The following is a 72,089-nucleotide window of genomic DNA, read 5'->3' on the forward strand; positions in this document are numbered from 1 at the left end:
AGACTTGGCGCTCCGGTCTATGACTAGGGTAGCTGGAGTCTTGGACAATTTTTAGGAACTTCCTCTGACACCGCCTGGTATAGAGGTCCTGCATGGCAGGAAGCTTGGCCCCGGTGATTTACTGGGCCGTTCGCACTACACTCTGTAGTGCCTTGCGGTCGGAGGCCAAGCAGTTGCCATACCAGGCAGTGATGCAACCTGTCAGGATGCTTTGAGGATCTGAGGACCCATGCCAAATCTTTTCAGTCTCCTGTGGGGGAATAGGTTTTGTCGTGCCCTCATCACGACTGTCTTGCTGTGCTTGGATCATGTTGGACCAAATAAATAAACCCTTATATCCGACTGCAGAGTTTGAGTGATGTAAGTTTGACAGAAGATCTCGCAATCTCTGAGCAAGAAACACTTGGATGAACATAAAACACTATTTTTAATTGTGTTGTTATTATGTTCCAGATGTTAAGGCTACAAAGGTTATAAATGGCCCATTTGCGAGATTGACTTGTCATTTCAATAGACTAGAGGTCGACCGATTAATCGGAATGGCCGATTAATTAGGGCCGATTTCAAGTTTTCATAACAATCGGAAATCGGTATTTTATTATTATTATTTTTTATACCTTTATTAAACTAGGCAAGTCAGTTAAGAACACATTCTTATTTTCAATGATGGCCTAGGAACGGTGGGTTAACTGCCTTGTTCAGGGGCAGAAAGACAGATTTTCACATTGTCAGCTTGGGGGATTCAATCTTGCAACCTTACAGTTAACTAGTCCAATGCAATAACGACCTGCCTCTCTCTCGTTGCACTCCACAACGAGACTGCCTGTTACGCGAATGCAGTAAGCCAAGGTAAGTTGCTAGCTAGCATTAAATTTAGCTCATAAAAAACAATCAATCATAATCACTAGTAAACTACACATGGTTTATGATATTACTAGATATTATCTAGTGTGTCCTGCGTTGCATATAATCTGACTGAGCATACAAGCATCTAAGTATCTGACTGAGCGGTGGTAGGCAGAAGCAGGCGCGTAAACATTCATTCACATTCAAACAGCACTTTCGTGCGTTTTGCCAGCAGCTCTTCGTTGTGCATCAAGCATTGCGCTGTTTATGACTTCAAGCCTATCAACTCCCGAGATGAGGCTTGTGTAACCGAAGTGAAATGGCTAGCTAGTTAGCACGTGCTAATTGTCGTTGTGTTGCTGGTTCGAGCCCAGGGAGGAGCGAGGAGAGGGACAGAAGCTATACTGTTACACTGGCAATACTAAAGTGCCTATAAGAACATCCAATAGTCAAAGGTTAATGAAATACAAATGGTATAGAGGGAAATAGTCTTACAATTCCTATAATAACTACAACCTAAAACTTCTTACCTGGGAATATTGAAGACTCATGTTAAAAGGAACCACCAGCTTTCATATGTTCTGAGCAAGGAACTGAAACGTTAGCTTTCTTACATAGCACATATTGCACTTTTACTTTCTTCTCCAGCACTTTGTTTTTGCATTATTTAAACCAAATTGAACGTTTCATTATTTACTTGAGGCTAAATTGATTTTATTTATGTATTATATTAAGTTCAAATAAGTGTTCATTCAGCATTGTTGTAATTGTCATTATTACAAATAAATAAATAAAAATCGGCTGATTAATCTGTATCGTTTTTTTGGTCCTCCAATAATCAGTATCGGCGTTGAAAAATCATAATCGGTCGACCTCTACAATAGACATAGGCTACAGTCTAAAATCTGGGTTTATGATTCTAATAAAAAAATTCCATCGTTTTCTTAGATAAAGGCAGGCAGCTCATTTCAGATAGTCTACAGTAGCCTAGAATAAATGTAGGCAAGATGTAAACTGAACGATTTAGCAGCTTGCTTACTTCGAATTAACAGACTAATTTATTCAACATGAAAAGCGAGGCGATTTCGCAATACGAAGTGCTTGTTTCCCCAATAGCTTACTGGAATAGGCTACTGTTTGATGGGGTCATAATTTAAATCACTGAATGAAATATTAATAATATATTTATGAACTGAATATGCTTGTCAACAACCAGTGTTTATTTTTTTGAATTCGTTTTATATGTAGCCTAATCTGACTACTGTTACCGTCAATCTAACGCGTTCATAATAACACAAGGCTACAACAAGCAATAGGCTATGTATTACATTGGTTTGCCAGCTCCAGGTAGGCTACACAAGTGACACAAATTGACTTGCAATGACTCCAGTAATATCGTCATTTCAACATATGTATTTTATCAAGTGGGAGCCTACAATGGCAAATACATTAATAGGCTACTTGAGGGCCAACAGAGGCAAATGTATAATTATTCACTTTTAGCCTAATGTCCGTTTCATTGAGGACTTTTCCCCATAAAAAGAACCACGCGAGGGAGTTCCACAACTTCCATTTCCAATGTCCACTCAGGCAGCCCCCGAGACTCAAGAACTGAGCATACATAAAGCACTTCGCTTGATACAGTTTTCTTTAAGCAGTCAACATTAGAATGCAGTTTAAACCCTCTCCAAGGGATTCATGTAGTGCGCCCAAAGTCGTTTTCCTGTTTTTTGTTTCTATTATTTATTGATGTGCATCACTTCTACAGTATTAATATGTTTAATGGAAAAATACTAGGAAATAGGTGTCTCTATAACGACAATCTAAATAGCCTACCTACAACTGGTAAAAAGCTGTCACAACGTGCGCGCGTGCTGCTCTATCTCCTCTCTCACTTGATTCAGCCAATAACTGTAGTGCTGTGCTTTGCTCTCTCAAAACACACACACACCTCCTCTCCCTTACCACTACTGAGGAGCTGGTCACAGTGAAATATATATTTTTAAGAGAAATGCCTTGGCGGCCGTGGTGCAACTTAGAAATAGCCCAAAAATCCACAACGAATACATTTCACCCGTGACATCGTTTTCAAAGTAACCCAAATTCAGGAAAACCGCGAACATAGCAACACTGTTCCACAGTTTATTCACCGCGTGAGGAGACATCTTTCCCATAATTTAGGTTCCGCCACCGCCAGTGAGTTTTTGAGTGTGGAAAGAGAGATAAATCCGATTTTTTCACCAAGTTTTTTGTTGAGTGATATCATTCTACACTGAACAAAAATATAAACACCACATACAACCATTTCAAAGATTTTACTGAGTTATAGTTAATTTAAGAAAATCAGTCAAAATAAATAAATAATCTATGGATTTCACATGACTAGGTAGGGGCGCAGCCATGGGTGGGCCCAGCAAACCAGAATTAGGTTTCCCCACAAAAGGGCTTTGTTGTAGACATAAATACTCCCTAGCACACCCTTCTCCAACCCCTCAGATGATCCCACAGGTGAAGAAGCAGGATGTGGAGGTCCTGGGCTGACGTGGTTACACGTGGCCTGTGGTTGTGAGGCCGGTTGGACGTACTGCCAAATTCTCTAAAATGCCATTGGAGGCGATTTATGGTAGAGAAATTAACATTAAATTCTCTGGCAACAGCTCTGGACCAGGGCCCTTCTCCCCCGATTGCTCAGTTTGGCCGGATGGCCAGCTCTAGGAAGAGTCTCGGTGGCTACAAACTTCTTCCATTTAAGAATGATGGAGGTCACTGTGTTCTTGGGGACCTTCAATGTTACAGAAATGTTTTGGTACCCTTCCCCAGATCTGTGCCTCGACACAATCCTGTCTCGGAGCTCTACGTACAATTCATTCGACTTCATGGCTTAGTTTTTGCTCTGATATGCATTGTCAACAGTGGGACTTAATATAGGCGGTTGCCTTTCCAAATCATATCCAATCAATTGAATTTACCACAGGTGGACTCCAGACAATTTGTAGAAACTGATCAATGGAAACAGAATGCACCTGAGCTCAATTTCAAGTCTCATAGCAAAGGGTCTGAATACTTATGTAAATAAGGTATTTCTGTTTTTGATTTTTCGATACATTTGCTAAATTTTCTAAAAACATGTTTCTGCTTTGTCATTGTGGGCTATTGTGTGGATATTGATGAGGAAAATGTTTTATTTGATACATTTTAGAATAAGGCTGTAACGTAACAAAATGTGGAAAATGGGAAGGGGTCTGAATTCTTTCCGAGTGCACTGTAGGTCTATCGACAATATTTCTATGAATTATTTTGAAAGAAAAACAATTCTGTATTGAAACCACATCCACTATCTTCCCTAGCTCGTCTGATTGAGTTTTCTGTGAACTTTTCTTGAACTTTGCAAATTAAGGAAAAATACCCTAACATATCAAAAGGACATTAGCCTATTCATTATATATTGTTAGGTTGGTTAACCGTTAACCCTCTACTGCCAATGCTTGTTACCCGATTTGAAAAGCCCAATACACACACACTTGGTTGCGCGCACTCGTGTACTCACTGTGTAAAAAAAGAGAGCGCGCGCTCAGAGGCGGTCCGGTTGTCTCATTCTCTCGCAGCCAGTCTGAGCGGATAACGAAAGCGAACGGAGAAACAGATCGAATAGAACGGCCGAGCAACACACTGCATATAGCCTACTTCAACACACGGGATATAGCCTACTTCAGGGGTTGATAGAAGATTGTTTGCATCGACCGTCCAACTATTTGGAAGGTAATCTCTTTCTGAAACATTGTAACAACTGCACATTGAAAGTAACGTTTAAAGAGTCGATGGCCCGGGAGAAGAACGATATCCTCATGAGGAGAGGGGGGGGAGGAGGGGGTTGTGGGGTGTTCGGTGTCTTTTGTGCGGAGACGGGTCTTCTTGATGTGGGAAAGCTTCACAGCTAATATTTCACTCAAGCTGCTTCGAACGTTTTGTGTTGTGTTTATCTTGAGGCTATGAGGGCACATGAGGGCTCTCCGATTACCGTTAGGGTGTTATTTTTTTAGGCCTTCTCAATTATGTGGAGTGCACGCGATATGACGGCTGCTCCCCCAGCAGTAGACCTAGTGGATCAGTTATTCTGACAGCCCTACGTGACAACGGGGATTATTTACACACAAAAGAAATGTGCTCGTCCGTATGAATGACTGTGAGACCAATGCAACACGGGATTTGTTACTTTTTTTTGTTGTTGCAGATTTTATCATCACCGTCTCGGTATAAAAGGAGGACACTGAAAGTGTTTAAAGAGCGATGGCCTGGGAGAAGAAGATATCATCATTGGGCGGGGGGGGGGGGGGGGGGGTCATAGAACCAATAAAATAGAATATAAACAATGTTTTCTAGAAGATCATGTTTTGTATGCTTAGCCAATTAACAACATTCCTAAATTGCCTCAGTAGAAACCACCAATCTCTGTATCAGAAAAAAAAAATGTCATGTATCCAATTACTGTCTGTGTAGAATGTTGCCCAATGGATCCTGAATGTTCATGACCAAAGTGTGTGTGGTAGAACTGCACTTTGCAATAATTTAAAGATCTGTTATTATGCTCTTTCTGGAATGTGATGCTCATTTCAGCAACCATCTGCTCCTTTACAGTACCCCCCCCCCCCCCCCATACACACACTGCACACAACCCTCATTTACCCAAACAACTACTTCTCATTCTGTGAATGTTCAAAATACACTGCTTCACCTTGAGGGCTCATATGGTATGTTGGGAAATTACATTTCCTCAATGCGACCTTGTAGAAGGAGCTTTGATTATATAGGCTGTAGTGTGAGCTGGTCCATAAGGACAAGGAACCTGCCTTCCTTACTATATTGACCTTTAAAAGACCTGAGAGCTGGGAGGAGAACAGTATTTCATTCTGTTGGCTGTAGCTGGCTGGCTGTCTCTGGTGGTTTGGTTTTTAATACCGTACTTCTATCAGAATAGCTAAAGATTGAAGGACAACCACAGAACCAATAGTATTCTCACCTTCGACTGCTGTAGCTTTAGGCAGGTGTGTAGGAAAACCCCAAACCCTTGACTGATCTCTCTCTGTGTGTGTGTGTGTGTCAGAGCCAGGATGTCCAGTGAGGTGCAGCCCAGCTCAAGGCCGGACGACAGTCCCAACACCAGTGGGGGAAGCTGGGACGTGGAGCAGAGAGAGGTGGCCCCTCCGGTTCAGGAGCAGGGTCAGGAGAGGGATCAGACAACGCCCAAGAAGAAAGAGGCCAAGATATCCAGCAAGACTGCTGCCAAGCTCTCCACCAGCGCCAAGAGGTAGATCTGCAATTCTCTCTATTCTATTCTGTTCAGGTAGATTGTGTAATGAAGTGTCCTTGACGGTCTTGGTCATATACAATATGCATGTAGTGCATTTATGGTTTTTGTGGAATTTCTTTGGAATACAGCTCAAGCTCAACAATGGACTATCCAATATACTGAATGTACAACACATTAAGAACACCTGCTCTTTCCATGACAGACTGACCAGGTGAAAGCTATGATCCTTTATTGACATCACTTGTTAAATCCACTTCAATCAGTGTAGATGAAGGGGAGGAGACGGGTTAAAGAAGGATTTGAGACATGGATTGTATATGTGTGCCATTCAGAGGGTGAATGGGCGAGACAAACTATTTAAGTGCCTTTTGAATGGGGTATGGTATTAGGTGCCAGGCGCTGTAACGCTGCTGGGTTTTTCACACTCAACAGTTTACCATGTGTATCAAGAATGGTCCACCAGCCAACTTGACACAACTGTGGGAAGCATTGGAGTCAACACAGGCCAGCATCCATGTAGAATATTTTCAACACCTTGTAGAGTCCATGCCCCGAAGAATTGAGGCTGTTCTGAGGGCAAAACGGACTCTAGGAAGGTGTTCCATTCCGAGCCACAAATGTCATACGCAGTATAATACAGAGATTATATTGACTTAGATGTACCTTGAAGCAGTGGGTTTATTATAACCATCAATGGGTTATGAAATGCAATGGTCTGAGGGACATTAGAGAAAAACAAACAAAGTGTTTGTGTCAGAGAGAGAACCCATGGATGAGTGACCGTGAGAGAGGGAGGCCTGCATGTTCTGTAATTGGTTCATTTCCCCCTGGAATCCCTTGTTCATTCCCTCGTTTATTCTTCCCTCCATCTGCTCTTAACAGCCTGCCGCCTTACCACGTAAAATGTGCCACCTCATGAGAAAATACTGTAGATAAAATTAGAGCGTCTTGTGCATTCAAGCCTGGGAACGACTTACTCCATAACCGCAGTGATTGTATTACAGTTATACAGCCCCTTGCAGAAATACGTGTTTTCCCACTGCCTGTAAGGAATAGTAGGGCACAATGATTTACCCATAGTCTCCTCTCATCATGAACCAGAGAGTTTATAATCAATACAAGCGCACACAGAGGAGAGGAAGGGATCTGCTGTCGTTTGTTCTACTCTTCCTCCCCTCACTCGCTCCCTGAGGTGTGGTGCCTTCCTGTCAGCACTCCTCTGTGTGTGTGTGTGTGTGTGTGTGTGCGCGCGTGAATGTGTGCACTCCTCCATGGCGTGGCATTTGGAGAGGACCGAGGGAATGAGCCGACAGGGATGACAGGTGAAATGAACAAAAGGACCACCTGAGGTTCTCTCCCGCTCTGAGCGGTGGTGCTGGTGAGTGGTGGGGTGCCATTTCTACTGATGTTGTGACACTTCCCTGTCTCCTGATGTTGGAAGGCTGCTTGTCGTTGTCCTCCACCAAGGCTACAGCTGACTGTTTGTTTGGCTCATCTAACAGATAGTGTCAACAGTTGTTGTGAACATTGTGAATAGATGATTTAGGGTCAGGGGCTGTATGTATTTAGTGTCTCAGACTAGGATTTAGATCGGCACTCCTACTCTGAGACACTTAATACATTCGGAACCAGGATTATATCTCAATCTGTAGTGTTATGATTATTCATTTGGTTCCGTTCCACTGTTCTGAACCAGCAAAATTATGTTCTGAACCAGTTCAAATCCCCAAAAAGTAATGGTTTATATCGTTCCTTTCTGTTCCTTTTTAAACCTCTGAAATCTATTTTCTTTAACATTTAGCTCAACATGAAATTACTTCACCAATCAGTGCGGATAGAGCAGCTTGCTATGGAGCGGGCAAGCTATAACTAGTTGTTTACATGCATTGGACAGACAAGTGTAGGGCCCAAGATGCAACTTAAATGTTGTGGGTGGTGAGCGAGCGAGAGAGGGTGGAGGAGGAGGCTTGAAGTGCTGGGCATCTTGTTATGACATGTATTATCTTTATTAGGCCCACAGAATTATACCGAGGAGGAGCGGCTTCTATGAAGGAACTTTGAAGTGTCTTTGAACCTCAGAGAGGTGGCTTAACGTTGCACCAGAACTAGTTAGCTTGTGTGTGTGTGTGAAGTGTTACCAGAATTTAAATAAAAATGTACCTTTTTATAGTTAATAAATCCAATGTGAAATGTTATAACTATAGTATCCTTGACTAACATTGAACAAGTTAATTCATTCTTCTCTAATGAAAAAAATCTCTCCCTAATTATTGAATTTCTACATCAGTAAGCCACAGTAGCCTATGCTTTGGAGGGGGAGGGGCTTGTAACCTACACACACTTTGTTGCGTTTTTTGGGGTGGGGGGACAGGAAATAAGACCCCTGTACGTAAAAGAACATTATTAACCTTTTGCCATGCCTTTAAAATAACCGTTCTGTTTCTGGAACAGGATAGATCACTTTTGCTCGCGGTTCTGATTCTGTCCCTATAAAAATGTTGTTCGTATTTAGGTTGTGTTCCCTGAACCAGTTCCAACCCCTTGGAGAGTAGCTTGTTGTCAGTATTGGCTCCGTGTGAGTGGAATATTGCAGCCTTAATGGACGGTGAAGTAACTGATTGTAAAAAAAAAAAAAAACTGCACCTGCCTGTTGGGATCCTCAGAGCAATTCATTGGCATAGTTATGTAATGAGCAGTGCTGTGTATGGCAGTGAAACATGATCCCTGCCCTGATCCCGTCTACTCACTATACTAAACCACTGTTTATTTATGTATTCTTCCAGAAATACTTCCAACAGGGACTAAATCAAAATGTTTAGTTCACCCTGAGTCATTAAAATCCTTATCTCAATCTGTCTCATGTATTTGTCCAGAAAGCAGATATGACTCTTTACACAGCAAGGCCTGTCTGCTCTCAATGTCAATTTACACTTGCCCATGAAACTAGGTGAGGAATTCAACAGTGCGTCCCTATGTTGATATAGTCTGACAAGACGTATTCCTGTATTCAATCACAATTCTAGGTGCTCATTAGGACATCAATGAGTTATTCAGTGTGTACACTTACATATTGATTTTACTGGCAGACTTTATATAACACACTAGCTAGTCTGTTCCGCGTGTGTATAGCATTACACAGCCTCAATTCGTCGGGGCATGGACTCTACAGGGATGCTGGCCCATGTTGACTCCAATGCTTCCTACGGTTTGTGTCAAGAACTGCCACAAACCAGCACCCTTCTACCATACCCCATTCAAAAGTCACTTAAATCTTTTGTCTTTCCCATTCACCCTCTGAATGGCACACATACAGCATCCATGTCTCAAGGCTTAACACTCTTCTTTAACCTGTCTCCTCCCCTTCCTCTACACTGATTGAAGTGGATTTAACAAGTGACATCAATATGGGATCATAGCTTTCACCTGGTCAGTCTGTCATGAAAAGAGCAGGTGTTCTTAATGTTTTGTACACTCAGTATATGATCTGTGTGTGTGTGTTCCACCACATGTAAGTTCCATCTCTTTCCCCAGGATTCAGAAGGAGCTCGCTGAGATAACCTTGGACCCGCCACCTAACTGCAGGTAGGAGCTTGTTGATTGTCTGTTTTATGACGCTCTGTGCGTGTGTGTGAGCCTGTTCCGCCTGTTTTATAGTGGTCTGTGCGTGTATATGAGCATGTTCCGCCTGTTTTATGTGTCTGTGACACCTGAAGCACTCTGTCAGTCTGTGCTGTGCATGGCATAGAAGGAAAGGGGATTGTAAAGGGCCTGTGCTATGTTGGCTGAGTCACTCAGATGAATGGTATACAGATAGCAACCTTATTGTAGTGCTGCCTGCATTTACAATGTGGTTTCTCTGTCTGTTAGAATGCTTTTCCTTCAATCTGCAGTCCAACTCATCCCAAACCATCTCAATTGGGTTGAGGTCAGGGGATTGTGGAGGCCAGATCATCTGATGCAGCACTTCATCACTCTCCTTCTTGGTCATATAGCCCTTACACAGCCTGGAGGTGTGTTGGGTCATTGTCCTGTTGAAACACAAATGATAGTCCTACTAAGCGCAAACTAGATGGGATGGGGTATCGCTGCAGAATGCTGTGGTAGCCATGCTGGTTAAGTGTGCCTTGAATTCTAAATAAATCACTGACACACTATCACACCTCCTCCTCCATGCTTCACGGTGGGAACCACACATGCTGAGATCATCCGTTCACCGACTCTGCGTCTCACAAAGACGTAGCGGTTGGAACCAAAAATGTTCTTATTATTGGTGTCCTTTAGTAGTGGTTTCTTTGCAGCAATTCGATCATGAAGGCCTGATTCACGCAGTCTCCTCTGAAAAAATGTATCTGTTACGTGAACTCTGAAGCATTTATTTGGGCTGCAATTTCTGAGACTGATAACTCTAATGAACTTATCCTCTGCAGCAGAGGTAACTCTGGGTTTTCCTTTCCTGTGGCGGTCCTCATGAGAGCCAGTTTCATCATAGCGCTTGATGGTTTTTGCAACGGCACTTGAAGAAACTTTAAAAGCTCTTGAAATTTTCCACATTGACCTTAAAAACTTCTTATGGCTGGAGGCAGTATTGAGTAGCTTGGATGAATAAGGAGCCCAGAGTAAACTGCCTGCTACTCATGCCCAGTTGCTAATATATGTATATTATTAGTATATTTGGATATAAAACACTCTTAAGTTTCTAAAACTGTTTGAATGATGTCTGTGAGTATAACAGAACTCATATGGCAGGCAAAAACCTGAGAAAAAAATAGCACTTCCACCAGGAAGTGGGAAATCGGAGGTTTGTAGTTTTTCAACTCTTTGCCTCAACTCTTTGCCTCAAGTATACAATGTCTATGGGGTCATTTTCCTGCTTTTCCTAAGACTTCCACTAGATGTCAATAGTCTTTAGAACCTCGTTTGATGCTTCTACTGTGAAGGAGGGGGGGAATGGGAGCTGAATGAGTCAGTGGTCTGGCAGAGTGGCATGAGCTGGTCACGCGCGTTCATGTGAGAGTTAGCTTGAGTTCCATTGCATTTCTGAAGACACAGGAATTCTCCGGATTTATGTTAAAAACATCCTAAAGATTGATTCTATACTTCGTTTGACGTTTCTACGGACTGTTACTGGAACATTTAGACTTTTCGTCTGGCCTGCGCGTCATGAATTTGGATTACTGGGCTAAACGCACGAACAAAAAGGAGGTATTTGGACATAAATGATGGACGTTATCGAACAAATCAAACATTTATTGTGGAACTGGGATTCCTGGGAGTGCATTCTGATGAAGATCAAAGGTAAGTGAATATTTATAATGTTATCTGTTGACTCCACAACATGGCGGATATCTGTATGACTTGATTTGTTGTCTGAGCGCTTTACTCAGATTATTACATGTTGTGCTTTTTCTGTAAAGCTTTTTTGAAATCTGACACAGCGGTTGCATTAAGGAGAAGTCTATCTATAATCCATGCATAATAGTTGTATCTTTTAGCAATGTTTATTATGAGTATTTCTGTAAATTGATGTGGCTCTCTGCAAAATCACCGGATGTTTTGGAGCTACTGAACGCCAATGTAAACTCCGATTTTTGTATATAAATATGAACTTTATCGAACAAAACATACATGTATTATGTAACATGAAGTCCTATGTGTGTCATCTGATGAAGATCAAAGGTTAGTGATTTAATTTGATCTCTATTTCTGCTTTTTGTGACTCCTCTCTTTGGCTGGAAAAATGGCTGTGTTTTTCTGTGACTAGGTGCAGACCTAATATAATCGTTTGGTGTGCTTTCGTAAAGCCTTTTTGAAATCGGACACTGTGGTGGGATTAACAACAGGTTTTATCTTTAAAATGGTGTAAAATACTTCTATGTTTGAGGAATTTTTATTGTGAAATTTCTGTTGTTTTGAATTTGACGCCCTGCGCATTCACTGGCTGTTGTCATATCGATCCCGTTAGCTGGTTTCAAGCCATAGGAAGTTTAATGTCTTAAAGTAATGATGGATTGTCGTTTCTCTTTGCTTATTTGAGCTGTTCTTGCCATAATATGGACTTGGTCTTTTACCAAATAGGGCCATCTTCTGTATACTCCCGCTACTTTGTCACAACACAACTGATTGGCACAAACGCATTAATAAGGAAAGAAATTCCACTATTTAACTTAACAAGGCACACCTGTTAATTTAAATGCATTCCAGGTGACTACCTGATGAAGACGGTTGAGAGAATGCCAAGAGTTTGCAAAGCTGTCAAGGCAAAGGGTGGCAACTTTGAAGAATCTCAAATATCAAATCTATTTTGATTTGTTTAACACTTTCTTTGGTAACTACATGATTCCATATGTGTTACTTCATAGTTTTGATGTCTTCACTATTATTCTACAATGTAGAAAATAGTCCAAATAAAGAAAAACCCTTGAATGAGTAGGTGTATCCAAACTTTGGACTGGTGCTGTGTATAGTGTACCTATCAGAGCTGTCTGAGTTGTGAGTCACAGCAAGAGTAGAAAGAGAAGTGATTGGCCAGTGTGTTCACTACTAAGATCAATCTAGTAATGTTGCTTGCTCGCTGCTGTATTTGCTCCGACTCCCGCGGCTGGGAAAGGCACTCTTTTCACAATTTTCAATCCACAAACACACTGGCTAAGCAATTATAGTTGATTTTACACTAAGTCATAGTGGTAGGGGGTTGCTAAAATTCACGCCTGTCAATCAAGAGTTTCTGTGTGTTTTCATTGTGTGGGTCTTTGGCGAGTCAGCGTTTGTTGTCGGAGAGACTGACGCCTTGGGGAAGTAGTGTGTGTGTGTGTGTGAGAGAGAAGTGTTTGTATGAGCTGAGAAAGATGAGGGTATGGGTGATTGAGAGAAAATAAACTTCATGACTGAAAACACTCCCGTCACGGAATTAAAACTATTTCTCCCTCGTTAGAGTGTGTTTGTTATACGTCTCTTAGCGTGAGGTGTAGCCCTCAGCCTCAGCTATGGATAATCTCAATGAAGCATGCTATTATATTCACTAACAAAGGGAGAGGGGGGAAATAGATTTCATGGGGAGACATTTGTATTGAATATTACATTTGTATGAAAATTTGTTATTTGAAGGATGTCCACTCTGAAAGCAGTTTCATGACGAATGGATTCACTTCGGCGTCAGGCAGCGGCAATTTCGTCACCTCAGAGAGGTGTGTGTGTGTGTGAGAGAGAGAGAGATGAGTGAAGAATTGGCCACAGACTGCTGGAGTATCTTTCAGTACAGTGCACTGTGAGGAAGAGCTCTCACACAATTGAATTGTAGATTTCTGTATTGAATCCCTTTTGAGGTGTTTTGTTCATTCTTACAGAAACAGGCCCAAGCTCCCCTCCAAGTCTTCTATAAACCCATGTGGGGTTTTCTAGTGTTTGGTTTGTAAAAGTCGACACAACAATATAACATTTCAACGTGTATTTTGTAAGATAAAAGCAATGTGTGATTTTAATATTTTTCATACTTTTGGCCATGTAGTTTATGTGGACACCTGCTCATAGAACATCTCATTCCAAAATCATGGGCATTAATATGGAGTTGGTCCCCCTCCTTTGCTGCTATAACAGCCTCCACTCTTCTGGGAAGGCTTTCCACTAGATGTTGGAACATTGCTGCGGGGACATGCTTCCATTCAGCCACAAGAGCATTAGTGAGGTCGGGCACAGTCAGCGTTCCAATTCATCCCAGAGTTGTTTGATGGGGTCGAGGTCAAGGCTCTGTGCAGGCCCAGTCAAGTTCTTTCACATTGATCTCGACAAACCATTTCTGTATGGACCTCGCATTGTGCACGGGAGTACTGTCATGCTGAAACAGGAAAAGGCCTTCCCCAAACTGTTGCCACAAAGTTGGAAGCGCAGAATTGTCTAGAATGTCGTTGTATGCTGCTGCATTAAGATTTCCCTTCACTGGAATTAAGGGGCCTGAACCATGAAAACAGCCACAGACCATTATTCCTCCTCCATCAAACTTTACAGTTGGCACTATGCATTCGGGCAGGTAGCGTTCTCCTGGCATCCACCAAACCCAGATTCTTCCGTCGGACTACCAGATGGTGAAGTGTGATTCATCACTCCAGAGAACGCATTTACACTGCTCCAGAGTCCAATGGCGGCGAACTTTACACCACTCCAGCCGACGCTTGGCATTGCTCATGGTGATCTCAGGCTTGTGTGCGTCTGCTCGGCCATGGAAACCCATTTTGTGAAGCTTCAGACAAACAGTTCTTGTGCTGACGTTGCTTCCAGAGGCAGTTTGGAACTCGGTAGTGAGTGTTGCAACCGAGGACGGATCATTTTTACGCGCTTAGGCACTCTGCTGTTCCGTTCTGTGAGCTTGTGTGGCTTACCAGTTCACGGCGGCGCCGTTGTTGCTCTTAGACACTTCCACTTCACTTTAACAGCACTTTTATAGTTGAGCGGGGCAGCTCTAGCAGGGAAGAAATTTGACCAACTGACTTGTTGGAAAGGTGTTGAAAGTCACTGAGGTCTTCAGTACGGGCCATTATTTTTCTATGGAGATTGCATAGCTGTGTGCTTGATGTTATACACCTGTCAGCAACTGGTGTGGCTGAAATAGCTGAATCCACTCATTTTAAGGGGTCCACATACTTTTTTAGTGTATATGGCTGCAATACACCATAAGGATAATTTATGGTAGCCTACACAACACATTAGAAGCAATGGAGGCTCCTCAGAGGTGGAAGAGGAGGACAATGTCCCTAAGTGAATGTCTTAAAAATAGAAATAGTGAAACATTGAAGAAATAATTATTTTCAAATAAAACTATACAAAATATATTCATGTCACCAAATAATTGATTAAAACACACTGTTTTGAAATGAAGGTCTAGAGTAGCCTTAACAGCATTCTGTAGGGTAGCACCATGGTGTAGCTGGAGGACCGCTGGCTTCCGTCCTCCTCTGGGTACATTAACTTCAATACAAAACCTTGGAGGCTCATTGTTCTCACCCTCTTCCATAGACTTACACAGTAATTATGACAGGTTGGAGGACATCCTGCGGAAGTTATCAGAGCTCTTGCAGCATGAACTGACATGTTGTCCACCCAATCAGGGTCAGAGAATGAATATAGTACTGAAGGCATAAGCTACAGCTAGCCAGCACTGCAGTGCATAAAATGTAAAAAGGAGAGAGAAAGACCAATAGTTGAAGAGTTTTGAACAAATGTAATTATTTAAAAGTAGAAGCGAGAGGCTATATTTTGTTGTATTTTATTATTTTTCACTTAGCTAGTGAATACATCTAGCTAGTTAAGCCTATTCAAACACCAGGCTAAAACAGAGAGGGATGTAATGTTAGCTAGCTGGCTATGGCTCTTCCAAGTCAAGGTAAGCTTTTGGTTTTATTAATTTATAGTGGGCACTGAAGTCCACAAGCGAAGAGTAAAGGTGAGAGCATAGATTTGAGAAGGGAATTGTACAAACAGCATGATAAATTTGCTCATTGTATTTTTATTTTTTAACCTTTTATTTAACTAGGCAAGTCAGTTAAGAACAAATTCTTATTTTCAATGACGGCCTAGGAACAGTGGGTTAACTGCTTGTTCAGGGGCAGAATGACAGATTTTTACCTTGTCAGCTTGGGGATTTGAACTTGCAACCTTTCGGTTACTAGTCCAACGCTCTAACCACTAGGTTACCCTGCCGCCCCTTTTATGTGACTGCTATGATAGTGTGATCAGGGTTGTATTCGTTCCACCGATTCTGTTGAAAAATGTTTGTTAAACGAAACAAACGGAGCGAAACGGGGATAAACATACCTGAATTTATCCAAACCTCTTGTTTGCAACTGCTGGACTAATAATTACATTGTAGATCAGCTAGATTTAGGCAAGGGTGTACAAGGCAGTATTGAATGTGTCACTGTCACCTTGATTACTCAAAATTCTCTTGACTTCTGCACCTAGTTACATTGTAAACTTTAATTCATAGGTTAGGTTGTAGCAACCTCATGATGGGTATAGGGAAAATTTGAGTATTGTGTAGTAGCCTAAACCTATTGATGTTACATTTGAGCTGGGTGAATGGAATGTGAATGACTGTCATCCAATATTCTGTAATAGAAATATGGCCATGCTCCTAAAAAAACTATATATTGTCCTCCCTCATCCCAAATGTCACCAACCACCACTGATTCAAAGATACGAGGCTAATTCCCTTCTTGGTTTGTACTGTGTTCCTTTTTATAGAGCAACAGGTAGAAACATCCACCATATGTTTATCAAAGGCTGTGTGTTCTGCCTGTCCTTACATACGTGACTAATTGATGTGACAACAGTATTAATACTCACTGTAAAGGAGGACAGGAAGGGTGAGAGGCATCATATGTGAGGAGTGGACACTGACGCTCGTTAGCTTCTCTTTATTTTTTCTCCATCCTTCTCCTTCTGCAGCGAACCACTTCTGTTCCTCCTCATTTCAATAAAACACAACTATCACTCTCCCTTCCTCCCCCTCTCGGTCTGTTTTTCATCCCTATTTTAAAGAGAGGAGAGGGAGTCGTGATACTTCCCCCTTGAGAAAATAAAACATTCTAACTTTCAACAAAACGTGTCTCATTTTAAAGAATGTATTTGGCAATTAGCCTTGTCCAACACAGGACTAAGATTGAATCGTACTACACCGGCACCGATGCTCGCCGGATGTGTCAGGGCTTGCAAACTATTAGACTACAAAGGGAAGCACAGCCGCGAGCTGCCCAGTGACACGAGCCTACCAGACAAGCTAAATTACTTCTATGCTCACTTTGAGGCAAGTAACAGTGAAGCATGCATGAGAGCATCAGCTGTTTTGGACGACTGTGTGATCACGCTCTCAGTAGCCGATGTAAGTAAGACCTTTTAAACAGGTCAACATTCACAAGGATGCAGGGCCAGACGGATTACCAGGAAGTGTACTCCGAGTATGCACTGACCAACTGGCAAGTGTCTTCACTGACATTTTCAACCTGTCCCTGACGGAGTCTGTAATACCAACATGTTTCAAGCAGACCACCATAGTCCCTTTCCCCAAGAACACTAAGGTAACCTTCCTAAATGACTACCAACGTGTAGCACTCATGTCTGTAGCCATTAAGTGCTTTGAAAGGCTGGTCATGGCTCACATCAACACCATTATCCCAGAAACCCTAGACCACAATACAATTTGTGTATTGCCCCAACAGATCTACAGATGATGCAATCGCTATTGCACACCAAACTGCCCTTCCCCACCAGGACAAAAGCAACACCTATGTGAGAATGCTATTCATTGACTACAGCTCAGCGTTCAACACCATAGTGCCCTCAAAGCTCATCACTAAGCTAAGGACCCTGGGACTAAACACCTCCCTCTGCAACTGGATCCTGGACTTCCTGATGAGCCGCCCCCAGGTGGTAAGGGTAGGTAACAACACATCCGCCACGCTGATTTAACACGGGGGCTCTCAGGGGTGCGTGCTCAGTCTCCTCCTGTACTCCGTTCACTCATGACTGCATTGCCAGGTACGACTCCTAACACCATCATTAAGTTTGCCAATGACACAACAGTGGTAGGCCTGATCAACAACAATGATGAGACAGCCTATAGGGAGGAGGTCGGAGACCTGGCCGTGTGGTGCCAGGACAACAACCTCTCCCTCAACGTGATCAAGACAAAGGAGATGATTGTGGACTACAGGAAAAAAAGGGCCGAGCTCGCCCCTATTCTCATTGACGGGGCTGTAGTGGAGCAGGTTGAGCGCTTCAAGTTCCTTGGTGTCCACATCACCAACAAACTATTATAATCCAAACACACTAAGACAGTCATGAGGGGGGCACGACAAAACCTATTGCCCCTCATAGGTTGAAAAGATTTGGCATGGGTCCTCATCCTCCCAAGATTCTACAGCTGCACCATCGAGAGAATCCGGACTGGTTGCATTACTGCCTGGTATGGCAATTGCTCAGCCTCCGACCGCAAGGCACTACAAAGGGTAGTGCGTACGTCCCAGTACATCACTGGGGCAAAGCTTCCTGCCATCCAGGACTTCTATACCAGGCGGTGTCAGAGGAAGGCCCTAAAAATGGTCAAAGACTCCAGCCACCCTAGTCATAGACTGTCCTCTCTGCTACCGCACGGCAAGTGGTACCGGAGCACCATGTCTAGGTCCAAAAGGCTTCTTAACAGCTTCTACCCCCAAGCCATAAGACTCCTGAACAGCTAATCAAAGGGCTACCCAGACCCCTCTTTTATGCTGCTGCTACTCTGTTTATTATCTATGCATAGTCACTTTAAACTCTACCAACATGTACATATGACCTCATACCTCAACTAACCGGTGCCCCCGCACATTGACTTGTACCAGTACTGTTAATTATTTGTTACTTTTCTTCTTTTACTTAACTTCTTAAAGCATTGTTGGTTAAGGGCTTGTAATTCACTGTAAGATGTTGTATTCGGCGCATGTGACAAATAAAATTAGATTTGATATGTTGAAAGGAAGCAAGCCAAGCATGCAGGACGTGGATGATATTATGGGATGTTATGGGGATATTTTCTCTTGTTTAATCAAGTTTGTCACCCGAGCAGAGAGTAATTAATTGAATGTGACAAGCGCTCTGCAAGTCTATGTAAATACTGTGTGTGTGTGTGTGTGTGTGTGTGTGTGTGTGTGTGTGTGTGTGTGTGTGTGTGTGTGTGTGTGTGTGTGTGTGTGTGTGTGTGTGTGTGTGTGTGTGTGTGTTAATTACCATTTCCTTTCATGGTGGTCCTGGCAGTGTTTTGATAAGAATCCCCTTTGGCAGAAGGAAACAATGTGGATCCCCTGGAGGATTGCTCACTCTCTCTCTCTCCCTCCATCCATAATCCCAGGAACATTGTGTGTTGTTCCAGAGTAATCAATTCTAAATGAACACTAGTGGTAAGTGATGAAGTGGAATAGAAAGCATTGAGGCATACCGTAACCGAGAACTACAGAAGGAGAAAATATCTCATTCCACACTGATTTTCAGGGCGGTGGTAGTGTGTGATTGACTAATACATGCCTCAAATTCCTTTGCAGTGTAATTGACTTACATCAGTCTCCCGGTTTCAGACATAATCAGATATGAGCATTCAGATGGGAATGTTATCATCTTGTTGATGATAATATACACCGAAGGTACAAAACATAAGGAACACCTTCCTAATATTGTGTTGCACCCTCTTTTGCCCTCTGAACAGCCCTAAGTTGTCCAGGCATTCCACAGAGATGTTGGTCCATGTTGACTCCATTGCTTCCCACAGTTGTGTCAAGTTGGCTGGATGTCTTTTGGGTGGTGGACCGTTCTTGATACACACGGGAAACTTGAGCGTGAACAACCCAGGAGCGTTGCAGTTCTTGACACAATCAAACCGTTGAGCCTGGCACATACTATCATACCCCGTTCATCTTTTGTCTTGCCCATTCACCCTCTGAATGGCGTACACACACAATCCACGTCTCAAGGCTTAAAAAAATCATTATTTAACCCGTTTCCTCCCCTTTATTTACACTCATTGAAGTGGATTTAACATTAATAAGGGATCATAGCTGAACCTACCAGGTACAATGAACCTACCAGGTACAACCCCAAATCTGTAAACACAGGCACCCTCATAGATATCATCCTAACCAACCTGCCCTCCAAATACACCTCTGCTGTTTTCAACCAAGATTTCAGCGATCACTGCCTCATTGCCTGCATCCATAATGGGTCTGCAGTCAAACGACCACCCCTCATCACTGTCAAATGCTCCCTAAAACCAGACACCTAGGTATTTGTAGTTGTCCACATATTCTAAGTCAGAACCGTCCAGAGTAGTGATGCTGGACGGGCGGGCAGGTGCGGGCAGCAATCGGTTGAAGAGCATGCATTTAGTTTTACTCGCATTTAAGAGCAGTTGGAGGCAACGGAAGGAGAGTTGTATGGCATTGAAGCTCGTCTGGAGGTTAGTTAACACAGTGTCCAAAGAAGGGCCAGAAGTATACTGAATGGTGTCGTCTGCGTAGAGGTGGATCAGAGACTCACCAGCAGCAAGAGCGACATCATTAATGTATACAGAGAAGAGAGTCGGTCTGAGAATTGAACCCTGTGGCACCCCCATAGAGACTGCCAGAGGTTCAGACAACAGACCCTCCGATTTGACACACTGAACTCTATCAGAGAAGTAGTTGGTGAACCAGGCGAGGCAGTCATTTAAGAAACCAAGACTGTTAAGTCTGCCGATAAGAATGTGGTGATTGACAGAGTCGAAAGCCTTGGCCAGGTCGATGAATACTGCTGCATCTTATCGATGGTGGTTATGATATCGTTTAGGACCTTGAGCGTGGCTGAGGTGCACCTATGACCAGCTCTGAAACCAGATTGCATTGCGAAAAAGGTACAGTAGGATTCGAAATGGTCAGTGATCTGTTTGTTAACTTGGCTTTCGAAGACCTTAGAAAGGTAGGGTAGGATGGATATAGGTCTGTAGCAGTTTGGGTCTAGTATGTCTCCCCCTTTTGAAGAGGGGGATGATCGCAGGAGCTTTCCAATCTTTGGGAATGTCAGATAATACGAAAGATAGGTTGAACAGGCTAATAATAGGGGTTGCAACAATTTTTGCAGCTCTTTCAGAATCTCAGCTATCTGGATTTGGGTGAAGGAGAAATGTGGGAGGCCTGGGCGAGTTGCTGTGGGGGGTGCCGGGCAGTTGACCGGGGTAGGGGTAGCCAGGTGGAAAGCATGGCTAGCTGTAGAAAAATATATATAGATATAACAAACTGACCCTAGCCCCCCGACACATAAACTACTGCAGCATAAATACTGGAGGCTGAGACAGGAGGGGTCAGGAGACACTGTGGCCCCATCCGAGGACACCCCCAGACAGGGCCAAACAGGAAGGATATAACCCCACCCACTTTGCCAAAGCACAGCCCCCATATCTTCAACCACCAACTTACCAACCTGAGACAAGGCCGAGTATATCCCACAAAGATCTCCGCCACGGCACAACCCAAGAGGGGGTGCCAACCCAGACAGGAAGATCACATCAGTGGCTCAACCCACTCAAGTGACGCACCCCTCCTAGGGACGGTATGAAAGAGCCCAAGTAAGCCAGTGACTCAGCCCCTGTAATAGGGTTAGAGGCAGAGAATCCCAGTGGAAAGAGGGGAACCGGCCAGGCAGAGACAGCAAGGGCGGTTCGTTGCTCCAGAGCCTTTCCGTTCATTTCCCACTCCTGGGCCAGACTACACTCAATCATATGACCCACTGAAGAGATGAGTCTTCAGTAAAGACTTAAAGGTTGAGACCGAGTTTGCGTCTCTTAGGCAGATCATTCCATAAAAATGGAGCTCTATAGGAGAAAGCCCTGCCTCCAGTTGTTTGCTTAGAAATTCTAGGGACAATTAGGAGGCCTGCGTCTTGTGACCGTAGCGTACGTGTAGGTAGGTATGTACGGCAGGACCAAATCAGAGAGATAGGTAGGAGCAAGCCCATGTAATGCTTTGTAGGTTAGCAGTAAAACCTTGAAATCAGCCCTTGCCTTGACAGGAAGCCAGTGTAGGGAGGCTAGCACTGGAGTAATATGATGACATCTTTTGGTTCTAGTCAGGATTCTAGCAGCCGTATTTAGCACTAACTGAAGTTTATTTAGTGCTTTATCCGGGTAGCCAGAAAGTAGAGGATGCAAATTTCTGTTTGAAAAAGCTAGCCTTAGCTTTCCTAACTGCCTGTGTATATTGGTTCCTAACTTCCCTGAAAAGTTGCATATCACGGGGGCTATGTGATGCGAATGCAGTGCGCCACAGGATGTTTTTGTGCTGATCAAGGGCAGTCAGGTCTGGTGTGAACCAAGGGCTATATCTGTTCCTGGTTCTACATTTTTTTTGAATGGAGCATGCTTATTTAAGATGTTGGAGAAAGTACTTTTTAAAGAATAACCAGGCATCCTCTACTGACTGGATGAGGTCAATATCATTCCAGGATACCCCGGCCAGGTCGATTAGAAAGGCCTGCTCGCTGAAGTGTTTTAGGGAGCGTTTGACATAATTGAGGGGCGGTCGTTTGACCACAGACCCATTACAGGCACAAACAATGAGGCAGTGATCGCTGAGATCCTGGTGAAGACAGCAGATGTGTATTTGGAGGGCTGGTTGTTTAGGATAATATCTATGAGGGTGCCTGTGTTTATGGATTTGAGGTTGTACCTGGTAGATTCATTGATAATTTGTGTGAGCTTAAGGGCATCAAGCTTAGATTGTAGGATGGCCGGGGTGTTAACTTCTTACGGATCATTGGGACGCTAGCGTCTCACCTCGACAACATCCGGTGAAATTGCAGAGCGTGAAATTCAAATTACAGAAATCGTAATATAAACATTCATAAAAATACAAGTGTCATACATCATTTAAAAGCTTAACCTCTCTAGGGTATGTGATCTGGCCAACATCCAGTGAGATTGCAGAGCGCCAAATTCAAATACAGAAAGGCTCATTAAAAAAATTCAGAACACAAAACATATTTTACATAGGTTTAAAGATGAACTTCTTGTTAATCCAACCACGGTGTCAGATTTATAAAATGCTTTTCGGCGAAAGCATACCTAGTCCAGAACATACCTAGCCCAGAACATAGCCAAGTTGACAAATTATTACAAACAGTAACCAGTCAAGCAGAAGCGTTACAAAACTCAGAAATAGAGAGAAAATTAATCCCTTTGATGATCTTCATATGGTGGCACTCAGAAGACATTAATTTACTCTAAATGTTCCTTTTGTTCGATAAAGTCTCTTTATATCCAAAAACCTCTGTTTTGTTCGCACATTTTCTTCAGTAATCCACAGGCTCATACTCAGTCAAATCAGGCAGATAAAAAAATCAAAATTGTATCCGTAAAGTTCATAGAAACATGTCAAACCATGTTTATATTCAACCCTCAGGTTGTTTTTTTTAGCCTGAATGATCTATAATATTTCAACTGGACAATAACGTCATCAATATAAAAGGTAAACAAGAAATGCACTCTCGGGATTGCGCATGAAAAAGCTCTGTGACACGTCAGGGTCCACTCATTCAGACTGGTCTTACTCCCTCATTTATAAGAATACAAGCCTGAAACAATTTCTAAAGACTTGACATCTAGTGGAAGGCATAGGAACTGCAAATTGAGTCCTAAATCAATGGATACTGTAATGGATTGAATAGAAAACTACTAAAAAATATATATATATTTTTTTTTTTAAATACTTCCTGAATGGACTTTTCTCGGGTTTTCGCCTGCCAAATCAGTTCTGTTATACTCACATACACTATTTTAACAGTTTTGGAAACTTTAGTTTTTTCTATCCAAATCTACCAGTTATATGCATATCTTGTCTTCTGGGCCCGAGTAGCAGGCGGTTTAATTTGGGCATGCTTTTCATCCAAAATTCCGAATGCTGCCCCCTACCCTAGAGAGGTTAACTTCTTGTTAATGCAGCCGCAGTGTCAGATTTCAAAAAGGCTTTACGGCGAAAGCACACCATGCGATTATCTGAGGACAGCGCCCGCACACAAAAGCATTACATACATTTTCCAACCAAGCAGAGACGTCACAAAAGTAAAAAATGCGATTAAAATAAATCACTTACCTTTTGAAGATCTTCATCTGGTTGCAATCACAAGGGTCCAAGCTACATAACAAATAGTCATTTTGTTCGATACAGTCCTTCTTTATATCCCAAAAAAGTATTTCATTGGCGCTCAACTCTAATCCACCGGTTTCCCTCGTTCAAAATTAATACAAATGAATCCCGTAAGTTACCAATAAAGTCTTCCAAAACATATCAAACAAATTGTCTAATCAATCCTCAGGTACCCTAATATGTAAATAAATGATAAAATGTAATACCGGAGACCATTACCGGAGATAAATAATGAAGTACGTGCACTCACCGGAACACGCCACAAACACTACAGCCAAAATGGGAGCCACTTACTAAAACTACAAATTCTAGCTCATTTAAAAAAACAAGCCTTAAACTCTTTCTAAAGACTGTTGACATCTAGTGGAAGCCCTAGGAACTGCAATCTGGGAGGTATTCCTTTTATATTCCCATTGACAGCCATAGTAATCAAGGGTGAGCTGAAAAAACATTTCTGGATTGATTGTCCTCAGGTTTTTGCCTGCCATATCAGTTCTGTTATACTCAGACATTATTTTAACAGTTTTGGAAACTTTAGGGTGTTTTCTATCCAATATTACCAATTATATGCTTATCCTAGCATCTGGGCCTGAGTAACAGGCAGTTTACTTTGGGCATCACATTCATCCAAACTTCCGAATACTGCCCCCTAGCCCGAAGAAGTTAAGCATGTCCCAGTTTAGGTCACCTAACAGCACAAACACAACTTGTTTCTGGAAAGGTGGATTTTTAAAAGTAGAAGCTCAAATTGTTTGGGCACAGACCTGGATAGTAAGACAGAACTCTGCAGGCTATCTCTGCAGTAGATTGAAACTCCGCCCCCTTTGGCAGTTCTATCTTGTCGGAAAAGTTTATAGTTAGGGATGGACATTTCATGGTTTTTGGTGGTCTTCCTAAGCCAGGATTCAGACATGGCTAGGACATCCGGGTTGGCAGAGTGTGCTAAGGCAGTGAATAAAACAAACTTAGGGAGGAGACTTCAAATGTTAACATGCATGAAACCAAGGCTTTTGCAGTTACAGAAGTCAACAAATGAGAGCGCCTGGGGAATGGGAGTGGAGCTAGGCACTGCAGGGCCTGGATTAACCTCTATTTCACCAGAAGAGCAGAGGAGGAGTAGGATAAGGGTATGTTTAAAGGCTATAAGAACTGTTTGTCTAGTGCGTTCGGAGCAGAGAGTAAAAGGAGCAGGTTTCTTGGCGCAGTAGAATAGATTCGATGCATAATATACAGACAAAGCTATGGTAGGATGTGAGTACAGTGGAGGTAAACCTAGGCATTGAGTGACGATGAGAGAGGTATTGTCTCTAGAGACATCAATTAAACCAGGTGAGGTCACCACATGTGTGGGAGGTGGGACAAGAGGGCTAGCTGAGGCATATTGAGCAGGGCTGGAGGCTCTACGGTGAAATAAGACAATCACTAACCAAAACAGCAATGGACAAGGCTTATTGATATTAGGGAGAGGCATGCCTAGCCGAGTGATCATTGGGTCCAGTGAGTAGCTGGGTGGGCTGGAGACACAGTGATTCAGACAGCTAGCGGGCCAGGGATAGCAGGCTAGCAGAAGGGCCTTAGAGGGACGTCGCAACGGAGGAAGTCTGTTGTAGCCCCTTCGTACGGTTATGTCGGCAGACCAGTCGTGATGGATCAGCAGGGGTCTGTGTAGTAAAAGGGTCCAGGCCAATTGTCAAAATAGGTATAGTAGGCCAAAATAATTGGCTGTTGAACCTCTTAATTAAGTTAACAGTCCGGTATGTTTGAGACAGCTAGCGGGCTGCGGCTAGCAGGTGGGCATTCAGGGGACATCGTGACGGAGGAGCCTGTTGAAAAAGCCCCTTCTGGCGGATTACGTCAGTAGTCCAGTCATGATGGATCGGCAGGGTTCCGTATTGGCAATAAAAGGGTTCCAGGCCAATTGGCAAAATAGGTATTGTAGCCCAAGGAGTGGCTGATGGATCTCTTCAGCTAGCCGGGAGATGGTCCTAGCATAGGCTAGCTCCAGGCTAATTGGTGCCTGTTTTAGGACAGAGACGTTAGCCAGGAGAAGCCAATCGGATAGCAGCTAGCTAGCTGTGATGATCCAGTTGAAGAGGTTCAGAGCTTGCGGTAGGAATCAGGGACTTTTGGAGAAAAAGAAGTCCAATAAGCTAAGTTAAATCTTTTTGTATCCAAATCCGGCTTTAAACTTCTTCACAACAGTATCTCGGACCTGCCTGGTGTGTTCCTTGTTCTTCATGATGCTCTCTGCGCTTTTAACGGACCTCTGAGACTATCACAGTGCAGGTGCATTTATACGGAGACTTGATTACACACAGGTGGATTGTATTTATCATCATTAGTCATTTAGGTCAACATTGGATCATTCAGAGATCCTCACTGAACTTATGGAGAGAGTTTGCTGCACCAAAGTAAAGGGTCTGAATAATTTTGCACGCCCAATTTTTCAGTTTTTGATTTGTTCAAAAAGTTTGAAATATCCAATAAATGTCGTTCCACTTCATGATTGTGTCCCACTTGTTGTTGATTCTTCACAAAAAAATACAGTTTTATATCTTTATGTTTGAAGCCTGAAATGTGGCAAAAGGTCACAAATTTCAAGGGGGCCGAATACTTTCGCAAGGCACTGTATGTGAAGAAAAAATATATTAAAAGATATATACACGGGACCAGACAAAGACAAAAGACGCCTGAATGCTACGCCATCTTGGAAGACTATCTACGTTGACTGTGCCTTTAAACAACTTGGACAATTCCAGAAAATTATGTCATGGCTTTAGAAGCTTCTGATAGGCTATTTGACGACAAAATTTGAGTCAGTTGGAGGTGTACCTGTGGATGTATTTCAAGGCCTACCTTCAAACTCAGTGCCTCTTTGCTTGACATTATGGGAAAATCAAAAGAAATCAGCCAAGACCTCACAATTTTTTTTCTATACCTCCACAAGTCTGGTTCATCCTTGGGAGCAATTTCCAAATGCCTGAAGGTACCACGTTCATCTGTACAAACAACAGTACGCAAATATAAACACCATGGGACCACGCAGCCGTCATACCGCTCAGGAAAGAGACGCGTTCTGTCTCCTAGAGATGAACGTACTTTGGTGTGAAAAGTGCAAATCAAACCCAGAACAACAGCAAAGGACCTTGTGAAGATGCTGGACAAAACGGGTACAAAATAATCTATATCCACAGTAAAACGAGTCCTATATAGACATAACCTGAAAGGCCGCTCAGCAAGGAAGAAGCCACTGCTCCAAAACCAAAAGATCGTACTTTTTGGAGAAATGTCCTCTGGTCTGATGAAACAAAAATATAACTTTTGGCCATAATGACCATCGTTATGTTTGGAGGAAAAAGGGGGAGGCTTGCAAGCCGAAGAACACCATCCCAATCATGAAGCACGGGGGTGGCAGCATCATGTTGTGGAGGCGTTTTGCTGCTGGAGGGACTGGTGCACTTCACAAAATAGATGGCACCATGAGGGAGGAAAATTATGTGGATATATTGAAGCAACATCTCAAGACATCAGTCAGGAAGTTCAAGCTTGGTCGCAAATGGGTCTTCCAAATGGACAATGACCCCAAGCATACTTCCAAAGTTGTGGCAAAATGGCTTAAGGACAACAAAGTCAAGGTATTGGAGTGGCCATCACAAAGCCCTGACCTCAATCCTATAGAAAATTTGTAGGCAGAACTGAAAAAGCATGTGTGAGCAAGGAGGCCTATAAACCTGACTCAGTTACACCAGCTCTGTCAGGAGGAATTCCCCCAACTTATTGTGGGAAGCTTGTGGAAGGCTACCCAAAACGTTTGACCCAAGTTAAACAATTTAAGGCAATGCTACCAAATACTAATTGAGTGTATGTAAACCTGACCCACTGGGAATGTGATGAAAGAAATAAAAGCTGAAATAAATAATTCTCTACTATTATTCTGACATTTCACATTCTTAAAATAAAGTGGGGATCCTAACTGACCTAAGACAGGAAATTTTTACTAGGATGAAATATCAGGAATTGTGAAAAACTGAGTTGTATGTGTATGTAAACTTCCAGCTTCAACTGTATTAACTATAATTTATTCACATCACTTAAATAAAATATTTAAGTTGTTGTGTATATAACATTGTTTTATTTGATTACTTTATTATTTAATTCCACGTCTTCATCTCATCTCTATAGAGCTGCTGTCTGACAAAATCACAATTTTAGTAGTTCTTCAAGTTAAATAAAGGCATACTTTTATGATTGCTGAATACCAACTATCAATCACTTAGAAAATGTATTTTCAGGTACAGATGCCTCCCGACGCAACTTCTTTCCATCCCACTCTAGATAGAGAATTCTTCTGTCTGTTCTCTGGGTTTGCCCGACACTAACCAAGCGTAGTAGGCGTAAAAGAAACGCACCGACGTGCAGTGGATTATGGTCATTGTATTTAACTATCACGTTTTCTGCACTAAACTATGTAGAATTCTGCCCTGTTGGAAACTACCACTCCCTACAACATCGCACAGTTCGGGCTTGATCTGATGTATCTCTAGAGAAACGACACAATGAGCGCATTGAGCTCACTGAAAAAAACGCTGAAGGAAATGTAATTCAAATAATTGAACCAATGTTGGTCAATTAGTTGTTTAAAAAATAATAATAACCGTAATTATACATACCAAACAGTAATTTCAACTTCTCTCAGGTAGAAAGTGGTCTAAATGTATAAATAGAACACCCTCACATACTGTATCAACATGATCAAGTGTCTGCTGCTGACAGTGACTTTTTTTAATTAAAAACTGTCAGTATTAGAATTGAATATGAAGAGCGTGTACTTTGCAGATAGTGAATGAGTGTAGTCTGTTATTGACTACTGAGGGCATATTTTTTGAGTTTTTACAGCTAAAACAATAAACTAGTAGCAAGCTAAACAAGGAAATCCCAGAGCCCACTGGGAGACTAAAAGTTCAAGCACTTAGTCATTTTTAACGAGAGAAGAACGTCATTGTAAAAATGACTCCATCAGACACCCAGAGAGGGAGAGAGAAATCGAGAGAGAGAAAGGGAGATTAATTAAACAGTCAATTTGGAAGTATTGGAGTGCATCTACTCTTGTTATGTATGGTATGCTGAGCATTCCACGTTCCACATCATTAGGCTCTCTCTCAGCCAGGAGGGTAGGGTGTTATTACTATAGAATTCTAACAGAATTCCATCAGAGGGAGTAATATGTCACCCCAAATCAGCAACATGTTTTAAATGTTCTTTATGACTCTTCATGGATAGTCTCATCGGTGATTTATGTCTAGAGTTCAAGGTCAAGGTCATGTTCAAGGTCATGCGTCTAGCCTCTACTTTTGGGGGGGGGGGGGGGGGGGGGTGACGGCATACCATTCCATCATCCATATGGCCCGCTAGACAGAACTCCGACAGCGTAACCAACAAAAATGGGTCACAACTCCTACAGCTCTGTCGCATGCTGGGTATGTACATAGTCAATGGTAGGCGCCGAGGGGACTCCGACGGTAGGTACACCTATAGCTCATCTCCCGAGTGGCAAAGAGGTCTAAGACACTGCATCTCAGTGCAAGAGGTGTCACTGCAGTACCTGGTTTAAATCCAGGCTGCATCACATTCAGCCGTGATTGGGAGTCCCATAGGGCGGCGCACAATTGCCACAGCGTCGTCCAGATTTGGCCGGGGTAGGCCGTCATTGTAAATAAGAATTTGTTCTTAACTGACTTGCCTTTTTATATTAAGGTTAAATAAAAAATAAATAAATAAATATTTTGGCAGTAGTACTTTCACTGACCTCAACCCAGAGTCTCTCAGAGCGTTCACTGTCAGCCCACTGACACCCCATCAGATCACCGTAAAAGCACAGTCTACCTGAACAGAGCAATACTCATTGTGAGTAATATTAAAAAATGCTATAAATGGAAGGAAAGTAGTGTGGAAACCTACTAAAAAACAATTGGGCAACAACAAATTCAATCCCCTTTGGACAACTTCCTGGACAAAACGTTTCCCTGTAATAGTGAAGGTGTAAACTTGGTAGTAGAAAACCTAAACAGTATATTTGACCTTTCAGCTTCCCTTTCAAATCTAAAAATTCCAAGCAGACAACCTAAGACAATTAACAACAATGACAAATGGTTTGATAAACAATGCAAAAACCTAAAGAAATTGAGAAACCTATCCACCCAAAAACATAGAGACTCAGAAAACACTGAGCCTTCACTATGGTGAATCACTAAAACAATGCAGAAATACGCTATGGAAAAAGGAGATGTATGGATAAACCACTTCTCCAATCTTTTTGGCTCTAAAATGAACAAACAGCAAAAACATACAGTATGAGTCAAACGTTTGAACACACCTACTCATTCCAGGGTTTTTCTTTATTTTTACCATATTCTACATTGTAGAAAATATGAAATAACACATATGGAATCATGTGGTAACCAAAAAATCAAGATATATTTCAGATTCTTCAAAGTAACCCACCCTTTGCCTTGATGACAGCTTTGCACACTCTTAGCATTCACTGAACAAGCTACATGAGGTAGTTACCTGAATTTTTTATTTCACCATTATTTAACCAGGTAGGCCAGTTGAGAACAAGTTCTCATTTACAACTGCGACCTGGCCAAGATAAAGCAAACCAGTGCGACAAAAACAACAGAGTTACACATGGGTTAAACAAACACGGACGCAGGCAATGAGGCAGTGATCGCTGAGATCCTGGTTGAAAACAGCAGAGGTGTATTTATGCTATTTGGCCCTGAACAGAGAGAACCTGACTACTGTGACTGACCAAAAATGAAGGAAACCTTTGACTATTTACAGACTCCGTGAGCATAGCCTTGCTATTGAGAGAGGCTTCCGTAGGCAGACCTGGCTCTCAAGAGAAGACTGGCTATGTGCACACTGCCCACAAAATTAGTTGAAAACTGAGCTACACTTCCTAAACTCCTGCCAAATGACCATATTAGACACCACACAGCCCATTCGGAAAGTATTCAGACCCCTTGACTTTTTCCACATTTTGTTACATTACAGCCTTATTTTCCTCTTCAATCTAAACACAATACCCCATAATGACAAAGCATATACAGGTTATTATAATTTTTTTGCCAACTTCTTAAAAGTTATTATTTGAAATATCACATTCAATATCACATATTCAGACCCTTTCCTCAGTACTTTGTTGAAGCTCCTTTGGCAGCGATTACAGCCTTGAGTCTTCTTGGGTATGATGCTACAAGCTTGGCACACCTGTATATGGGGAGTTTCTCCCATTCTTTTTTGCAGATCCTCTCAAGCACTGTCAGATTGGATTGGGGAGTGTCGCTGCACAGCTATTTTCAGGTCTCTCCAGAGATGGTCAATCGGATTCAAGTCCGGGCTCTGGCTGGGCCACTCAAGGACATTGAGACTTGTCCCGAAGCCACTCCTGCATTGTCTTGGCTGTTTGCTTAGGGTCATTGTCCTGTTAGAAGGTGAACCTTCGCCCCAGTCTGAGGTTCTCAGCACTCTGGAGCAGGTTTTCATCAAGGATCTCTCTGTACGTTGCTCTGTTCATCTTTGCCTTGGTCCTGACTAGTCTCCCAGGCCCTGCTGCTGAAAAACATTCCCACAGCATGATGATGCTGCCACTACCATGCTTTACCGTAGGGATGGTGCCAGGTTTCCTCCAGACGTGATGCTTGGCATTCAGGCCAAAGCCTTAGTATAAGGCTGTAATGTAACAAAATTACGAATGCACCATATATATTTATGCTGCATTTCCTCCTCTCACTGTATGTTTATTTATGTTCCCTTTTCTACATTGTTACAACACTGTATGTAGCCATAATGACATTTGAAATGTCTCTATTCCTTTGAAACTGTTGTGGAGGGTAATGTTTACTGTACAAAATTGTAGTTTATTTAACATTTGTTTATCTATTTCACTTGCTTTGGCAATGAAAACATATGTTTCCCATGCTAATAAAGCCCATTCAATAGGAGGGAGGGAGAGATTAATGAATGTATTAATTACACTCCCATCTGGTCCACAGAAGCTGAGAGGCCCAGGATTGAGTTCACACTGTGGATCTAATTATCCTCAATCTCAAAACTGAGTCACAGCAACCTCAGCTGGGTGGAGGGCCTTTCTCTTCTTTGCTCTTCTCTTTTCACAGACACTCTACAGGTCTTTCTTTATCTTATCTCTCGCATCCTCTTCATTCCCCTCTGTGCATCTTCCCCCACACTCACACACTGCAGAGCCTCATTTCACCATTATCCTTTCCAATTCACCAATCTCCTTGCTTGCCTTTTTGTCTTTGTCTCTTCTGACATTAGACACAGCTGATTAAGCCTGGCTCTGATGAGGGGGAGTTATGTGACTGAGGTCACCAGTGTTGTTATGCAAGATGCTCATGTCTCTGTGTTGGGTGAGTGATTAGCTCCTCACTAACAGACTGCCTGCAGTATCCTTTGGTAGTCCTTGGACACACACATCATAATTTTATTACCGACAGAGTCATGTTTGGCTTATACTGTCTCCTTGTATAAGTGTGTATTGAGGAAACAAGAACAGATAGAGGTAGAGAAAAGTTAACATGGCACACTTAATATTATAGTAGTCTAAAATTGTAGAGCCATTTTTGTTGTGTCAACTATTTGGCTTCTTCACTGGCTTTAACAGCCAATATCTCCTCTGTCATCACAGCGATAAACACACAGCCAGATGACTAAAGCTGTCCTGGCTAGCCATCTCTCTCTATATCTGCCTTCTGTTGTTGTTACAGCTGTACTCAACTAACCAGTTGTGAGGGGAGGTGGACAGAGGCTTGCTGCCTCCCGGCCGACCAATGCCAGCAATGTCCCTGTACTGTGTACATACCTGAGAATGTTATTGACATAAAATATGGCTCGTGGGCCAGAGAGCAAGCTGCAGGGAATGCACAGTAGAGACACTTTTTTATTTATTTAACCATTATTTTACCTGTTACGTTGACTGAGAACATATTCTCATTTACAGCAACAACTTGGGGAATAGTTACAGGGGAGGGGGGGCAGGACACCAGGGTTAACACCCCTACTCTTACAATAAGTGTCATGGGATTTTTAGTGACCACAGAGAGTCAGGACACCCGTTTAACATCCCATCCGAAAGATGGCACCCTACACAGGGCAATGTCCCCAATCACTGCCCTGGGGTCATTGGGATATTTTTTTTAGACCAGAGAAAAGGGTGCCTCCTACTGGTCATCCAACACCACTTCCAGCAGCACCTGGTCTTCCATCCAGGGACCAACCAGGACTAACCCTGATTAGCTTCAGAAGGAAGCCAGCAGTGGGATGTAGGGTGGTATGCTGCAGATCAAATCAAATAGAATTCTAATTGTCACATGCTTTGTAAACGACAGGCGTAGACTAACAGTGAAATGCTTCGTTACTGGGGTCCTATCAAACAATGCCGAGCTAAAGATAAAATAGAAATAGTGACACAAGGAATAATAAAAAAATAATGAGTAAAAATAACATGGCTACAGCTTCCTGAGTGGTGCAGCAGTCTAAGGCTCAGCATCGCAGTGCTAGAGACGTCACTACAGATGTGGGTTCGATAGTGTCGTAGCCGACCACGACCAGGAGACCCATGAGGTGGCGCACAATTGGCCCAGTGTTGTCTAGGTTAGGGGAGGGTTTGGCCGGTTGGGATGTCCTTGTCCCATCGCACTCTAGCGACTCGTAGTGGTCGGGCCAATGCACGCTTACTTTGGTCGCCAGCTGTACGGCGTTTCCTCCGACACATTCGTGCGCCTGGCTTCCAGGTTAGGCGAGCATTGTGTCAAGAAGCAGTGTGGCTTGGCAGGGTCGTGATTCAGACGACACATGGCTCTTGACCTTCGCTTCTCCCGAATCCCATCGCTGCAACTGCTGTACGGACAAGACTAACTACCAATTGGATATCACGAAATTAGGGAGGGAAAAGGGGGTATAAAGTACCCCAAATATATGTTTTTAATAACAAACAATAACAACTATACAAAGGAGTACCAGGTCTGTTTTCTTAGTGAACTGAGTTCTCAAACTGATGTGGTTTTAGCAATAGTGCTCAGAGGGCCTGAATACACTCAGCATACTTGTACTGTGGAAATGATAAACCTCACAGTGTTACTCAGTCGTACTGTAGAAATAGACTTCACAGTGTTACTCAGTCGTACTGTAGAAAGACTTCACAGCGTTACTGTCGTACTGTAGAAATAGACTTCACAGCGTTACTGTCGTACTGTAGAAAGACTTCACAGTGTTACTGTCGTACTGTAGAAATAGACTTCACAGTGTTACTCAGTCGTACTGTAGAAATAGACTTCACAGCGTTACTGTCGTACTGTAGAAAGACTTCACAGCGTTACTCAGTCGTACTGTAGAAATAGACTTCAGTGTTACTGTCGTACTGTAGAAATAGACTTCACAGCGTTACTGTCGTACTGTAGAAATAGACTTCACAGCGTTACTGTCGTACTGTAGAAATAGACTTCAGTGTTACTCAGTCGTACTGTAGAAATAGACTTCACAGCGTTACTGTCGTACTGTAGAAATAGACTTCAGTGTTACTCAGTCGTACTGTAGAAATAGACTTCACAGTGTTACTGTCGTACTGTAGAAATAGACTTCACAGCGTTACTGTCGTACTGTAGAAATAGACTTCACAGTGTTACTGTCGTACTGTAGAAATAGACTTCACAGCGTTACTGTCGTACTGTAGAAATAGACTTCACAGCGTTACTCAGTCGTACTGTAGAAATAGACTTCACAGTGTTACTGTCGTACTGTAGAAATAGACTTCACAGCGTTACTGTCGTACTGTAGAAATAGACTTCACAGCGTTACTGTCGTACTGTAGAAATAGACTTCACAGCGTTACTGTCGTACTGTAGAAATAGACTTCACAGCGTTACTGTCGTACTGTAGAAATAGACTTCACAGCGTTGCTGTCGTACTGTAGAAATAGACTTCACAGTGTTACTGTCGTACTGTAGAAATAGACTTCACAGCGTTACTGTCGTACTGTAGAAATAGACTTCACAGTGTTACTGTAGAAATAGACTTCACAGCGTTACTGTCGTACTGTAGAAATAGACTTCACAGTGTTACTCAGTCGTACTGTAGAAATAGACTTCACAGCGTTCTCCAGATCACCCTGTAATGTGCTCCAGTCAGCCGACTGGGAATGATAATGTACTTCTTATTGTTCGGGGCCTGTGTTCCAACCTACAGTATCCAATCTCTTCCTCCCAGATACCACTGGCAGCTCCAGCCTCTTACGCTGCTTTGCTTTCTAACATGAATAAAACCACTCATATCAATGGGGAGCAATGTTTCAAGGTTCTGCCCTGTGTTTGTCAAAGTACTGTAGTTTTGCTGTAGAGTGTCTGGGCAGAGGTCACTTTTCCACCAGCTGCAGCTGTATTGATACATTCCTACCAGGACACACACAGTGGAAACTGCCAGGATTCTCTCTAGTCTCTGGTCAATAGCTCATTCTCATGAGACTGTCCTCTTCCACAATGTAAATGGCTGATTCATTGTCTCCATGCCTGCCTAGGTTTAGCTTTCCAGCTGACGTGGCTGTGATAGGATTAAATGATTCAATAACCGGGCTGTTGAATTCTTAATGTGCCCTTTATGCTGCTACACTTCCCCTTTAAACCCTAGTAACCCTGAATGGGCCTATCTCTCCGGGCCGTTTCAGGAGGAGGATGCTGTTTTAAGAGCAGCTAATGGATGGGTGTAAATCAGTGGTGGGCTACTCTTCAAAGCACTCATCCTCTCCTTCCCCACCTCTCCTTCACCTCCTCTAAAGTCTCCTCTCCGTCTCTCCTTCACCTCCTCTGTCTCCTCCTCCTTCTATCCTCCTGTCTCCTCCTCCTTCTATCCTCCTCTCTGTCTCCTCCTTCTATCCTCCTCTGTCTCCTCCTCCTCCTCTCTGTCTCCTCCTCCTTCTATCTTCCTCTCTGTCTCCTCCTCCTTCTATCCTCCTCTCTGTCTCTTCCTCCTTCTATCCTCCTCTCTGTCTCCTCCTCCTTCTATCCTCCTCTCTGTCTCCTCCTCCTTCTATCCTCCTCTCTGTCTCCTCCTCCTTCTATCCTCCTCTCTGTCTCCTCCTCCTTCTATCCTCCTCTCTGTCTCCTCCTCCTTCTATCCTCCTCTCTGTCTCCTCCTCCTTCTATCCTCCTCTCTGTCTCCTCCCAGAGGCATTGTTAATAAAAGTAGTAATACTCTACTTAAAGCTGACAGGTGTAATTCGTTTTGAAGCATTATGCATTATAAGCATGTGTACGTCAAATGTGTGTGGCCTGGACCCTCCAGGCACTGAGAGTCTCAGACTGGCTCTGCTGCTCATGTGTGTAAACTGTAAACAGTGAACTGTTGGCACCCGGACAAATAGCTTCCAATGCAAACACTGGCCAGGGTAGGATTCCATTACAATTCTGGCATGGAGTCAGTGCAGACACACGCCTGTGGCCTTGCTCCCCTCACAAAGACAGGATATCAGCTTCCTGCTAGGGCTTTCATTTCAGGTGTCTGTCCTCCTCTCCTCCTGCTCTTTCACAGCTGGCACTGAGAGGGAGAACGGGAGAACAGAGGAAAGGTGGAGAATCTCTGTGATCAGGGTCCTCCAACCCTGTCACTTCAGGGACCAGCAGCCATTTCACATTAGCTTTGTTGGTAGAGCATGGCTCTTTGAACGCCAGGGTAGTGGGTTCGATTCCCGGAAACCATCCATATGTAAAATGTATGCATGCATGACTAAGTCGCATTGGATAAAAGCATCTGCTAAATGGCATATATTATTATGTATTTGTTTATTTATTTGGCTAGAATTGTAATTTTTATTGAACCTTTTATTTAACAGGGCCGGTAATCAGAAGCTAAGTCCTTGTAGACTAATTAGTGAGAGGTAACAAGCTCCTCTGGAAATTCTCACAACCGCTGAGTCTGCAGGTCTGGCTGCCTGATCTTGTGCCGCCAGCTCTCCCCCTTCCACACACAGCACATGGACTAACACACACACACACAAACACATACACACACATTGCTGTGTGTGCACAGTGTGGAGAAGAGAGAAATGCCACCCTCTCTCCCAGTCCTTCTCCTTGGGATCTGTGAACAACCAGAGGGGCCAGTTCTTGCATATTATTAATTTGCTTCATGCACTCATTTCTTTTGACTTGCCTGGCTGCATCATTACTTTTGACTTGCCTGGCTGCATCATTACTTTTGACTTGCCTGGCTGCATCATTTCTTTTGACTTGCCTGGCTGCATCATTACTTTTGACTTGCCTGGCTGCATCATTACTTTTGACTTGCCTGGCTGCATCATTACTTTTGACTTGCCTGGCTGCATCATTACTTTTGACTTGCCTGGCTGCATCATTACTTTTGACTTGCCTGGCTGCATCATTACTTGAGGGTTGCAGTTAAAACCCCTAGAGTTGATTGACATAATACAAAAATCCACAAATGTCTATTTTAAGATGGAGATCTATTTTTTTGTATTGCCTCCATCCACTGCATCCGCCTACAGCGCTGTTTGTTAGACCAGGAGACAACCCAAAAATCAATCAAAAATGTTTTGTAGTGTCCGAACGGGCGTCTGTTGTGTCCGAACGGGCGTCTGTTGTGTCCGAACGGGCGTCTGTAGTGTCCGAACGGGCGTCTGTTGTGTCCGAACGGGCGTCTGTTGTGTCCGAACGGGCGTCTGTAGTGTCCGAACGGGCGTCTGTAGTGTCCGAACGGGCGTCTGTAGTGTCCGAACGGGCGTCTGTTGTGTCCGAACGGGCGTCTGTTGTGTCCGAACGGGCGTCTGTAGTGTCCGAACGGGCGTCTGTAGTGTCCGAACGGGCGTCTGTAGTGTCCGAACGGGCGTCTGTAGTGTCCGAACGGGCGTCTGTAGTGTCCGAACGGGCGTCTGTAGTGTCCGAACGGGCGTCTGTAGTGTCCGAACGGGCGTCTGTAGTGTCCGAACGGGCGTCTGTAGTGTCCGAACGGGCGTCTGTAGTGTCCGAACGGGCGTCTGTAGTGTCCGAACGGGCGTCTGTAGTGTCCGAACGGGCGTCTGTAGTGTCCGAACGGGCGTCTGTAGTGTCCGAACGGGCGTCTGTAGTGTCCGAACGGGCGTCTGTAGTGTCCGAACGGGCGTCTGTAGTGTCCGAACGGGCGTCTGTAGTGTCCGAACGGGCGTCTGTAGTGTCCGAACGGGCGTCTGTAGTGTCCGAACGGGCGTCTGTAGTGTCCGAACGGGCGTCTGTAGTGTCCGAACGGGCGCCTGTAGTGTCCGAACGGGCGCCTGTAGTGTCCGAACGGGCGCCTGTAGTGTCCGAACGGGCGCCTGTAGTGTCCGAACGGGCGCCTGTAGTGTCCGAACGGGCGCCTGTAGTGTCCGAACGGGCGCCTGTTGTGTCCGAACGGGCGTCTGAACGTCTGACTCGCCGATGCGCCAACATCTGCCTGTAGTCTCCGAACCATTTGGGATACGAACTAACATGATCCCACTATGGAACGGGGAGACTCTCACGAACATGATGGTGTCGTCCGTTTTGCGGGACTCATCTGAAGGTAACCTGATACAGGTTACATTTTTTTATGGAAGTATGATATGATAAAGGACAGACACTTCAAAACCAAAAAATAAATCATAAGGAATGTCTGTTTTGCCATTTATGAATGTGTTATTCAATGCATTTCTATGGGCTACAGTAGTAAAGGCCCAATTCAATATTTTATCAAACAATGTTTTAAAATTCCAAATTAAGTAGCAGGAATCATGGCTCTGCTCTCACTGATGTTACGCTGCGTAGGAAGGAGCACTTCTATATAGCTTTTACAATGGCTACAATGGTTTTTGAAGTGTGTATGAGACTTGAAAGAGTGTGAGAGCTTGGAGACCGTTTGCGTGCGTGTTGCTGGATAGGGATGGCTATGGAGTCTCCTTACAGAACAATGGTAGTTGTGGAACCAATAAAGAGTGTATAATACTCTACATTCAAGCTGTTTGATTTGACGTCCTCCTCAGATCACTGTCTGTCTCCACACGTCCGCTCAGCTCTAAACCCTAGGGACCCTGGTCCACCCGGTCTGCCTCGAACTCATCTTCACTCGCTATGGTTAAGTAGGCGGTCAGACAGCTGTGCTCCAGTTGATCTCTCTTCCTTTGTGTGTGTGTGTGTGTGTGTGTGTGTTGACATCTCCTGTTCTCCAATCTTTCTCCCTCTCTTCCTCTGACTCCCTCTCTTCCTCTGACTCCCACTCTCTTCTCTCTGCAGTCTGTTTTATTGCTCACTGTTAATGTTTTAACACCTACACGTTAATGTTAATGAATGACCCGTTCTGTGCAGTAATGGCAACCTGAGAGGTTATCATCACTCAAGTGATCACTGGGGAAGCTTGGGGTGCAGGTAATAACCTGGACTGGGAGCTTCTTGTCTATTTATTTACAGAGCAGCAAAATATTCCGAGGGATAATGGGCTGCTGTAGCTAGGGCGTTTTTAAACATAACCCAGACGACAGAGACAGAAATGGAGAGACGCAGACAGACTCTTTTGATGTGGTTCAGGGGAGGAGCAGGAGGAGAAAAAGAGAAGGTTGATGGTTATGAAGCTTGTGACTGCACTAAGACAGTTACCCCAAAGTGGGCCAGATTCAATCCGATTGTCTTTAAAACGTGCATAGCTGGGAAAAAACGCAATGTTATCACGTTTCCAAAGACCACATTCATAGTTAAACCTGCATATGTCAACTCAATGGGAAATTACCTTTTTAAATGTCTAGATCTTGTCATACCAAATAATTCACAAAGCAAAATAGTTGATTTTATTCCCTTCTGATGATTGAAGTTGATAATTCTCTCTTTATATGGGGGTAAGTTGAGTAAGCGTGGGTGGGTGGCATGTAGGCCTAATGCACTTTATGCTGTCTGGCTGATACTGTCTGCAATATGTAACTAATAAAGTTGTCACTTGATTTCCACATGATCTGTTTACAATAATTAAATTGGCGGATGTCATACAAGTGGAAGTTATGAACCAAATTACAAACCATTGATGCATGACTGTTAGCAATTCAGTATTTATTCCAATCAAGGAACGCGCGCACACACATTCTCCAGGGATGGGTTGGTCGGCATTGCCCAAGACAATGGGGACACAATTGGTTTACCACTCATTGAAAGGTCAAAGGGCATCAGATCTCTTTCTTTCTCCCTTGTCTCGCTCGCTCGCTCTCTCTCTCTCCCCACTCCTATCCCCTTTCTTCTCCCTCTTCCCAGCCTGCATTTTGCTCCTGAGGATCTGTGCATTGTGAGCAATTAGCTGGCCAAATGAGGACACATAAAGACCAATAACAAGCAGACACAGGCCTTTTAGCTGGAAGGAACAAAATACTGAAAATAGCTTTTCTGTCGGAGGGATTTGGGTGTTTTATCCTCTTTCTGGGCCTTTAACAGTGACCTCAAGCTGATGCTTTATTTTTAAGGAGACTCAATGATGGTGTTGCTGATTGTTCACTATAATGATCCTCGTGTGTGTGTGTGTGTGTGTGTGTGTGCGTTCGTTCGTTGATGATTGGTTACTTATGGTCCTCAGGCTAGACCTGCTCTAACTGAAGCATCATCAAGGCGTTTATGACACCAATGAAAGACAATGTAACCAATTCACGTTGACCAGTCAATAATAACCACCTTGTTGGTTCCCTCTTTTGATGATGATTGACATCACAGAGATCGATGTAGAATCTGAGTAATGGCATTCCAATCTGGATGGACATTTTAATAGGTTAAACCAGGTCAAAGGTCATAGCAATCACAGGGATGATTGAACCACAATCACAAGGTCACGGTTAATATTAAGGTTAATCAATGTGTTAGTGAAACAAGGTGAGAGCAAGGGAGAGGAGAGTAGGGGGGGGGGGAGTAGGGGGAGAGGAGAGTGATAACTGACAGGTGTAGGGATTGGGTTTGCAATGTGTCTCTGTGCTGAGGTAGCTAGCTGGTACAATATCATATATCCGTAGGCAGGTATAATCCAGTTAGCCCATAATCTGGAATGGGAGGGATTAGCTTTCCATGGAGTATAAGTACATGGTAATACTGCTGTACTCCCACAGTCTGTGTGTGTGTGTGTGTCTGTCTGTCTGCTGGTGTGTCATCCTCTCTCATGGAGTTATGCAGGGTAAGCACTCAGGATATGCTCCTTAGTGATTTGTTATTCCCTTGTGATTTGTTGCCATCCATGCAGTACCCTTGAGCCTAAAAACACACAACACTTCACATATAATATAACACTCCATGAATAGCAGTGGTGAAATGTGACTATAGGACCTAGGACTTCAGAGGGATGAAAAAAGTAAGGAATCAAGAAAATAACAGAAATGTAGCATCACTTAATGCGCCTGACATCACATCTTCTGTAGTTGGGCCATTCTATTTCTAGTGAAGGAAGAGCAATGCTTTTTGATGACATGATAAATGATTCAAACAGACCTGGCTGTCCTTCGGGCTGCCACACACACACACACACACACACACACACAGAACCTGCATGGACACAATATGTGACACACCGTATAAAATAATACGACCAGCTAAACAAAACACACTGTTTACACAAACCAAGATTGGCTAGCACCACTATCACACTGTCACCAATAGCGACGACAACAGTGTCACATCAAAGGTGACAGGCTCATGGTGCTGAAAGGACTGCTACCGTAATATCCGTGTTCTCCATGGCACTGAAGGAGACACACTTTTGTTCAAACACATAGACACGGCTGATTTTTATTTTAATCACGTTCATCCCACTAACCGGTGATCTAAAGTTTAAATGGAAGTGTTTCAGTCATTATTTTCAGAGAGCTAGCTATCAAGGGAGCTGTAACAACAACCGTGTTTCAGTCATTATTTTCAGAGAGCCAGCTATCAAGGGAGCTGTAACAACAACAATGTTTCAGTCATTATTTTCAGAGAGCTAGCTATCAAGGGAGCTGTAACAACAACAATGTTTCAGTCATTATTTTCAGAGAGCCAGCTATCAAGGGAGCTGTAACAACAACCGTGTTTCAGTCATTATTTTCAGAGAGCCAGCTATCAAGGGAGCTGTAACAACAACAACAATGTTTCAGTCATTATTTTCAGAGCTCGCTAACACCAAGGGAGCTGTAACAACAACAATGTTTCAGTCATTATTTTCAGAGCTTGCTAACACCAAGGGAGCTGTAACAACAACAATGTTTCAGTCATTATTTTCAGAGAGCCAGCTAACAAGGGAGCTGTAACAACAACGTTTCAGTCATTATTTTCAGAGCTCACTAACACCAAGGGAGCTGTAACAACAGTGTTTCAGTCATTATTTTCAGAGAGACAGCTAACAACAGCAGTGTCACTCCCCAGAGGATGATCATGTGATTGAGAAGGCCTAGACAATACACCTCTTCCCTTTTCCCCCCTTCTTTTTTTTAAACATTCCCAACCATTCCAAGTCAAAATGTAATTGGTTCATTCTACTGTCACTCAAATTCTGCTTTAATACAGTTGAATGGCAGAGACCTTCTATCCAGCTTCTGAAGGCCTATTCAATGGCTGGCTGAGCTAGCTAGATTTTTATACCCAGAGACCACAAAATAAAATCCTGATTGGATATTTGTTTCTCTTTATTATTAACCCTTCTCTTTTTAACACAAACTAAAGAGTTAAATTAGATCATTCAAATAATTGTAAAGATGAAATGAAATAGAAATTAAAATAGAACTGTATGTACATTTTTATGAATCCTTAGGCCTCTCTGGATAGTACGAAGTGTGCTAGTGTAAGATATAGCTGAAGCTACTTTTAGATATGGGCATGTATCCAATGAGCACACGTCTCTTCTAAGTGCTAGGTTAGTGAGAACTGGAGTACAGCTGGCATACAGCTCACCATGCCTTCTTCTGCCTCACTCTCGCTCTCTGACACACTTTTCTCTTTCTACATTCCCCTCCCGCTCTCCCTCTTATGCTTTCTGTGTGTGTGTGTGTGTGTGTGTGTGTGTGTGTGCGTGTGCGCGTGTGTGCAACAGGAGAGGTAGTGGTGTCAGGGATATCCTCTTGTCATACAACACTTCCCTCTGACTGTCTGGGACCACTCCTCTATCCATACTGCTACCAGTGTCTGTCTGGGACATCTTCTCTATTCATACTGCTACCAGCGCATTTCAGAGCTCATCTCTGTAGTGAGGAAGCATCTCTGTAGTGAGGGATTGTCCAATCCCTGAAGCCGTCTGTGATAGTTCCTGTTTTTTTGCGTGTGATGCCCAGCTGCCGCCTGAGTAAAAAAAGAATCAGGAACTGCCGTGAGCGATGAGGGAGAATGGGTGGGGGGGCGGGGGGACTGTGGGATGTTATGGGGGAGGGAGGGGCAGGGGGAAAAGGTAGGGAGGAGTGAGGGATGAGGAAGCCCTGGCAGAAAAAAAGACTGTCTTTGTGATCGTAATATTACATCATCAACCGTCTCTGATATCAGTGAGGCCTGTTTCTACACCATTTATACTTTTATGGGGTGTTATGCTTTTACTTCCCACTATGGTGCTGGAGTGAGGACAGGTCATAAACATTGATAGAGCACAGTACTTCTTTGTTACTGGATAGGGAACCAGTGGTTCCACAAGCCTGGGTTATACATGGGTGTCGCTGTTGGTGCTCTAAACATACCCAGATGCGGTCTGTAGCTTAGAGACTTACTGTGGGAAGAGAGGGGAGAAAATCACTATTTTAGCCAACCATAAGAGGACTAGGAGAGAGTGCCATGTGGAACGTCTGTCTCAACCACCTATAGCAATGGGTTGATTTGACCCACAAACATAGATCTCTCCTAACCACTAAGTCATGTTGTGCAACAACTGCCTAGACCATGACCACGACCAAAACTATTTACTACTGCCAAGCTGTCTGTCTCCTGGAGGCACACCCTCTCTCTCTCTCTCTTTCAACCTGTTTCCCACAATTCCTCACTGTGTCCAAAATGAGCAAGACAGAAAATGCAGAGGCCTACCTCTTTACTACGGACTACAGTTTAAAATGAACGGCTTTAGTAATACACTCACTCGCATTGCATGAATGCCTCCCCTCTCGCTCTCTTTCCACTGCTTTGGCCCACCTCTCTCCCCATCGCTCTCTTTCTAAAATAGGATTTGATTATTTGTCCTCTTCACTATGTGTAGGAGGAGGAAACGTAACAATGAGACTCGGCAGCAGCCAGCTGCTCTCTAGTCTACACTGTAGTTCTCATGTACTACAGGGAGGGCAATCTGTCGTGTGTGTGTGTGTGTGTGTGTGTGTGTGTGTGTGTGAATAGATAACTGCATAGAGATGCCATGGGCATGTATCTGGTAAAAAGGAGTTATACGGGATCGTTTGGTTGATAATAAGAGAGAGATCATTCAGGCTTCTTCTCTCTTTATCTTTCACAAAACACACACTGCTGAATCAGGAATTGAGTTACAGAATTAAAATGTAATGTCCTGCTTTCTAAATATATTCTGTATATTGAATTTCTTCCTTCTGTGCCCTTGCAGTGCTGGTCCGAAAGGAGACAACATCTATGAGTGGAGATCCACCATCCTGGGGCCACCAGGCTCTGTGTACGAGGGAGGGGTCTTCTTCCTAGATATCGCCTTTACACCAGACTACCCCTTCAAACCACCCAAGGTAAACACATGTGCATGCTCACACACACACACACACACACACACACACACAGGTATGTATGCTAGACTAGTGCTTGCTCAGGAGCCCATGTTGACTGATTCTGTTTTATTTTTCATTTGGGCCTTGGGTTAGGCTTTGAGGGCGTGAAATACTAAACATCTGCACGACACCGGCTACTTTAGAGACAAACATTAACAGTGCATCAATGGCTACTCTGAAACACAAATAGACAAGTACAGTTGGGGTTGGAAGTTTTCATACACCTTAGCCAAATACATTTAAACTCAGTTTTTCACAATTCCTGACATTTAATCAGAGTAAAAATTCCCTGTCTTAGGTCAGTTAGGATCACCACTTTATTTCAAGAATGTGAAATGTCAGAACAATAGTAGAGAGAATTATTTATTTCAGCTTTTATTTCTTTCATCACATTCCCAGTGGGTCAGAAGTTTACATACACTCAATTAGTATTTGGTAGCATTGCCTTTAAATTGTTTAACTTGGGTCAAACGTTTTGGGTAGCCTTCCACAAGCTTCCCACAATAAGTTGGGTGAATTCCTCCTGGCAGAGCTGGTGTAACTGAGTCAGGTTTATAGGCCTCCTTGCTCACACATGCTTTTTCAGTTCTGCCTACAAATTTTCTATAGGATTGAGGTCAGGGCTTTGTGATGGCCACTCCAATACCTTGACTTTGTTGTCCTTAAGCCATTTTGCCACAACTTTGGAAGTATGCTTGGGGTCATTGTCCATTTGGAAGACCCATTCGCGACCAAGCTTGAACTTGAGATGTCTTGAGATGATGTCTTGAGATGTTGCTTCAATATATCCACATAATTTTCCTCCCTCATGGTGCCATCTATTTTGTGAAGTGCACCAGTCCCTCCTGCAGCAAAGCATCTCCACAACATGATGCTGCCGCCCCTGTGCGTCACAGTTGGGATGGGGTTCTTCGGCGTGCAAGCCCTTTTCCTCCAAAAATAACGATGGTCATTCTGGCCAAACAGTTCTATTTTTGTTTCAGAGGACATTTCTCCAAAAAAGTACGATCTTTGTCCCCGTGTTCAGTTGCAAACCATAGTCTGGCTTTTTTTATGGCAGTTTCGGAGCAGTGGCTTCTTCCTTGCTGAGCGGCCTTTCAGGTTATGTCGCTATAGGACTCTTTTTATTGTGGATATCGATACTTTTGTACCTGTTTCCTACAGCATTTTCACAAGGTCCTTTGCTGTTGTTCTGGGATTGATTTGTACTTTTCACACCAAAGCATGTTCATCTCTAGGAGACAGAACACATCTCCTTCCTGAGCGGTATGATGGCTGCGTGGTTCCAAGGTGTTTATACTTGCGTATTATTGTTTGTACAGATGAACGTGGTACCTTCAGGCATTTGGAAATTGCTCCCAAGGATGAACCAGACTTGTGGAGGTCTGCAATGTTTTTCTGAGGTCTTGGCTGATTTCTTTTGATTTTCCCATGATGTCAAGCAAAGAGGCACTGAGTTTGAAGGTAGGCTTTGAAATACATTCACAGGTACACCTCCAATTGACGCAAATTATGTTAATTGGCCTATCAGAAGCTTCTAAAGCCATGACATCATTTTCTGGAATTTTCCAAGCTGTTTAAAGGCACAGTCAAGTTAGTGTATGTAAACTTCTGACCCACTGGAATTGTGATACTGTGAATTATAAGTGAAATAATCTGTCTGTAAACAATTGTTGGAAAAATGACTTGTCATGCACAAAGTAGATGTCCTAACCAACTTGCCAAAACTATAGTTTGTTAATTTGTGGAGTAGTTGAAAAACGTGTGTGTGTGTGTGTGTGTGTAGATAACTGCATAGAGATGCCATGGGCATGTTTCTGGTAAAAAGGAGTTATACGGAATAGTTTGGTTGATAATAAGAGAGAGATCATTCAGGCTTCTTCTCTCTTTATCTTTCACAACACACACACTGCTGAATCAGGAATTCAGCAGTGTGTTACAAAATTGAGTTACAGAATTAAAATGTAATGTCCTGCTTAAACGTGTTTTAATGACTCCAAACTATGTAAGCTTCCGACTTCAACTGTACATCTTTATTTTTAGTGCGTATTTAAGGATGGGAAGTGTTAGTTTTTATTTATTTTTATTCTGAAAAGATATCTGGCAGTGGTCAGAGAAGATATTTTGAGAGCTGGAAGGTTTTGAAATAACTTTATTTTAATTTTATTTTTTTACTCCCCGTTCTCCCCAATTTCGTGGTATCCAATTGTTAGTAGTTACTATCTTGTCTCATCGCTACAACTCCCATACGGGCTCGGGAGAGACGACGGTCGAAAGCCATGCGTCCTCCGAAACCCAACCAAGCCGCACTGCTTCTTAACACAGTGCGCATCCAACCCGGGAGCCAGCCGCACCAATGTGTCGGAGGAAACACCGTGCACCTAGCGACCTGGTTAGCGTGCACTGCGCCCGGCACCCCACAGGAGTCGCTAGTGCGCGATGAGACAAGGATGTCCCTACCGGCCAAGCCCTCCGTAACCCGGACGACGCTAGGCCAATTGTTGAGCATGTTGAGCAACAAAACAATGATTTGAATAGAAGAAAATAACAACCGACAGAGAGAAGCTGGTGAATAAACTTTCTGGGCTCTGTTCACTGGCGTACCGGACACCCCCGCAAGGTGGGGTTGGCCCCCGAGCTCTGGGGTCCCATGCGCCTGTCATCGATGTCTATTTTTTTAAATGGAATAAATCATTTTGACAGTAACCCTCAAAGTAATTTATAATCCTTTTGAATTTAAACAAGTACTACTCTTGGGCTTCAGGAATGTGACTGAAAAAGTGAAATATATATATATATACAGTGCCTTGCGAAAGTATTCGGCCCCCTTGAACTTTGCGACCTTTTGCCACATTTCAGGCTTCAAACATAAAGATATAAAACTGTATTTTTTTGTGAAGAATCAACAACAAGTGGGACACAATCATGAAGTGGAACGACATTTATTGGATATTTCAAACTTTTCTAACAAATCAAAAACTGAAAAATTGGGCGGTCAAAATTATTCAGCCCCCTTAAGTTAATACTTTGTAGCGCCACCTTTTGCTGCGATTACAGCTGTAAGTCGCTTGGGGTATGTCTATCAGTTTTGCACATCGAGAGACTGAAATTTTTTCCCATTCCTCCTTGCAAAACAGCTCGAGCTCAGTGAGGTTGGATGGAGAGCATTTGTGAACAGCAGTTTTCAGTTCTTTCCACAGATTCTCGATTGGATTCAGGTCTGGACTTTGACTTGGCCATTCTAACACCTGGATATGTTTATTTTTGAACCATTCCATTGTAGATTTTGCTTTATGTTTTGGATCATTGTCTTGTTGGAAGACAAATCTCCGTCCAAGTCTCAGGTCTTTTGCAGACTCCATCAGGTTTTCTTCCAGAATGGTCCTGTATTTGGCTCCATCCATCTTCCCATCAATTTTAACCATCTTCCCTGTCCCTGCTGAAGAAAAGCAGGCCCAAACTATGATACTGCCACCACCATGTTTGACAGTGGAGATGGTGTGTTCAGGGTGATGAGCTGTGTTGCTTTTACGCCAAACATAACGTCTTGCATTGTTGCCAAAAAGTTCAATTTTGGTTTCATCTGACCAGAGCACCTTCTTCCACATGTTTGGTGTGTCTCCCAGGTGGCGTGTGGCAAACTTTAAACAACACTTTTTATGGATATCTTTAAGAAATGGCTTTCTTCTTGCCACTCTTCCATAAAGGCCATATTTGTGCAATATACGACTGATTGTTGTCCTATAGACAGAGTCTCCCACCTCAGCTGTAGATCTCTGCAGTTCATCCAGAGTGATCATGGGCCTCTTGGCTGCATCTCTGATCAGTCTTCTCCTTGTATGAGCGGAAAGTTTAGAGGGACGGCCAGGTCTTGGTAGATTTGCAGTGGTCTGATACTCCTTCCATTTCAATATTATCGCTTGCACAGTGCTCCTTGGGATGTTTAAAGCTTGGGAAATCTTTTTGTATCCAAATCCGGCTTTAAACTTCTTCACAACAGTATCTCGGACCTGCCTGGTGTGTTCCTTGTTCTTCATGATGCTCTCTGCGCTTTTAACGGACCTCTGAGACTATCACAGTGCAGGTGCATTTATACGGAGACTTGATTACACACAGGTGGATTATATTTATCATCATTAGTAATTTAGGTCAACATTGGATCATTCAGAGATCCTCACTGAACTTCTGGAGAGAGTTTGCTGCACTGAAAGTAAAGGGGCTGAATAATTTTGCACGCCCAATTTTTCAGTTTTTGATTGTCGCAAAAGGTCGCAAAGTTCAAGGGGGCCGAATACTTTCGCAAGGCACTGTATATATATTTTAGCTTTATTTAACTAGGCAAGTCAGTTAAGAACAAATTCTTATTTTCAATGACGACCTAGGAACAGTGGGTTAACTCCCTTGCTCAGGGTCTGAACAAACAATTTTTACCTTGTCAGCTCGGGGATTCATTCTTGCAACCTTTCATTTACTAGTCCAACGCTCTAACCACTAGGCTACCTGCCGCCCCATGAGGGGATATCAGTGAACAAATGCCGTGGTCAAGGCTATGATGGCACCAGTGCAATGACTGGAGCTTTCTCAGGTGTTCAAAAGCAGACTGAGAGCCTAATGCTTCTTAGGTCGTTATTTCTGAGTTTTATTTGAGAAAATGATCTCTCCACAGAAACAACAGTGACGGGGATGGTAAAACCAGCCACATCAACATCAGGGAAACTGTGCAGAAGGGAGTTGTGCTTTAAATACAGCAGTTCTGTAACGTCTTTACTGGGGCCTCTTGTTCTCCTCAATTGCCGACCTCATCACGTTACGGAAAGAGATGAACTGTATAGGAAGCTCTGGGGACAGGTCGTCTGGATACTGGACAGATGATAAATTGGCAGATCCAAACAGATTGTCATTTTTAGCAGACAAGCCGTTTGCGATTTCTTTCATACTGGTGAACCGGCTTTTGAGTTGTGTAGTTGCAATATCAACAGTCCCTTCTCTCTGGTATATCTTGGCATGCATCACTCAAGACTAAGTTTAAATTGTGTGCAGCACAATGGACATACAGTATAATGCACAATGTCTCAGGAAAGACTGTCTGGTTTGACAATACTCGATATAGAAACTGTGTTATGCCAGTGTTATGTTATGTGTTCAGTGATTATTGAGAAAATAATCTATGCAGGTGTGTTGATTGGGGATCAGCCCTGAGACCGTTTAGTTTAGTGATTGCCTCAGGATGTGTGGCTTCTCTCTGGCTGTCGTCATCTCTAACCTTTCTTCTTCTCTCTCTCTCTCTTTCTCTCCCTCAGTCACACTCTCTACCTTTCTTCTTCTCTCTCTACCTTCTGCTGACTGAGGATTAAAGGAAACATATCTACTGATCTGAGAGACAGACCTCCCGCTGGGTTGGGCGGGCAGGCAGGCAGGCAGGCAGGCACGCAGGCACGCAGGCAGGAAGGAAGGAAGGAAGGAACAGGGTACACAAATACCACAGACTAGACCAGCAGGTCCCCTCCACACCTTGGGATAGCCTGGGAGATTATGCAGCTTTTTTGGAGCACAGTTTCCACAAGCAGGCCAGCATGGTTAATCACTCATTAAGTGATTGAGAGTGAGTGAGTCAGCTAGGGAGTGAGTGAGTGAGTCAGCTAGGGAGTGAGTGAGTGAGTCAGTGGAAGGGTGCACCCCCCCCCCACCCCCCAGGGGTCGGAGGTGGCTCCCTAAGGATGTGTGGTCTCTTGTCTTCCTGTTATTTTTCGCTCTGCTTCTTCTGTGTTACTGGCACAAAGAGATGCTCAGCTCCCCAAGGACTGGAAAGAGCACATAAACCCCAGAGTGTATTGATATAGATGTACTTTGTTGTTTCCTAGGTGACGTTCCGTACCAGGATCTACCACTGTAACATCAACAGTCAGGGTGTGATCTGTCTGGACATCCTGAAGGACAACTGGAGCCCCGCCCTCACCATCTCCAAGGTGCTGCTGTCCATCTGCTCCCTGCTCACTGACTGCAACCCTGGTGAGTGATACCCCAATCAACCAATCAGACAGAGAGACTCGAGAGAAGTGTCTCTCACTTTTATTATCTATTTCACTTGCTTTGGCAATGTAAACATAAGTTTCCCATGCCAATAAAGCCATTAAATTGAAATTGAGAGAGAGAGAGCGCGTGTGAGAGACAACACACGAGAGACACGACACACGAGAGACAAAGTACTATCTCATCCTGGAATTTACAAGGTCTGAGGTTATCTGCCTTTAACCTAAAGAGCAGGAACCAAGACTTCATCAAAGAAATTGGAAATACAGACACTGGTTGCCCTCCAGGTTACAGAGAGCTGGTAGTCCCATCCACCAAACTACCAGGTTTGAAACAGGGAAGAGACTCAGTAGGTATGCTAATCTGGTATAGAGCAGACCTAACCCATTCTATTAAATTTGTCAAAACAGGAACATTTTATATCTGGTGAGAAATTTATAAGGAAATGATCTCATCAGAGAAAAATGTCCTCATGTGTGCTACCTATATCCCCCCAATAGAATCTCCATACTTTAACAATGACAGCTTCTCCATCCTAGAGGGGGAGATCAACAATTTCCAGGCCCAGGGACATGTACTAGTCTGTGGTGACCTAAATGCCTGAACCTGACACTAGCCACACAGGGGGACAAACACCTACCTGGAGGTGACAGTATGCCCTCCCAAATATGCCCCCCTAGACACAACAATGACAAAACAACCAACAAAAATGGGTCACTCCTGCAGCTTTGTCGCATGCTGGTTCTGTACATAGCCAATGGTAGGCTTCAAGAGAACTCTTATGGTAGATACACTTACAGCTCATCCCTTGGCTGTAGTACTGTAGACTACTTTATCACTGACCTCAACCCAGAGTCTCTCAGAGCGTTCAGTCAGCCCACTGACACCACATCAGATCACCATAAAATCACAGTCTACCTGAACAGACCAATACTCAATCATGAAGTATCAAAGCCAAAGAAGCTGCACAATATTAAGAAATGCTATAGATGGGAGGAAAGTGTATAGAAACCTACCAAAAAACAATTAGGCAACAACAAATTCAATCCCTTTTAGACAAATTCCTGGACAAAACATTCCACTGTAATAGTGAAGGTGTAAACTTGGCAGTAGAAAGCCTAAACAGTATACTTGACCTTTTCAGATTCCCTATCAAATCTTAGAATCAGCTATTAAAAACTACCAGAACATACTGGATTCTCCAATTACATTGAATGAACTACAGGACAAAATACAAACCCTCCAATCCAAAAAGGTGGTGTTGATGATATCCTACATGAAATTATAAAATATACAGACAACAAATTCCAATTGGCTATACTTAAACTCTTTTCACATCCATCTTTAGCTCTGGCATCTTCCCCAATATTTGGAACCAAGGACTGATAACCCTAATCCACAAAAGTGGAGACAAATTTGACCCCAATAACTACTGTGGGAAATGCTTCAACAGCAACCTTGGGAAAATCCTCTGCATTATCATTAACAGCAGACTTGTACATTTCCTCAGTGAAAACAATGTACTTAGCAAATGTCAAATTGGCTTTTTACCAAGTTACCATACGACAGACCAACTATTCACACTGCACACCCTAATTGACAAACAAAACAAAGGCAAAGTTTTCTCATGCTTTGTTGACTTCAAAAAAGCGTTTCACTCAATTTGGCTTTAGGATCTGCTATACAATTTGATGGAATGTGGTGTTGGGGGAAAAGCATACGACATTATAAAATCCATGTACACAAACAAGTGTGCAGTTAAAATGGCCAAAAAACAAACACATTTCTTTCCACAGGGCCGTGGGGTGAGACAGGAATGCAGCTTAAGCCCCACCCTCTTCAACATGTATATCAACGAATTGGCACGGGCACTAGAAAAGTCTGCAGCACCCGGCCTCACCCTACTAGAATCTGAAGTCAAATGTCTACTGTTTGCTGATGATCTGGTGCTTCTGTCTCCAACCAAGCAGGGCCTACAGCAGCACCTAGATATTCTGCACAGATACTGTCAAACCTGGGCCCTGACAGTAAATCTCAGTAAGACAAGAATAATGGTGTTCCAAAAAAGGTGAACAATCTGAGAGACAATGGAAGAAGGGCCAACTATGCCATCGAAGGGAACATAAACTTTGACATACCAATTAGGATCTGGCCAAAAAAAATACTTGAATCAGTTTTAGAACCTATTGCCCTTTATGGTTTTGAGGTCTGGGGTCCGCTCACCAACCAATCAGTTTTAGAACCTATTGCCCTTTATGGTTGTGAGGTCTGGGGTCCGCTCACCAACCAATCAGTTTTAGAACCTATTGCCCTTTATGGTTGTGAGGTCTGGGGTCCGCTCACCAACCAATCAGTTTTAGAACCTATTGCCCTTTATGGTTGTGAGGTCTGGGGTCCGCTCACCAACCAATCAGTTTTAGAACCTATTGCCCTTTATGGTTGTGAGGTCTGGGGTCCGCTCACCAACCAATCAGTTTTAGAACCTATTGCCCTTTATGGTTGTGAGGTCTGGGGTCCGCTCACCAACCAATCAGTTTTAGAACCTATTGCCCTTTATGGTTGTGAGGTCTGGGGTCCGCTCACCAACCAATCAGTTTTAGAACCTATTGCCCTTTATGGTTGTGAGGTCTGGGGTCCGCTCACCAACCAATCAGTTTTAGAACCTATTGCCCTTTATGGTTGTGAGGTCTGGGGTCCGCTCACCAACCAATCAGTTTTAGAACCTATTGCCCTTTATGGTTGTGAGGTCTGGGGTCCGCTCACCAACCAAGAATTCACAAAATGGGGGAAAAACACCAAATTGAGTAATAAAAAGTAACACAATAAAATAACAATAACGAGGCTATACACAGGGGGTTCTCATCAGTCTGGTCATTACTTCCCCTCCTCCCCCCTCGGGGGGCCCTCTCCCTCCCTCCCAGACCCCTTCCCACATTGCATAGTGGGTTTGGAGCTGTCGCTGTGGGCTCCAAGTCTAAATAGCCTCCCACCCACTCCCCCACAACTCCTCCCCTCCCCTTAAGGTGTCCTTATTCATGCAGTAGTAGGGGTCTAGAGGATCAATGGAATATTATGGGATATAGCAAATTCAAAAAGGAGGGGGCAGAATGACACTTAATGAACCCTCACAAGCACAATTGTATAATTCCTGGCTGTCTGGGTTGGGGTGCCACAAGGAGACCTTGCACAGTGCTCTGTAGCTCTAGTGTTTTCACCCTTTACCTCAGCCTAGCTGCGCTGGGGCCCTGATCCCACTGCTGCTCACCCAACCAGCACCTGGAGCTCAGCAGGGGGCTGCCATTTGAATGATTTTGAATTTTGCACCCATAGAAGTAGAATGAATGGAAAGGGCATCTTCATTCAAGTAAATGATGGTATAATGGGTGGAATGGCAGCCATTCGGAGTGTACCCATACCAGGAAGTAAAAGTAGGAAGTGTACCCTTCAATCTGTGCTGTGATTTGTTGAGTCAACTCAACTGACATTACAAAAAATACATTCCATTGCATGAGCCACGTCAGTTAGAATCAGTTGATAGAACATTCCAAAAGACCATGGAAATGATTGCATCACAATACCAGGCAGGCATTGCGAGTGTAGCTGTGAGTTTACCAGTCAGATTGCCAGGGTTAGAGCTTCCACGCCCATTATATTCATTCTATTTCTATGGTTGCACATCCCTGAATACACCCCTGGTCAGAGTGTGTCGCTGTGATGTGCTGTAAAGGGAATATGTCTCTGTCATTTTGCTTCACCCACCTTTCCTGTAGTACTAGTCAAGCCTGCTGTGAACACTTGATTCACATGATGTCTGTAAAAGTGTCTGCTATTTTGTATGTCATATAATTATAGTGTCCTACTTGAGATGAACGGGGCTTCACGACATGGAAAATGATTCATGGGTTTTTCCATTTAAGATGTTAAAGGTATTAAGGTAGTCTGTAAAAATCACAGTTAATGGAAGCAAATCGTTTATCTGAATAGTTGGGGTGACAGTTTGACTGTAAACAAACAACCAATGGATGTGATGGGACGTGATTTAATGGTGGTTAAAATAATGTCATCCATGTTGTTCTCCCTCCTCACAGCTGACCCTCTGGTAGGAAGCATCGCCACCCAGTACACAACCAACAGACCAGAGCACGACAGGATAGCCAAACAGTGGACCAAGAGATACGCCACATAGTCTGACAGCAAGGACCTCCACTGTCCCCCTCCCAGACCCATCGCCACCACCCAAAATCTGTGGAGCACACCGACCCCTCACCCCTCCGCCCCTAGCCTGGCCCCAGATCTGGTTGTGTTGTATAGCCAACTCCTATAGTCATCGCATGCCAAACAATGAATTATTGGTGTGTTTGGTATGACAATGATGAATTACATTGACATTTAAGTCATTTAGCAGACACTCTTATCCAGAGCGACTTACAGTTAGACCAATAGTATTTGGCTATACAGCACAAACAGATTTGGGACCAAGCTACTTGCCTCCCACTCTGAGCCCCAAATCTGTGGAAGCACACCCACCTGACCTGATTTCCCCCCCCTCCCTTCCTCATCACAGATGGCACCTTCATTGGGGAGTACGGGCTCATAGTAATGGCTGGAACTGAGTGAATGGTATCAAACACATGGCACACCCAACCCTCCTCTGACAACATGAACTGTTATTTGTCCCATGCAGACACTTGATCACTTCTTTTTTTTATACAAAGAGTATATTGGGAATTTCTTTCCAATACACCGAATGTTGATATGGTCATGAAAGCTTTAATACTGTTATTCTTGTTGTTGTTCGTATTATTACATTGTTTATTGTTTTTTTTATATGCATTATCATGAGTTGTTTTAATACTAGACCCTTTATGTGATTGATGAAAAATGTATTCTATTCTAGAGCATTCTAGTCCATGCATTCTAGAGCTCATGCATTAGACTCCATGCATTCTAGAGCCCATGCATTCTAGAGCCCATGCATTAAAGACTCCATGCATTCTAGAGCCCATGCATTAAAGACTCCATGCATTCTAGAGCCCATGCATTAAAGACTCCATGCATTAGAGCCCATGCATTATAGAGCCCATGCATTAAAGACTCCATGCATTCTAGGGCCCATGCATTCTAGAGCCCATGTATTAAAGACTCCATGCATTCTAGAGCCCATGCATTAAAGACTCCATGCATTCTAGAGCCCATGCATTCTAGAGCCCATGCATTAAAGACTCCATGCATTCTAGAGCCCATGCATTCTATTAAGTGTTGTTGTTTAAGAGGCCAGTTTCAATTTAAGCCTGTCTGAATTAGTGTCTACAAATGCAGAGTGGACTTTATTCTATGATTAATCATTTGATGTTATTTTTCTGCCCCAAGAAGTTATTGACATGACAGTAAGGCTGTCTGGATCTGTGTGTAGCTGGTCTTGCTGCTCACCTCCTGTGGTGCTAGCCAGCTGGCAGTTGTTTGCTGTACATTTGCCTTGTGAGAATACATACTTATTGAATACTCAATTAAACACTGGTTGTAATGTTAATTCTAGCTCGGCTAATCTGTTGCTAATGTGCTCACTGGGGGTCCTCTTCACTGGGTTAACCGTGTTGGATTTCAATGCACAATCGATAATATTTACTGCTGTTCAATGGTCATTCAAATATGAATATTATTAAATGCACTAAAGAGGAACAATGGGTACATATTGAAGATACGCATGCTTCTCCCCATAATATTTGTACATCTTTATTTTCAAAGGATAAAGATAAGAACATTATAACAATATGGAAGAAAATGAAACATATTCTACAAGAACCAATATCACTCCCTAAAAAACACAACGCTATGGAACAATCCTTGGATAGCTTTTCAGAATGTACCGATTTTAAATGGATCCACATGAAAAACTAAAGGCATAGAAACAGTAAATTAATTGGTAATCAGAAAATACATTTACAGTATTTCCTTGAAATTTAAAAGCAATTTTGGACTGACCAATGTAAACATGTTCAAATACGTGCACCTTCATTTCTATTTGAAATCTGTTGGATTTCACAGCAATCTTGAGGGGATCCTATTTGAGCCAGAAAAGGATGATCATATGATTGGTAAGATATTCAAAACCTTGCAGAAAGCCTATCCAACTGACACTTAGAAAAAAATGTCAACGATTGAAACCAAGACTTGCGTAATAAATTCTATACAAGGGACAAAATTCACAGATGAAATGTAAAACTAACAATGACTCAATAATCCATGCCTTCTGGGAACGCTATAAAGTCCAAAAGTTATGGACACAGAAGGTTGGCTGTTAGAAGTATTACAATGCAAATATACTTTTAGTCAGTCTGTCTGCATATTTCAAAATATGGCATATGGGGGTGCAGTAAGACGGTTCTGCCGAGTTCTGCAGAGTTGTTCGAGGAAGGAGAGAGGAAGACTCCACACCACTCTCTCACTTCAGTATCATACCTAGTTATATTCTGATGTTCTCTGTGTGTGTTTTCTATACCTGTTCGCTCCTCACCCTGTAAGCTTTACAGGCACCCCCACCCCTTGGCTGCAAACCTATTAATTTAGTGTAATTTAGTGTACCCTATTAATTTAGTGCACAACCCATGTGGAATTCTGGGTCTCTGGCTACGTCTGCAGTGAAGAACGCAGAGTTCATCTCAGTCTATGATGCCCTTCAGTACCTTTACTTTTTGGCCCTGACGGAGATGTGGATCACCCCAGAGAACACGGCTACTCCAGATGCTCTTTCTTCATCTGACTATGTTTTCTCTCTGGTCGTCACAGTGGTGGCACATGTCTACTTATTTCTCCTAACTGGAGATTTTCTCTTTTCTCCCTCTATCACCTGTCCATCTCCTCATTTGAATTCCATGCTGTCACTGTCACTTGTCCACTCAAGCTTAACATTGTTGTCATCTATCACCCACCAGGTGCCCTTGGAGAATTCCTCAATGAGCTTCACACCTTGATAAGTTAATTTCCTGACGATGGCTCACCGCTCTTCGTAATTTCCAACTTTGATTAATTTATTTCCAACTCTCTCTTTCCCCTCCTTGCCTATTTTCACCTAACCCTTTCCCAGTCCCCTCCAACTCACAGGGCAGGCAGTACGCTTGACCTCACCCTTTCACAGTCCCCTCCAACTCACAGGGCAGGCAGTACGCTTGACCTCACCCTTTCCCAGTCCCCTCCAACTCACAGGGCAGGCAGTACGCTTGACCTCACCCTTTCCCAGTCCCCTCCAACTCACAGGGCAGGCAGTACGCTTGACCTCACCCTTTCCCGATCCCCTCCAACTCACAGGGCAGGCAGTACGCTTGACCTCACCCTTTCCCAGTCCCCTCCAACTCACAGGGCAGGCAGTACGCTTGACCTCACCCTTTCTCGATCCCCTCCAACTCAGAAGGCAGGCAGTACTCTTGACCTCATCTTTACTAGAGGCTGCTCGCCTACTAATCTCACTGCAAACCCCTTCCAGGTCTCTGATCACTTTTGTTTCCTTTTCTGTCTCCCTTTCCTCCAACTCTAACCACCCAGCCCCTACGCTGATGGTCATGCGCCATCGCAATCTTCACTCTCTCTCTCCCACTAGTCTCTCCTCTTCTATCCTATCTTCTCTCCCTTCTGCTAAATCCTTCTCCATTCTGTCTCCTCTTCGACCCTACTCCCCTCCCTTTCCGCATCCTATGACTCGCAATGTCTCCTTTCTTCCCAGCCCGCTCGGCCCTCCCCACCTGCTCCGTGACTGAGTGACTCATTGCGAGTTTACAGAACAGGGCAGCTGAGCAAAAATGGCGGGAAAACTAAACTTCCGGAAGACCTATCATCCTTTCATTCCCTCCTCTCTACCTTCTCTTCCTCTGTATCCCCTGCTAAAGCCACTTTCTATCATTCTAAATTTCAAGATGCTACCTCTAACCTTAGGAAAATCTTTTCCACCTTCTCCTCCCTCCTAAATCCTCCCCCCTCCCCCTCCCTTTCTGTGATGACTTTGTCAATCACTTTGAAAAGAAGGTTGACGACATCCACTCCTCATTCACTCAGCTTATTGTGTCCTCTGTTCCCACTCACACAGAACTACCCTACGCCTTGACCTCTTTCTCCCCTCCAGATGAAATACTGCGACTAGTGAGGTCTGGCCACCCGACAACCTGCCCGCTTGACCCCTTCCCTCCTCCAGACTCTGGAGACCTTCTCCCATTCCTCACTTCCCTCATCAATTCATCCCTGACCACTGGCTACGTCCCCTCTAAAATGGCTGAGTCGCTCCCCTCCTCAAGAAACCAACACTCGACTCATCTGACGTCAAAAACTATAGACCTGTATCCCTTCTTTATTTTATTTACAAAACACTTGAGCTTGCTGTCTCTGATCAACTTTCTCGTTATCTCTCTCAGAACAATCTTCTTGACTCTAATCAGTCAAGCTTCAAGACGGGTCAGTCAACTGAGACTGCTCTTCTCTGTGTCACAGAGGCTCTCCGCACTGCCAAAGCTGACTCTCTCTCCTCTGTTCTCATCCTCCTAGATCTATCCACTGCCTTCAACACCGTAAACTATCCGATCCTCCTCTCCACCTTCTCAGGGCTGGGTGTCTCAGGCTCTATCAGATCCTCATCTCCACCTTCTCAGGGCTGGGTGTCTCAGGCTTTGCATTCTCTTGGATTGCATCCTACCTGGCAGGTCACTCCTACCAGGTGACATGGAGAGGATCTGTATCTGCACCATGTACTTTCACTACTGGTGTCCCCCAGGGCTCGGTTCTTGGCCCTCTTCTCTCTATACACCAAGCCACTCGGCTCCGTCATATCCTCACATGGTTTCTCCTATCATTGCTATGCGGATGACACAACTACATTTCTCCTTCCCCCCCTTCTGACACCTAGGTGGCGACACGCATCTCTGCCTGCCTGGCAGATATCTCAGCTTGGATGTCGGCCTACCACCTCAAGCTCAACAAGACAGCTGCTCATCCTCCCAGGAAAGGCCTGCCCACTCAAAGACCTCTCCATCACGGTTGACAACTCCACAGTGTCGCCCTCCCAGAGTGCAAAGAACCTTGATGTGACCCTGGACAACAGCCTGTCATTCTCTGCAAACATCAAAGCAGTGACTCGCTCCTGCAGGTTTATGCTCTACAACATACATAGAGTACAAACCTACCTCACACAGGAAGAGATGCAGGTCCTAATCCAGGCACTTGACATCTCTTGTCTGGACAACAACAATTCACTGTTGGCTGGGCTCCCAGCTTGTGCCATCAAACCCTTGCAATTTATCCAGAACACTACAGCAAGCCTGGTCTTCAACCTTGGTACCACAATGGTGGAACCAGCTCCCCTTGAAGCTAGGACAGCAGAGTCCCAGCCCATCTTCCGAAAGCACTTGAAATCCAATATCTCTCCAAAGAGTATCTTTAAATAAACCCCCTCAACAAACAAAAAAACCTGAACCAACACTTGACCCCCCCGTCCCGACCTGTCCCTTCTAGCTCTGACTCTGCTGATAGCTACTTTGAGGGAAAGTGTACTTATTATGCCTGTGATATGTTGTTGTCCCACCTAGCTATCTTAAGATGAACACTCTGGATAAGAGCATCTGCTAAATTACTAAAATGTAAATGTATACCCAATGGGCCGGACGATACTTTTCTCGTCAATCATTTAGAAAAAATGTACGTGTAAAAACTGTAAATCAACCAATCCTCCATCGTTAACACAATGGAAAGGTCAAATGCTTTATCTAAATGTTGAAAGTGCGTGGGGGGTGGAGAGAACAAAAAGTGTGCAGTTTGAGGCCATGTGGTGGAGAGTGATGCGGGCGTTGGAGATAGGGGTGAGAGCAGGTGAGTCTGGGCAGGGGTGATGGTGTGAATGTTTGTGTATGTCTGTATGTGTATGTTTTTGTATTGTAAAACATTTCATAAAATATAATACACCCATTTTAGACGGTTTATTATTTTCTCATGACACGTTTTAAAGCTCCATTTTCAAGAACTTTTCCGTTTTATGATCAGTGATGCAAGTTAAAGCTACTTACTGTATGTTCACGTAAAGAACTCTCATCTTGTCCCCTGTCTATTCACAGTGACAGTTCCAGAGATTCCATTCTGTAATTCTACAGTTCTGAGTTCCGGCCATTAGAACTACCACAGTTTAGTTCCTAATATTCCAGTATCAAAATGTAGGACACCCCCTGAAATGGAACAGAACATAGACAGTATGTTGAGCCTCAACATCTGGATGCATGCCTTCACTCCTAATGTGTGGCAGGCTGTCATGAAAGGAACATTCCAAATTAAATGTTTGGTTTTGAGCTTTGTGGAGTCTTGTTTTGTGAAAATGATTCATTAGTTAAGAGTTCATTATTAATTAGGCAGCAATGCTGCTTCTTATTGCAAATTACGTCAATGGCCTCAGTCATTGTAGGCCTATTCCAACATAAACCAGCACCACATCTTCCCTCTGGCACATGGATTGCTCAGCCCTCTCTAGAGAGACTGAGCATTAGTGGTGAGAAGAGAACTGATCCAGGATGAATTAGTAGAATCATTGCCTTTTCAAAGCCAGAGTTGAGAGGAGTGGAGTCAGGCCTTACAATTCTGTATTGTGCAGCCATAAATTATTTGGTGTAGGTTGGACCCTGATTCCTATCAGGCAAAGAGGAGAGACACCAGCGGAGGGATGGAATTGTTGTTGCCAGGCAGGGAATGGAAGGGGGGACTCCACCTCTCCATTTCTACTTCACAGTGTGGCAGGGGAAAACTGTAGATAAAGACTTAACGAGTCTCTAGTCTACAAAATGACTAAACTATTGAAAATATAGTGGTCAATTAAGCAATAAGGCCCGAGGAGGTGTGGTATATGGCCAATATACCACTGCTAAGGGCTATTCTTATGCACGACGCAACATGAGTAGAGCCATGGTATATTGGCCATATATCACAAACCCCAGAGGTGCCTTATTGCTATTATAAACGTTTTTTCCCCACCTTTATTTAACCAGGAGGCTAGTTGAGAACAAGTTCGCATTTACAACTGCGACCTGGCCAAGATGAAGCAAAGCAGTTCGACACAAACAATAACACAGAGTTACACATGGAATAAACAAACAGAGTCAATAATACAATAGAAAAAAGTATATATACAGTGTGTGCAAATGAGGTAGGATAAGGGAGGTAAGGCAATAAATAGGCCATAGTGGAGAAATAATTACAATAAAGCAATTAAACACTGAAGTGATAGATGTGCAGAAGATGAGCGTGCAAGTAGAGATACTGGGGTGCAAAGGAGCAAAGTAAATCAAATAACAGTATGAGGATGAGGTAGTTAGGTGGGCTATTTACAGATGGGCTATGTTCAGGCGCAGTGATCTGAGCTGCTGTAACAGTTGATGCTTAAAGCTAGTGAGGGAGATATAAGTCTCCAGCTTCAGTGATTTTTGCAGTTCATTCCAGTCATTGGTAGCAGAGAACTGGAAGGAAAGGCGGCTGAAGGAGGAATTGGCATTGGGGGTGACCAGTGAAATATACCTGCTGGAGCTCGTGCTATGGGTGGGTGCTGTTATGGTGACCAGTGAGCTGAGATAAGGCGGGGCTTTACCTAGCAGAGACTTGTAGATGACCTGGAGCCAGTGGGTTTCGCGACGAATATGAAGCGAGGGCCAGCCAACGAGAGCATACAGGTCACAGTGACAAAACGGATGGCACTGTGATAGACTGCATCCAATTTGCTGAGTAGAGTGTTGGAGGCTATTTTGTAAGTGACATCACCGAAGTCAAGGATCGGTAGGATGGTCAGTTTTACGAGGGTATGTTTGGCAGCATGAGTGAAGGATGCTTGGTTGCGAAATAGGAAGCCTATTCTAGATTTAATTTTGGATTGGAGATGCTTAATGTGAGTCTGGAAGGAGAGTTTACAGTCTAACCAGACACCTAGGTATTTGAAGTCCGCCCAGAGTAGTGATGCTGGACGGGTGGGCAGGTGTGTGCAACGATCGGTTGAAGAGCATGCATTTAGTTTTACTCGCATTTAATAGCAGTTGGAGGCCACGGAAGGAGAGTTGTATGGCATTGAAGCTCGTCTGGAGGTTAGTTAACACAGTGTCCAAAGAAGGGCCAGAAGAATACAGAATGGTGTCGTCTGCGCAGAGGTGGATCAGAGAGTCACCAGCAGCAAGAGAGACATCATTGATGTATACAGAGAAAAGAACCCTGTGGCACCCCCATAGAGACTGCCAGAGGTCCGGACAACAGGCCCTCTGATTTGACACACTGAACTCTGTCTGAGAAGTAGTTGGTGAACCAGGCAAGCGAGGCAGTCATTTAAGAAACCAAGGCTGTTGAGTCTGCCGATAAGAATGTGGTGATTGACACGAAAGCCTTGGCCAGGTCAATGAATACAGCTGCACAATATTGTCTCTTATTGATGGCGGTTATGATATCGTTTAGGACCTTGCGCGTGGCTGAGGTGCATCCATGACCAGCTCGGAAACCAGATTGCATAGCGGAGAAGGTACAGTGGGATTCGAAATGGTCAGTGATCTGTTTGTTAACTTGGCTTTCGAAAACCTTAGAAAGGCAGGGTAGGATAGATATAGGTCTGTAGCAGTTTGGGTCTAGAGTGTCTCCCCCTTTGAAGAGGGGGATGACCGCGGCAGCTTTCCAGTCTTTGGGGATCTCAGACAATAGGAAAGAGAGGTTGAACAGGCTAGTAATAGGGCTTGCAACAATTTCAGTGGATAATTTTAGAAAGAGGGTCCAGATTATCTAGCCCGGCTGATATGATTTGCAGCTCTTTCAGAACATCAGTTATCTGGATTTGGGTGAAGGAGAAATGGCGGATGCTTGGGCAAGTTGCTGTGGGGGTTGCAGGGCTGTGGACCGGGGTAGGGGTAGCCAGGTGGAAAGCATAGCCAGCCGTAGAAAAAGGCTTGCTCTTTTTCTCCATGGACTTTACAGTGTCCCAGAACTTTTTGGAGTTTGTGCTTTAGGGTGCAAATTTCTGTTTGACAAAGCTAGCCTTTGCTTTCCTAACTGCCTGTGTGTATTGTTTCCTAACTTCCTTGAAAAGTTGCATATCGCGGGGGCTAGTCGATGCTAATTCAGTACGCCACAGGATGTTTTTGTGCTGGTCAAGAGCAATCAGGTCTGGAGTGAACCCCGGTCTATATCTGTTCCTGGTTCTACATTTCTTCAATGGGGCATGCTTATTTAAGATGGTGAGGAAAGCACTTTTAAAGAATAACCAGGCATCCTCTACTGACGGAATGAGATCAATATCATTCCAGGACACCCGGGCCAGGTCGATTATAAAGGCCTGCTCGCTGAAGTGTTTTAGGGAGCGTTTGACTATGATGAGGGGTGATCGCTGAAATCCTGGTTGAAGACAGCAGAGGTGTATTTAGAGGGCAGGTTGGTTAGGATGATATCTATGAGGGTACCCGTGTTTTCAGATTTGGGGTTGTAACTGGTAGGTTCATTGATAATTTGTGTGAGATTGAGGGCATCAACCTTAGATTGTAGGAAGGACGGGGTGCTAAGCATGTCCCAGTTTAGGTCACGTAACAGCACGAGCTCTGAAGATAGATGGGGGGCAATCAATTCACATATGGTGCCCAGGGCACAGCTGGGGGCAGAAGCAAGCGGCAGCAGTGAGAGACTTGTTTCTGGAAAGGTGGATTTTTAAAAGTAGAAGCTCCAATTGTTTGGGCACAGACCTGGATAGTAAGACAGAACTCTGCAGGCTATCTCTGCGGTAGATTGAAACTCCGCCCCCTTTGGCAGTTCTATCTTGTCGGAAAATGTGAGTTCTGACTGTCCAAAACAGTAGCCTACATGTACCTGTAACTTAGCGTCTTCGCTCGGTTATCCATTAGCCTACATGGCCCATTGCTACCTGCAATAAGAGGATGGGAGACAATTTGGAAGGAATGCTTTGGCATGCAGGAAACTTAATGTAACCTAATATGACCATCATAAAGAAGAGATAAGAACATATCATCTCTCTCTGTCACCCTCTGCTGATTATTGGGAGTGTCTGGTAACTTAACTTTTTAATTATGTATTGATGAGCACATTACATTATATCAGAGGAGGCTGGTCAGAGGAGCTATAGGGTGACAGGCTCATTGTAATGGCTGGAACAGAATAAATGGAACGGTATCAAACGTTTGACTCTGTTCCATTCCAGCCATTACCATGATCCAGTCCTATAGTTCCTCCCACTAGCCTCCACTGCATTTTATATATATATATATATATATATACACACACACACACACACAGTGGGGCAAATAAGGATTTAGTCAGCCACCAATTGTTCAAGTTCTCCCACTTAAAAAGATGAGAGAGGTCTCTAATTTTCATCATAGGTACACTTCAACTATGACAGCCAAAATTAGAAAAAAAAATCCAGAAAAATCACATTTTAGGATTTATAATGAATTTATTTGCAAATTAGAAATCAACTGTGGGAGCAATTATTAGGAAATGGAAGACATACAAGACCACTAATAATCTCCCTCGATCTGGGGCTCAACGCAAAATCTCACCCCGTGGGGTCAAAATGATCACAAGAACGGTGAGCAAAAATCCCAGAACCACGCGGGGGAACCTAGTGAATGACCTGCAGAGAGCTGGGACCAAAGTAACAAAGCCTACCATCAGTAACACACTACGCCGCCAGGGACTCAAATCCTGCAGTGCCAGACGTGTCCCCCTGCTTAAACCAGTACATGTCCAGGCCCGTCTGAAGTTTGCTAGAGAGCATTTGGATGATCCAGAAGAAGATTGGGAGAATGTCATATGGTCAGATGAAACCAAAATAGTACTTTTTGATAAAAACTCAACTCGTCGTGTTTGGAGGACAAAGAATGCTGAGTTGCATCCAAAGAACACCATACCTACTGTGAAGCATGGGGGTGGAAACATGCTTTGGGGCTGTTTTTCTGCAAAGGGACCAGGACGACTGATCCGTGTAAAGGAAAGAATGAATGGGGCCATGTATCGTGAGATTTTGAGTGAAAACCTCCTTCCATCAGCAAGGGCATTGAAGATGAAACCTGGCTGGGTCTTTCAGCATGACAATGATCCCAAACACACCGCTCGGGCAACGAAGGAGTGGCCTCGTAAGAAGCATTTCAAGGTCCTGGAGTGGCCTAGCCAGTTTCCAGATCTCAACCCCATAGAAAGTCTTTGGAGGGAGTTGAAAGTCCGTGTTGCCCAGCTACAGCCCCAAAACATCACTGCTCTAGAGGAGATCTGCATGGAGGAATGGGCCAAAATACCAGCAACAGTGTGTGAAAACCTTGTGAAGACTTACAGAAAACGATTGACCTCTGTCATTGCCAACAAAGGGCATATAACAAAGTATTGAGATAAACTTTTGTTATTGACCAAATACTTATTTTCCACCATAATTTGCAAATAAATTCATTAAAAATCCTACAATGTGATTTTCTGGATTTTTTTTCTAATTTTGTCTGTCATAGTTGAAGTGTATCTATGATGAAAATTACAGGCCTCTCATCTTTTTAAGTGGGAGAACTTGCACAATTGGTGGCTGACTAAATACTTTTTTGCCCCACTGTATATATATATATGACACAACATGTAATGTGTTGGTCCCATGTTTCATGAGCTGAAATAAAAGATTCAAAACATTTTCCAGAAGCACTAAAAGCTTTCCTTTTAAATTCTGTGCACAAATTTGTTAACATCCCTGTTAGTGAGCATTTCTCCTTTGCAAAGATAATCCATCCTCCTGATGGGTGTGGCAAATCAAGAATCTGATTAAAGAGCATGATCATTACACAGGTTCACCTTGTGCTGGGGACAATAAAAGGCCACTAAAACGTGCAGATTTGTCACAACACAATGCCACAATGGTTGTGTGTCTTAAGTTTTGAGGGTGTGTGCAATTGGCATGCTGACTGCAGGAATGTCCACCAGAGCTGTTGCAAGATAATTTAATGTTCTTTTCTCTACCATAAGCTGCCTCCAATGTCATTTTAGAGAAATTGGCAGTACATCCAACCGGCCTCTCAGCCGCAGACAGCCCAGGACCTCCACATCCGGCTTCTTCACCTGCAGGATCGTCTGAGACCAGCCACCCAAGCAGCTGATGAAACTATTGGTTTGCACACCCGAAGAATTTCTTCACAAACTGTCAGAAACCGTCTCAGGGAAGCTTATCTGAGTACTCGTCATAACTGACTTCAGAGGGCAAACGCTCGCCTTCGATGACCACTGGCATGCTGGAAAAGTGTGTTTCACGGGGGAATCACAGTTCCAACTGTACCTGGTATATGGCAGATAGCTTGTATGGTGTCGTGTGGGTGAGCGGTTTGCTGATGTCAATGTTGTGAACAGAATGCCTCTTGGTTGCGGTGGGGTTATGGTATGGACAAAAACACAATTGCATTTTATCGATGGCAATGTGAATGCACAGAGATTCCGTGACGGGATCCTGAGGCCCATTGTCGTGCACTTCATCCGCCGCCATCACCTCATGTTTCAGCATGATAATGCACAGCCCCATGTCGCAAGGATCTGTACACAATACCTGGATGCTGAAAATGCCCCAGTTCTTCCATAGCCTGCATACTCACCAGACATGTCACCCATTGAGCATGTTTGAGATGCTCTGGATCTACGTGTATGACAGACGGTGTGTTCCAGTTCCCGCCAACATCCAGCAACTTTGCACAGCAATTGAAGAGGAGTGGGACAATATTCCACAGACTACAATTAACAGCCTGATCAACTCTATATGAAGGAGATGTCGTGCTGCATGAGGCAAATGGTTGTCACACCAGATAATGACTGCTTTTCTGATCCATGCCCCTACCTTTTTTTTAAGGTATCTTTGACCAACAGATGCATATCTGTATTCTCAGTCATGTGAAATCAGTATATTAGACACTAATATATTTATTTCAATTGACTGTTTTCCTTATATGAAGTGTAACTCCATATTTTAAATTGTAGCGTTTATATTTTCGTTCAGTGTATATAGGCTTATGTTCACAATAGTCTGTTAGAATCAGCGCACACCTGTCTGTTGACTTTCTCTTTTCCGAATTTTAGAGCAGTGCTCAGCTAGCTCTCAATTTGACGTTGTCATCGGGTGTACTCAACCGAGAGGGAATCCATTGCCCTGGATAACTGTAGCTACGTCTGCTGCTGTACCCACACTTCCGCTCTGCAAGAGGCACGCGTCCAGGCATTCACCGACACAAAGAAAGGTGGGCCTATCTAACAATGAATGCTTTTAAAATATCGTGAAATATGTATCCATATTGTATTGTTTGGCGCGTCTGGGGGTCGACATTTGGATCTCGTCGGTGAATAGGATCTATCCGTCGGGGGAAATTGAAGAAAATGGTCTGTCCTAAAGACTGGACTGAGATCAGCTTTTGCTGCCTGTCGAGGGATAAAGATGCCAATATTCGGTCGAATTGTAAAACACATTGGCTTCGGTCTACAGATTCAACTAGTTTAGCATAAATATTCGGCAAATTCTCTTATGGGCATCTGATTTCAAAGTGAAAGTTTCAAGTCAACTCAGTGGGAATGAGAAAAGTTCCCCAAACGAATGCGACATTGTCCAATCCATTTTAGGCTACATTGGGCTATTTAATCAATTGAGTGAATAAGGCAATAGGCAACCCCCCTCATCGTTCTTATTTGGCTGTAATGAATAAGAGCTGTGTGCTCCTTTGTTGTAGCACAACCCAGCTAAAATAACGCTTCAGTGCAAACATTAGCATAAGGTCACTAGGTTAATCTCTTAGAGCCTTATGCAAGACTGGGGATAATTATTTTACTATAAGCAGGATAAGTTCATATTGAATTGAGTATGTAAACCTCTGAACCCATCGTTGCTTGGAGCCAGTTACGCTAAAGGTCGCATTGTTGCCGCTGGTTATTGATAGCATACATCGAATATTGGCAGTGCTGCTGAACTGGGGGGTATAGATCTTAGGTGTTTGTTTTTCTGTAGCCTGAATGTTGCTTTTTATTTGTCTGTACAAGTCGTTATGTCGGATGAGGATTCGCGTGCCAGCGTTAGTTCTTCTTCCTCAATTTATCAGCAGTTAAAAATAAACGCGCCTAAGAAACGAGCAGAAAGCAAAGCCATCATGAGCAAGACCTCCAAACTCCTCTCCACCAGTGCCAAAAGGTAAGGACTAGGCTCATTGTTGCTGTCAAATACATACAATGTTTCATTGAGTTGATATTTTGTAATATAGTAGCTCACGCGCATCCACTCTTGATATAATGTATCGTCTTATAATTTCCTGGCGCGTGTCACTGTGTTTGATTTGTAGTGGACAACTTTCTGAATTGGTTGCGTATATAAACATTTTTCGACCGTTTTAAAATGTTCTCAACCATCTTCAGTTCACGGTTGTCAAACTTTTTAAAAATTGTCATCCATTGAATCATAGGCTAACTAATTTGCATATTAACTTGAAGTGTGTTATTAAATTGTGGTAAGAGGAATGCTTTAAAAAAATGCACAATGGAGTTTGTATATGTTTGTCCTCAACCTGTTTTACGATCTGTCTCAATCCTTTGGTAAAATTAGCCCTCTGGACATTTTGGTTGTCTGCCATGACAATGTATCGTGTTCTCATAGCCCCCACCCAAAATACTTCATGTGGCTATGCTTGTTCCATATTAGTTATCTGCTGTAAGAATCAAGACCATGTGAGTAATGATGTCATTTTAATTTGTGCTTTATTTCAGAATTCAGAAGGAGTTGGCTGACATTACTTTGGATCCACCACCGAACTGCAGGTAGGCTTGTGTGTGTGTGTGACATGATACACACAATTCTGACGTGTCCTGGAAGGCCAGTTAAGTGGTAAAGAAGAAGAGATGTGCTTAGTTGGGCCTGTAGCAATACAACACACACACTCAATCTAAGGAGACAGAAGATATTAAAGCAGCTCCTTGTCATGTGTTAATTAACCTTGAAGGCCACAGAGGGAGTTAATATCTGTATGTACAGTACCTTAAAGTATTCATACCCCTTGACTTATTCCACATTCTGTTACAGCGTGAATTCAAAATTGATTAAATATATTTTTTTCACCCATCTACACACAATACCCCTTAATGACAGTGAAAACATGTTTTTAGAATTTTTTGCAAATTTATTGAAAATATCTCATTTACGTACAGTACCAGTCAAAAGTTGCTACACCTACTCATTCAAGGGTCTTTCTTTGTTTTTACTATTTTCTACATTGTAGAATAATAGAAGACATCACAACTATGAAATAACACAAATGGAATCATGTAGTGATTAAAATCAATTAAAAAGTGTTAAAATCAAAATAGATTTGAGGTTCTTCAAAATACCCACCCTTTGCCTTGATAGCTTTGCACACTCTTGGCATTCTCTTAACTAGTTTCATGAGGAATGGTTTTCCAACAGTCTTGAAGGAGTTCCCACATGCTGAGCACTTGTTGGCTGCTTTTCTGTTACTCTACTGTCCAACTCAGTCCAACTCATCCCAAACTATCTCAATTGGGTTGATGTCGGGTGACTCCATCATTCTCCTTCTTGGTCAAATAGCCCTTACACAGCCTGGAGGTGTGGTTTGGGTCATTGTCCTGTTGAAAAACAAATGATAGTCACACTAAGCGCAAACCAGATGGAATGCCGTATCACTGCAGAATGTTGTGGTAACCATGCTGGTTAAGTGTGCGTTAAATTCTAAATACATCACTGGCAGTGTCACCAGCAAAGTACCCTCACACCATCACACCTCCTCCATGCTTCACGGTGGGAATCACACATGTGCAGATCATCCGTTCACCTACTCTGTGTCTCACAAAGACAGGGTGGTTGGAACCAAAAATCTCAAATTATGACTCATTACGCCAAAGGACAGATTTCCACCGGTCTAATGTCCATTGCTTGTGTTTCTTGGCCCAAGCAAGTCTCTTCTTATTATTGGTGTCCTTTAGTAGTGGTTTCTTTGCAGCAATTAAACCACAAAGGCCTGATTCACACAGTCTCCTCTGAACAGTTGATGTTGAGATGTGTCTGTTACTTGAACTCTTTGAAGCATTGATTTGGGCTGCAATCTGAGGTGCAGTTAACTCTAATTAACTTATCATCTACAGCAAAGGTAACTCTAGGTCTTCCTTACCTGTGGCGGTCCTCGTGAGAGCCTGTTTCATCATAGCGCTTGATGGTTTTTGCAACTGCATTTGAAGAAACGCTCAAAGTTCTTGACATTTCCTGGATTGACTGACCTTCATGTTCTTAAAGTAATGATTGCCTGCTGTTTCTATGCTTATTTGAGCTGTTCTTGCCATAATATGGACTTGGTCTTGTCCTTGTCACAACACAACTGATTGGCTCAAACACATTAAGAAGAAAATAAATTCCACAAATTAACTTCTAACAAGGCACACCTGTTAATTGAAATGCATTCTAGGTGACTACCTCATGAAGCTGGTTGAGAGAATGCCATGAGTGTGCAAAGCTGTCATCAAGACAAAGAATGGCTTCTTTGAAGAATCTCAAAAATATAATATATTTTCGACTTGTTTAACACTTTTTAAAAAAATTTTTGGTTACTACATGATTCCATATGTGTTATTTCGTAGTTTTGATGGCTTCACTATTCTACAATGTAGAAAATAGTAAAAATAAAGAACCCCTGGAATGAGTAAGTGTGTCAACTTTTGACTGGTACTGAAAGTATTTATACCCCTGAGTCAATACCTTTGGCTGCGATTACAGCTGTGTCTTTTTGGCTAAGTCTCTAAGAGCTTTGCATAACTGGATTGTACAATATTGCACGTTATTCTTCAAGCTCAGTCAAATTGGTTGTTGATCAAGTCTTCGCATAGATTTTTAAGACAATTTTAAGTCAAAACTGTAAGTAGGCCACTCGGGAACATTCAATGCTGTCTTGGTAAGCAATTCCAGTGTATATTTGGCATTGTGTTTTAGGTCATTGTCCTGCTGAAAGGTGAATTTGTCTCCCAGTGTCTGTTGGAAAGCAGACTGAACCAGGTTTTCATCTAGGATGTTGCCTGTGCTTATAGCTATATTCCAAAAAAATGTATACTAAAAAAAAAACTCTCTAGTCCTTTCCAATGACAAGCATACCCATAACATCATGCAGCCACCACCATGCTTGACAAGTGGTACTTTGTGATGTGTTGGATTTGCCCCAAACATAATGCTTTGTATTCAGGACAGAAAGTGTGTTTTCCACACTTTTTGCAGTATTACTTTAGTGCCTTAATGCACACAGGATGCATGTTTTAGAGTACTTTTACTCTATACAGGCTTCCTCCTTTTCACCTCTGTCATTTAGGTTAGTATTGTGGAGTAAGTTAAACGTTTTTGATCCATTCAGTTTTCTCATCACAGCCATTAAACTCTTTAACCATTTTAAAATCACCATTGGCC

General features: G+C 43.3%; 2 protein-coding genes across 4 annotated transcripts in view; both read left to right on the top strand.

The window, feature by feature from the left end:
- Window positions 1–4,402: 4,402 nt before the first annotated feature.
- On the top strand, window positions 4,403–56,171 carry LOC139373598 (ubiquitin-conjugating enzyme E2 E2-like). The gene is made up of 6 exons (XM_071114284.1): window positions 4,403–4,605; window positions 5,948–6,151; window positions 9,686–9,736; window positions 44,443–44,575; window positions 50,476–50,623; window positions 54,733–56,171. The coding sequence occupies exons 2-6, from the start codon at window positions 5,955–5,957 to the stop codon at window positions 54,828–54,830; spliced, it is 627 nt and encodes a 208-aa protein (XP_070970385.1). The 5' UTR covers window positions 4,403–4,605; window positions 5,948–5,954; the 3' UTR covers window positions 54,831–56,171.
- Window positions 56,172–67,767: 11,596 nt separating this feature from the next.
- Window positions 67,768–72,089, top strand: part of LOC139373602 (ubiquitin-conjugating enzyme E2 E1-like) — a 14,648-nt gene continuing 10,326 nt past the window's right edge. Inside the window, exons 1-3 of one of the 3 annotated variants that reach the window (XM_071114290.1) lie at window positions 67,768–67,890; window positions 68,740–68,828; window positions 69,398–69,448. In XM_071114290.1, the coding sequence (XP_070970391.1) occupies window positions 68,788–68,828; window positions 69,398–69,448 (92 nt within the window). In that variant the 5' untranslated portion in view covers window positions 67,768–67,890; window positions 68,740–68,787. Of the gene's footprint in view, window positions 67,891–68,680; window positions 68,829–69,397; window positions 69,449–72,089 lie in introns of all 3 variants that reach the window. The other 2 variants (XM_071114289.1, XM_071114291.1) reach the window with 2 other exon arrangements.

Source organism: Oncorhynchus clarkii, chromosome 18 (genome assembly GCF_045791955.1).
Source record: "Oncorhynchus clarkii lewisi isolate Uvic-CL-2024 chromosome 18, UVic_Ocla_1.0, whole genome shotgun sequence".
NCBI lineage: Eukaryota > Metazoa > Chordata > Actinopteri > Salmoniformes > Salmonidae > Oncorhynchus > Oncorhynchus clarkii.

Bases quoted from the DNA above. Each gene is read 5' to 3' on its own strand.
- LOC139373598 (XM_071114284.1), top strand. From the start codon at position 5,955: ATGTCCAGTGAGGTGCAGCCCAGCTCAAGGCCGGACGACAGTCCCAAC. The intron at 9,737-44,442 runs GTAGGAGCTTGT...GTGCCCTTGCAG, and splicing joins GACCCGCCACCTAACTGCAG to TGCTGGTCCGAAAGGAGACA. The intron at 50,624-54,732 runs GTGAGTGATACC...CCCTCCTCACAG, and splicing joins GCTCACTGACTGCAACCCTG to CTGACCCTCTGGTAGGAAGC.